At 44.2% G+C, this 72,089-nt stretch overlaps 1 protein-coding gene and 1 long non-coding RNA gene across 2 annotated transcripts; one reads left to right on the top strand and one right to left on the bottom strand.

Annotated features, from left to right (window-relative positions):
• The first annotated feature begins 19,855 nt into the window (after positions 1–19,855).
• On the top strand, positions 19,856–38,028 carry SIAH2 (siah E3 ubiquitin protein ligase 2). Its single transcript, XM_082729362.1, has 2 exons — positions 19,856–20,892; positions 36,478–38,028. The coding sequence occupies exons 1-2, from the start codon at positions 20,476–20,478 to the stop codon at positions 37,033–37,035; spliced, it is 975 nt and encodes a 324-aa protein (XP_082585488.1). The 5' UTR covers positions 19,856–20,475; the 3' UTR covers positions 37,036–38,028.
• On the bottom strand, positions 26,220–36,454 carry LOC309864044. The gene is made up of 3 exons (XR_014311353.1): positions 36,328–36,454; positions 28,138–28,358; positions 26,220–26,958 (listed from the first exon to the last, which is right to left on the bottom strand). It is a non-coding gene; the product is annotated as an uncharacterized lncRNA (long non-coding RNA).
• Positions 38,029–72,089: the final 34,061 nt, after the last annotated feature.

Below are 72,089 nucleotides of genomic sequence, written 5' to 3'. Positions count from 1 at the left end.
GCATTTCGCAGCAAGGAGGCTACCTTTTGTTGAAGACCATTCACAGCAGCTGGGGGAGAGGCACATTGTCCCAGTAGGGAGAGCAGGACAGGCCACCAGCAGCATCTTCTACAATTTCGTGTTCCAAAACTAGGTCACATGGCTGTTTCTGGATACAGTGGATGTTTGAAAAGTATTTGGTTTTTCGGCCTCTATTCTAAAATAAGAATAATTCCCAGTGGTTGAAGGAAGCCAGTCAACAGCATCTTCCAAAACAACTTCTGAGATAGTTTCTTTTTGTTAAAGAGAAAAACCTTTTTTCCCTAATTGTGGTATTTCCTTCCATTTGAAAGGAATTCCACTAGAATAGCAGCTCTCATAGTTTTTGGTCTCAGGACCCCTTTAAATTCGTTAAAATTATTGAGGATTCCAAAAAGTCTTTAATTATCTGGGTTATACTAATAGCTATTTACCACAGTAACACTGTAGGAGTTAAAGCTAATAAATTTTTTAATATCTATGTATAAATTCATTTAAAAATAAAAAAAATCCATCAAATATTAACATAAATAACTTGTTTTGTCAGAAATAATTATATTTTGGGATGCCTGGGTGCCTTCATCAGTTAAGTGTCTGCCTTCAGCTCAGGTCATGATCCCTGCCCGGGTCCTGAGATGAGTCATGTGTCGGGCTTCATGCTCAGTAGGGATCCTGCTTCTCCCTCTGCCTGCAGTTCCCCCTGCTTGTGCCCACTCCCCCCCGACAAATAAATAAATAAAATCTTTTAAAAATAAATAATTATATTTTCTAAAATTAAAAAAGTTAGAGTATAATTGTTATATATTTTTACAACCTTAACATCCAGCTTAATAGAAGATAGTCAGATTCTCATAGCTGCTTCTGCATTTAGCCTGTTTTGCAATAGGTTTTTCTTAAGATTTATTCATTTACTTCCAGAGACAGGGAGCAAAAGAGTGCAGGGGGAAGAGCAGAGGGAGAGAGAGAGAATCTCCAGCAGACTGTGTTGAGCACGGAGCCCAACACAGGGCTCGAACTCACAACCCCGAGATCATGACTTGAGTCGAAACCAAGAGTCGGTCACTCAACTGACTGAGCCACCCAGGCACCCCACAATATGTTTTTTTTGTTGTTGTTTTTGTTTTTGTTTTGTTTTGGTTGAAGTACGTTGAAGTACATCAAGAGAACTCAGCCCTACAGAGATATATAGTGGGGTAAGAGAGGAGTATTTTAATATTTTCAGATAATTGTGGATATTCTGTTTTAATACTACACCAAAACTCAACAAGTAGTAGTTTCTTTAATTGCAACGTAAAATTGTAATGTAATATAAAACTGCATCAGTGAACTTTTCAGACTCTTTTATATTACAATTCTCTGCAGTTTGAATGGATGTTGGTCACATCATGCATTGAATATTTAGGAAGTTTTGGTTAACTGGGTTAAGCAGACCTTCCAAATGTTGCCTCACTTCAGTACACAGTCCTCCCAAACCACATTCACTAACTCTGCACCAACATCATCAGAAAAGTCTTTAAGTATTAGAAAGCTGTTAAACCTATGGTGGTGCAAACAAGTTTTTAAAACTTCTAATTTTTTGCTTAGAAGCACAAATTGTATTACTAGCAACAAATACTATCAGTTACCTTGAAATGACAGGCACTTCCTTAGAGAAGATGTCTGCCAAATGTCCCAGCCTGAATAACCACCACTGTTTGTCAGCAGTGGCTGGTAGGTAAAATGGTGCTTGGAGGGCAAATCTACTTCAGCTCACAGTGCAAACAACAGCCCAAGTCCTTTTCCTGTGGACAAGACCTATGTTCCAGGATGTCATAGCAGTGCAGGCAACATCTGGTGTGATGAAATTAACTGTTCATTAAAGACATTCTTTTTTTTTTTTTTTTTAAGATTTTATCTATTTATTTGATAGAGAGATCATAAGTAGGCAAGAGGCAGGCAGAGAGAGGGGGCGGGGAAGCAGGCTCCCCAGTGAGCTGAGACCCCCCCCCACCAATGTGGGGCTCAATCCCAGGACCCTGAGATCATGACCTGAGCTGAAAGCAGAGGCTTATCCCACTGAACCACCCAGGCACCCCCATTAAAGATATCCTTAAACTCTGGACTTGGGCTTTTTTTCTGAGTATGGGTCAGGAGAGAATAGTGACCCTACCCTGATTCATGGGAAGACACAAGCATTTTCACCCCATCAGTGCAAATGTCAACATAGTAGAAAAGTCAAACAATATCTTAGCATAATTATAAAACACTTTTGACCTTGCTGACCCCCAGAAATGATCTTGGGACCCCCCCAGACTTCTGGAGACCATACTTTAAGAACCTCTGTATGAGAATGCATTGCTATTCATTTGGCTTCCTGAGGGCCAATAGCTTCCCTCCAGGGAGAAAGGGGAAGCCGAACTCATACCTATGTCCTTCTCAGTCCCAGAAATCAGAATCCGTGTTTCGTCCCCTCCATGAGATTGAAACAGGGTTACTGAACAGCCTCTCAGTTTATTACTGATTACCTTGCAGTTTATTACTGATTACCTTGCATATAGCTTTTTAAGCACTCCTTTTACCTCTCTGGGTAATAAGCTATTTCCAGCAGTGACTCTGGGCCAAGAGGGGACATCTGACCTGATCTTAGACACTGGGATGTCCTTCCCGGCACACCTGACACATGTCCCGTTGAGTCTTGTCCTCTAAGCAATAGATATTTATCTTAAAGGTGCTTAACCAATATGTCTGGGAAGACAGTTGCTCCTGGACCAAAGGGAAGGTCTGGCTCAGGGCGGATGTGTTCTTGGCATTTTTTCCCCCATCTCTGGAATCAGCATGAGAGTTTGATTTTTACTATACAGCCCCGTGGCAGGCAGTCATGGTGGGACCGCCAATCAAGATGCACTTGCTCCCAGGCAAAAGTAAGAGACATGTTAGCAAATCAAATATTCTTCCCCAGAACCTGAACCTTGAGCTAAAGGACTCTGAGGTTGAAAATGAAAAATCATTCATCCTAAAAGCAGACCCAAAGAGACTGGTAGCTCTCACCATCTGAACCGTAGTTCTATCAAAAACCACAGTTCATCCATTTTTATTCTTGTTCTCTGAGGTACGCCATATCCTCCCAATAAAACCCCTTTTGCTAAAACCAGCCGAGGTCTGCTTCTGTTGCTTGCACCAAATGACTCTGATTGATGGAGCCCTGAAGACAAATTGGCAAACTCAACCCTAGGAAGCATAAACTGCTTACAACTCCCCAAATCATAATTTTCCAGGCTGGAAAATGTTAAGATCCACCGGCTGCCCATTATATTTCACTGAGGCCCAGAATCTGGGACTTGTGCATATTTTCCTGGCTGCTGCACTCATTTCCATGCCACCTACTGTCAAGCCACAGTGGGAAATCTCTCCACAGTTATTTCCTGGGGAAGCGATGATATTTCCAGAACCCCTACGACATAACCTTTTAATTATTATTTGATAAAAAAACATTGTTTGTTGGATTTTTATATCATGCTTTTAGCACAGAAAGCACAGAATATGCTAGGGGAAAAATGAGCAGTTAAGCTTTGGTGCACGGCCAACGGAAGCCATATAAATCTACTAGGTTATTTAAATATCATAGAAAGCAGAAGCCAGAGAAGTCTGAGACGTGACCCTCCTGTTGAATTTACTGTGATCCTGATTGCACCAGCGAGCCTCTACACAGGTGATTCTGTCTCTCTTGATTCTCCACAGTCAGCATCATGAAGCTTCGTTTCACTGAACAGAGTCTGACTGATACAGCAGGGATTGCAAATCACCACACAGCCTTCAGGGTCAGGTGAATATCCTATATGCTAGGGTCACAAATTTGGATGACTAAGGAATCAGGCAAAACTGAAAGTAGCAGACTGATGGGGACAATGGCCAACTGAAGATTTCATGTCTCTTATCAAGGGAGGAGACTGACGTTCCTCTCCAGAAAACCGGAGGCCAATCTGGAAGGGAATTTGTGAACTCTGCAACCATAGGCAAGTCTCATTTCCCCACTGCCTATCACTTTTGACATCACAAAGGGGGAGAGACCTAAAGTTGCTTTGAAGTTCAAATGCACATGTACTGAACCCACTTTGTGAAACTGACTATAAACTGTCTAGTCTCACATCTACCAGTGAAGCATACATGCCCTCCATGTAGTTATTTGGTAATGCAAAAATGAAAGTTACCACGGAACTTTCTGCTCTTTTGACAGAGACCCTTGGAGTCTTTGATGGGTAACAAACGATTTAGAAGGTCAAAAGTGTTAGCCTATCTACATGGAGGCAGGGAGACAGAGGGATAAGTCTTCAAAATGCTGACATCAGGCTTAAAAAGGTCCAGTGGCAATGCCTGTTACAGTAGCTATCATAGTAGATGGCTTGTAGTGTCCTAAATGGTCTATTGTTATTAAGTTTCTTTCACACATCAAGTGGGCAGCTATAGTTACAATGAGTTGACAGCCTAGCCAGATCATAGTGAGCAAAGAAGAAAAGACTGAAATACCTCTGGACAAGCAGTCCTGTTCATGGTCAGTATGAACAGTAAGCAGATAGGTAAAGGGCATGCCAGAACCCAGGGGAGGGACGCCCCGGTGTCTCAGGGGTTAAGCATCTGATCTCAGGGTCCTGGGATCAGGCCCCCAGTCGGGCTCCCTGCTTGGCAGGGCATTTGCTTCTCTTTCTCCTCTGCCCCTTATCTCCACTCGTGCTCTCATTCTCTCTCTCTCTCTCAAATAAGTGAGTAAATCTTTGGTGGGGGGAACCTCAGGAGGAAAATAAAATGCCCCACCCAAAAGTTTTTTAAAGGATTTGTCCTAAAAGCAATCATCAGAAGAAAAAAAAATTTATGTATGGGGATGGATGAACTAGACTTAATCTGTTCATCCTTTCACAATATATATGCATATGTATAACATAGTGATGTTATACATGTGAAACTAATATAATGTTATGTGCCAATTACATCTCAGTTTCTTTTAAAAAAGGACTTGTGGCTGGATTTCACCTGTGGGCATCCAATTTATAAACTGTTGGTCCAAAAGGTATATTGGAAAAGAACAAACACACATATTGCACTTATTGAACTAAATGTCAGGTGACAAAGTATGCATGCCTTGTCAGATACCTTTTCTCATTCAACACACACTAACCCTACCAAACATGGATAGATACCCTCATTTGCACACATAAGAAAAATAAGCTGCAGACACTGACTCAATGTTACATAGCCATTAGGTGGTTTTGCTGTACTTTGTTCCAAGGTATGTCTACAGTCCTTGTTGGTTTTTTTTTTTTTTGTCTCCCCCTCCCCACAAAAAAATCAATGACCTAAATGTCCACCTTGCACAGAGAGATGTTTTGTTCAGACTATAAAAGGTTGTATTCATTACAAGCATTCCACAATCAATAATTGTCACATAAAAATCTGGATTTCCAACTTTAGGTGAAGACCAAATATCACACTTTCTGGCCACTCCGGACACATTGCCAAAGCTGGCCACCTTGGTTGCACAGCTGCCACTGGCACGGTCCCCAGGGGCTGGTTGGTGGCTTTCCCTCATTAATGGCACCAGGGCTGCCCATCTTATCCTATGAACTCCTATCAACTGGCTTCATTTGCTGATGACTTGCCTGGTTCCTGTCGACATTGCAGTTTGTCCCACCCCCTTCCGTCCAGCATGTATTTCCACCCAGACCAAGGGCGGCTATTAGATTCTCCTCCGCCATCCCTGCGCAGGAAGTCTGCAAAGTACGGCGAACTATATACCCTCAGAGTCCAGCTACTTTGTCTGTGGGGTTCATTTAAATCAAGAGCCTGTGGCAGTGTTTAAAATTTGAATGCTGCTTTCATCAAGGTATATGAAATTGGGATGTTCTTCCCTTTGCTTCCTGACCAGAAAGGAATGTACCTTTTTTTTTTTTTTTTTTTTTTTGCCTTTGTTTCAGTCTTATTTGTGGAGAGGTCATGAAAGACCAGAGGCTCAAAATCTCCCCCTTGGCTGAAAACAAATCCAAGTGCAACATAGCATGACCACCTATGGATCACATCCATCAGTTGTTTTCCATTTCCAATCAAAACACGGCAGGTTCTGTGCAGATACCAACAGCTGCAGCAAGAAACAAACCAAATGAAGACCAGAGCATCTCCCTGAGTGTTGGTTCCTCCCCAAAAGCTGGCCCTTCACTGATGGAACTAAACAAGCTTCCCAGTTTCTGATGACTTAGTCTCCTAGCAGCCTTCCTCTACTTGTGCACGCAATTCAAACATGTCTAAAGAAGCCCACTTGGGCCATCTGAGACTCATGGTATCCTGAAATGTCTTCCACGGAAGTAAGCAACTGCAAGTTTAGGCTCCCCATACCTTGTATGCTGTACATGTGGCCTGCAGGAGGAATGTGCATCTTTGTTTAGACTTTCATTGTGGAAATAGCCATTTTACTCCAAGTCTTCCTAGATGTCGCACAGAATTAAACTGGTGGGACACAGGATTCTTTTGAGTTTGTAGCTGGCACACAATCGGCCACTGAAGGGCTCATCAACATCAAGCAAGCAAAACCAACACTCTGCCTCACCTCCAACCACAAATTCTAAAAGCTAACAAGGTCCCCTCATATAATATTTAGTATTCTAAGTAGAATCTTGGAGTACTAAGACTTTCTGATCTGTGTAGGTCAATGGGCTTATAGGTTAAAATACATACACATTGGGGCGCCTGGGTGGCTCAATCAGTTAAGTGTCTGCCTTCAGCTCAGGTCATGACCCCAGGGTCCTGGGACTCTCTGCTCAGCAGGAAGTCTACAACTCCCTCTCCCTCTGCCCCTCCCCCTTGCTTATGCTCTTGCTCACTCAGTCTCTTTCAAATGGATAAATAAAAAAAAAATCTTTAAATAAAATAAATTACACACACACACACACACACACACACACTGTCAGATGAAATAACTCATTGGTAACTCGCTTTGTCTTGCCTCCCCCAGAAGTCTTCCTGAACTCATCCAATCCCACCTTCGTATCATTTCCTCTGAGCAACTATGTATTCACTCCATATTAAACGATTTCATACTTGTTGAATTATTAGCTCTTGGAATTGAATTGTAGAATTTAAGTGCTAAAGGGAACTTAAAGGATCATTTAATCCAGGCCTTTCATTTTATAGACGAAGAAACTGAAGCCTCGGACACCTAAATGTTTTGCTCAAGGTCACAAAGATAGCTGAACAAGGGCACACTTGACTCAGCTCCATGTTCTTTACACTCCAGTGTGCATCCATTTATTACGCACTCTCCCAAGCACAAGTCTGAAAATAGTGTGGCCTGGTTATGATGTCTGTAATTTACTTTTAAATACTTGAGCTCAGACAGTGTGATATAACCGTGTGTGTTTGTTAGTCTCCGTGTACACTCTAGGGACAGTCAGTTGCCCTAATCAAGAATTCACAGCTAGCACTTAATCAAAATGCCACACACCAAAGAGGAGTATCACAAGGCTACAGCTACCTTCAATCAACACCAGAGGCTTCACTAATTATAATAAATGTTATTAATAGGTTTCCATTGGTGAAATTAGTGACTCATTTATTAGCATAATGGATACTATAAATGGACTGCTGCTGGTAAAACTGCTGAGGTTCAAGACGGAATGTTTTAGAGACATTCCTCACCTTGTCACCATCAAGGTGAACCCTTCACCTTTACACATCCAGAGCTAGAAACAGAAATGGTCCCTTGTCCAGCCCTGATTTCAGATTCTGGTTGGCTGATACCACCATAGGGACAACCAAATCCTGCCTGTAGCTAGGGCTTCGGTCTCAGATGAATCCTTCAAACAAGATGTTAGCTTAGAGCCCCTAAAGCAAAGAGAACTGGGACTCCCTAAGACTACAGGACGGATTGTGCAGACTGTTCCTGGGCCTACTGACTGATGCATGCTTATTAAATAAATGCCTTTATGTGTGTAGAATATGGCTGAACAGTCACTTTATGTATAAACTAGTTAATAGTGAGATTGTCAGAAAGTATCCACTGCTACTTACCCCTATGATTGGCAGCTACTGACACCAGAAAGAGTCTAACAATTGCAAATGACCACTAGGCGTTGAATTGTATCCTTGAAAAATTCACATGGTGAAGTCCCTCATTTGTGTGACCTCATTTGGAGACAGGATCTTTAGAGAGGTCATCAAATTAAAATGAAACCATTAGGATGGGCTCTAATCCAATATGACTGGTGTCGTTAAAAAAAGGGGGAAGTTTGGAGACAGATACAGGTGCAGAAAGAACCCATATGAAACAAAGGCAGAGATCAGGGTGATGTGTTTATAAACCAAGGAATACAAAGATTGCCAGCAAACCAATAGAAGCTAAGAGAAAGGCACGGTACGGATTCTGCCTCCCAGCCCTCAGAAGGAAGCAAGCCTGCCCATACCTTGATCTTGGACTTTAAGACTCTAGAATTGTGAGACAACGGTGACACTGTTGTTTAAGCCACCCTGTGTGTGGTACTTTTTTTTATAGTAGCCCCTAGCAAATTAATACAATGACCAAACAGGCATAGGTCTGTTTGTAAAAAGACTTCAATAATTGTTTGGGTTGATAAGTCCAGTTTCACAAGGGTTACAAAGAGTACGTAACTGTGGAATGCCCAAAACATGTAATTGCATTAAGCTGTACCCTGCTTAAAAATCTACCCAGCAGATCTGATAGGGGAAGGATGAGGTTGCCACTCCCTAAAACCACAGTCAGTGCTCTCTAGCAAAGTCTTCCAGAAACACACCTGCAGTCAAAGTTGTCTCATTGAAGTCAATTGTCTCGTTGAAGCAAGGGAGGACACACACTGAAGAGAGCCAGGGAGGTCTCCATGAGACGGTGTTGGAAAGGACTTATGAGACTCGGGCTTGGGGGGCCCCTGGGTGGCTCAGTTGGTTTAGCGTCCAACTCTTTTTTTTTTTTTTTTTTAAAGATTTTATTTATTTATCAGAGAGAGAGAAGGGGAGAGAGCGAGCACAGGCAGACAGAATGGCAGGCAGAGGCAGAGGGAGAAGCAGGCTCCCCGCTGAGCAAGGAGCCCATGTGGGACTCGATCCCAGGACGCTGGGATCATGACCTGAGCCGAAGGCAGCTGCTTAACCAACTGAGCCACCCAGGCGTCCCAGCGTCCAACTCTTGATTCAGGCTTAGGGTGTGATCTCAGGGCTGTGAGATCAAGCCCCACGTGAGGCTCCACACTCAGCACCAGTGCGCTTGAGAGTCTTTCCCTCTGTGCTTCCCCTCACCCCTGCACTTCCATGCTTACGCGCACACACGCTCTCTCTAAAATAAATACATAAATATTTTTTTAAAAATTGGGGCTTGGTAGTGACTTGGGGCATAGTTCAAGGAAACAGAACTTTGCCCTTAATTGGAGGCTGTCAGAAAGCAGGGTGATTCTATTATTGGATATTTTAATAATTCTCCTCTAAAAGGCAGAAGGAACAAAATGCATCTAAAGCTGTAACTGGTAACGAAGCAACAGCTAACAACGAGTCTTGGAACACTACGTCAAACACTAATGACGTACCGTATGGTCACTAACATAACGTAATTTAAAAAAAAAAAAAAGCAACAGCACTCATATTATCCCATAAAGGGGGAGTTTTGTGGTTTTACAATGTTCTTCTCCTTCTTTTTTTTTTTTTTTAAGATTTATTTTAGAGAGACACAGAGAGAAAAGACTATGAGCAGGGGGAGGGAAGAAGAAGAGAGAATCTCAAGCAGACTCCCCAATGAGCCCAGAGCCCCAGGCAGGGCTCATTCCCACGACCCTGACATCATGACCTGAGCTGAAATCAATAGACACCTAACCCACGGAGCCACCCAGGGGCCCCAACAATGTTCTTCTTTTTCCTCAAACCTGATTATGGAGTTGTCGTGTTTTTTTCTTGCCCCTTATGGTCACAGAGTGTCTTGAGGGTCTCACATAATACCAATCTGTTAAATGGCTGATGTTCCAGAGAAGAACACAAAGTTTTAGCTGTGCGGGCCAACCAGTCTCTACTGCCAACAGAACTTGCTTTTCTCTTTCTCCCCACTGATCAGTCTCAACATCATTAAAAGTTAGGGCAGCTGGAAAGTATGTGTCGTCAGAGGTGATGGAAGAAGAGGTATACCACATTATCTCAGTCTATAGCGTTATCTTGTCAAAAAAGAAGAAAACTGAATCTAAATCTAATTAAGCTCTAAACCAGCACCATCCGGTGGAAATACAGTACAAGCCACATATGTGATTTTAAATTTTCTAATAGCTACAATTGAAAAGGCAACAATAAAGAAGTGAAATTATTATCACTATTACTATTATTTTGAGAGAGAGAGAGAGCACAAGAGCAGGGGTTGGGGGAAACACAAGCAGAGGGAGAGAGAAAATCTTAAGCAGGCTCCATGCTCAGCACAGAGCCTGACACAAGACTCAATCCCACAACCCTGGAATCAGGACCTGAGTTGAAATCAGGAGTCAGATGCCTAACCAACTGAGCCACCCAGGCAGCCCAAGAGGTGAAATTAGTTTTAAAATACATTCTGTTTAGCTAATACGTCCAAAATATTATTTTAGTATGTAATGAATATAAAAACATTAATAAAATATTCTATTTTTAACAGTAAGTCTTTGAAATCTGGTATGTATTTTACACTTATGGCACATATCAATTCAAATCACATTTAAAATGTCCAATCACCACATGTAGCTAGTAGCTGCCATATGCGCCGTTTAGCTCTAGATCTAACTTTGAGTTTCATGGAAATAGGAGAAATAGAGCAATGCCTCTCTCCATCAAAGAATACAATTTGCCTAAATTGCAATTTGTGAAATTCTACACAGAGGACTCAGTTTCTTCAACAAAGAAATGCTAAGGGAAAATAAAAGGCAGGACAAAGTTGTATAGATTAAAGGATTCCTGAGAGATGTACTAACCAAATGCAATCTTTGGAGTCTGTTTGATTTTTTGAGCTGAAAAATAAAACTGTATAAAGATACTTTTGTAGTCATTTGGGGCAACTGAATACAAGAGATTCCTTTTTTTTTTTTATAATTTTATTTATTTATTTGCCAGATAGAGAGAGCACACAAGCAGGGGGAGCAGCAGGGAGAGGGAGAAGCAAACTCCCCACTGAGCAGGGAGCCCGATGTGGGACTCTCTTCCAGGATCTTGGGATCATGACCTGAGCCAATGGCAGACACTTAACCGAATGAGCCACCCAGGTGTCCCAAAACGTTGTCTTTTATATACTACGAAATTATGATTATTCTGTTGGATGTGATAATATTATTGTAGTTATATTAAAGAAAAAGTTCTTATCTTGTAAAGATGCATACTAAAGTATTTCATGTGTAAAATTGTATCATATCTAGAATTTGCTTTAAAATAGTCCCGAAAAATAGGGGCACCTGGTTGGGTCAGCTGGTACAGCATCCAACTCTCGACTGCAGAGTCATAAGTTTGAACCCCATGTAGGGTATAGAGATAGATAGATGGATAGATAGATAGATAGAAGTATTCCAGAAAGTTAAAAGAAAAAAAAGGTAGGAACGTGTTAAACAAAAATGACAGAATGTGGACATGATGGGTGATGGGTCCCTGAGAGTTTATTGTACTCTTTCCTCTACTGTTGTGTATCTTTTAATATCTCCATAATGAGGTATAGTAGCAATAGGGACCCATGGGGGACAGTCTCTCTCAGCAAGTATTAGGTTATATAGCTGATAAATTCCTCTATAGCTGTAATTCTATAGCTTCAGGATCAAGGAGTTCACATGATGCATTTATACCTCTATCTCTGTCAGAGCTCTTTTGTGGGCTATGTTGATGCTTTTATGTGGTACAATTACCTCCCATTGGCCAGACCTGGGTCACTCCCCTCTCCCTGATCTGTGGCCAGGGGGAAGACTGTTTTAGTTGGCCAGGATCAGAGCAACTCTGCTTTGTGAGGCAAGTTATGCAGTACACAGAACACCACAAGTAAGGAGGCACCATTCCTACCAGATACCATTGTTCTATATATGAATTACAGCACTTTACGACAGATGGAAGTAACAATGCAAAAAAATGGTTAGTCCTGGTGGTCATGTGTCTGTCCTCAAACTGGGGGGTGAGGTCAATCCTACCCAAAGGGACAGTGAGGAGCATTTCTCAGGAGTGGGAATGGATGCCCGGCAGACAAAAACCACAGCTGCTCACTGGAAGCCAGTACCAGTCTCCCTAGTTTCTACATGAGGATACAGAGGAATCTGTCTAAATCACATAAAAGTGTAAGAAGGGACAGACTCGAAGAGGTGCCTGGTTCCAGAATACACTCAGCTTCCATTGAACCACCCCAGTTCACGGTCCTTAACAGGACAAATATAAACCTATTTGGTGTTCAAATCCCTCCATGAATATTCCTCGGCCCCCATTCATCCAATCTGAACCCTCACCATTCAAATTTGAATCTACCCCAGGAATGAGTCCCTACTGCTCTCACGCATTCCTGCTAAGAACCAATGATCCTACTATTCTACACATTGGAAATAACCATTCTCTCCAAACCCCAAAGCCTTATGCCTCCTTAAAGTCAAGAGCAAAACTTTCATCACAAACTCCAACTTCTTCCCACAAAAGCAAAGATTTTACCTTGGTTTTAAGTAACCCCAACTCACCAAATTCCCCAATGGGAGGAAGCTAGTGGTCACACCTTTCCTTATAACACATCGGAGATGCTTTAAGAACATCCAACCAGCCCCAAACTCCACTTCTTAGAATTCTTTCTACATGCCAGCCCCCCCACCCCGCGCCCGCCAGCAACAAGAGTGGGCAGCCAGCAGCCATGTTTGCATTGCAGGAGGCTGTCAGTCTGGCCTTAGTGATTGGACAGGACATTTCCAGCTGGTTGAAGCTGCTCCAACAGATTTTCATCTGCAACGTGGACTTAAGAGCCAAGATCAGGCACTGCTTTATTCTTTAGGGAAAGGAGCTGGAAGAGAGAGAACCATTAACTCAAAATGTACAGGCTGGCTGCCTCTGAGCCTGTGGTCTGAAAAACAGTGAGAGCCAGTCCAGGGAAAGAGGAAGAAAAGTAAATATCCTCTTTATGAGGAATAATTAAAGAGCCCAGGTTGCTTCATCCTGGAGGCTCCCCAGTTCCTGATTCCAGTGTCAAGGCCTGCTGGCACTGCCTACCCTTTTTATCCCACATGAGACCCCCTAAATTAGTCTGAAGTAAGTTCCATCTTCTGCCTTCAGAAGGCTCAGGCAGACCTGCCCCAAGGCAGGGCACGCAGTGGGCACTTAATTTTGCATCCGGTGAATGCAATGATAACGTCAACGATTTGCATGTTATCTCTCGTTACATGGTATCCAGCCGTTCATTTACCAAGGTTATTTGTGTTTGCACTTGAGAGGTGGGGGGAGGCTGGTGGCAAGAGGCAGAGTCCCCAGCGGACTCAGGCAGAGCCTCAGGAACGGCAGGGCAACAGGGATGGACAACACGGAGGGCCACACTGGGGAAGACGGAAGAAGCAGAACAGGGAGAAGTGAGGAAGGCTCCCCACAGCCCAGCCGGGTGTATAGAGGCAATAACAGGGCCACTCACCTGGTTCGACCATATAAAAGGGAAGGAGCATGTCCGCAGGGAAGCGAGGAGGCCTGGGGAGAAGAGAGATGCACAGGCTTTTCTACCTTTTCTAAATTTCCGCAGCACAGACAGCTGGAGAAACCAATTTTTAAAAATCACCTGCTTTCCATTATGGAGTCAGATTCCCCCTTTTATTACCATCTCTTTTCTCAGACTCCATGACAGCCTGTTATTGGATTTTTAATCTGATGAAATTGATGTTGAAGGAGAGGAATGTATTATTTGAGGCCTCAAGGTTATGTCAATTTTGCTGGTTCTCAATGATCCACATTCTGTGTCGGGCCCTACATGAATGAGGCTCTCTGGGGAATCCTAAATGAGGCTGGGGAGGCGGGGGGAATGGGGAAGGTATTCGGGACTATCTCTCCCCTCTGCCTTTCTTCACTTCTCACTAAGGACCAGACCTGTTTTGTCTCACTAAGAGAGAGATCCAAGAATAAACAGTCCAGAGAGAGTGCTGACATGCAACTCTAGCTCAACAGCTAGCTCAGAAAGAGGCAGGGAGCAGGGGTCTGATTTGGGGCGGCATGTGAAGGGAAAGGGCGGAAGCCTCCCCACGGTAAATCGAAGTTTCAAAATCTCCATACCTTCATACGCACGGCTTCCTCTCCCGGGACTGCATTCTGTACCCCTTCACCCCTTCTTTGCTTGTCATACTCCTACTCCTGCTCCAAGACCCAAATGAACAAAACCACCCAATCCTGTACATTTCTAGTTATATTACATAAAGATCTATAAAGAAAAAAAAACACTCAACTGAAATAATGTCCCTTTTCTTACTACCTTCCTCATACTTCTCCAAGAAGCGCTAGTTTCATCCTCCTCTCTTTTCCTGCCTCTACTATGGCATTTATCTCACTGTTCCAGAGTTTCAAAAAGATCGCCAGCACCATAGCCAAGTGATTAACAGCACAGATACTGGAAGTAAAATCACCTGGATCCAAGTACCAGTTCTGCCATGTGCCAGCTGTGTGACCTGGTGCAAGATACTAAACCTCCAAGATCCTTACTTTCTTCACCTATAAAATGGGGGTAACAGTCCATGCATCATAGCGTTCTTGTAAGAATTAAATGTGAGTTGCTTGAAAGGGTGTCTGATATATAGTTAGCACGGTGTAAGGGAGCTACTACAATATCGTTCACCTTCTGAGCTGCTCACTCCCTGAGAAGCCAAGCCTGGGTCTGATTTTAGCCTTGGCCTCCAAACTAAATAAATCTTTGCATTTAGTCTGCTGACCAGTGGACACAATGACTTGGCTCACAACACCACCCTCACCTTTGCCCCAGGACTGAATTTGGCTTATGCCAGGAAGCAAGGACAGACAGACAAGAACAACTTAAAAAAAAAAAAAGACACACATGAATAAATTCTTGTTGCAAAAAAAAGGAAACAAATAAAGAAAAATCAAGACAAAAGAGAAGGTGAAGTGACAGAAAGATAGAAAATACAAAGCAAAAGCTTCCCCACATCCCTTCACACTCCCCTCCCTGGAAACCATCACTGTGATCAGTTCACTGTCTCCCTCTAGGGCTCTCTATGCCCTTTCGGGCATGCAAAGAAATAGTTTTGTTTGGCTTGGTTCTTTCTACACAAATGGGATTCTTTGGGGGTTTCTTGATGGCAGCTTGTTTTCTCTGGAGAGCAGTTGTCTTCAAGACCTTGTCCCAGCTGCAGAGGATTTTATAGGATGGCTTTACCTAGTCTGTTTTCCTGCTGACGGACAAACTAAATGATGATTTCATTTCAGCACATCTTCCGTCATATGAAATTATCATATAAAAATATGAATTTAAATCACAATAAGAAACAAAAACACGAGTTCTTGATTTTTTTGGTATTCTAATTTTTTTGTTTTTATAGTGGCTACAACAATAATCATAAAATGTTCATTCCTAGATTTGGTTCTAGATACTTAAGTAGCATTATAATAAAAATAATTTAAGATAAAGTTGGGTCTATACCTTGCATTTCTTTTTACAGACAAGCTTTTGGACCTTGGACAAGTATGTAAGTCATATAGTGCTATGTAACAAATTACCCCCAAACTTGGTAGCTTAAAACAACACACATTTATTGTCTCACCATTTCTGTACATCAGTTTAGCTAGGTCCTCTGGCTCAGGGTCTTATAAGTACAATCCAATTGTCAGCCAGTCCTGGAATCTTCCTTGGATGTTGGTCAGAGACATCAGTTCTCTGTTATGAGGCTTTTCATAGGGCTCTTTGCAGTGTGGTGGCTGGCTTGGCCACAGAGCAGACTTAGAGACAGATAGATAGCTAGATGGAAGTCTTAGTCTCTTTGAAACCTCATCTCAGAAGTGACGTTCTATCACTTGGGCCATATTCTAATCGTTTAAAGCGAGTTCAGAAGTCCAGCTCTCACTCAAAGGGAGGGAATTACATAGGGTGCAGACACCAAGGGGAGGGCTCATTGGAGCCATCTTAAAGGCTACTTGGGCCACATATCTTGGCCTCCCTGTACCTGTTTTGTCATCTGTAAACATACACCTTATAGGTCATAGTGAAGTTTAAAAGAATTAAGCTATGTAAAGCACTTAGAACAGTGGCACAGGATACAAAACCAGTGAAAAATTCGTAACATACACTGTTCAGTACACAGTCCTAAGTCCATGATGGTTGTTCCAGAAATACCCAAATTACTCACAAGTCTGAGCATGAGAAAGTACCTCAGAAACAAAAGTACTTTATAAAAGTAAAAGTTCCTACCATAATTGCCAGGAGGCGTTACGGTCACCTCCAGAATTTCCCACAAGCTTTCCCCTTATCAGAAATTTCTGTGTAGCAAGCTTCAGTGCACTCCTGAGTCATCTTCAAATCTCAACAGAAAAGCCCAACCACACTTTGCTTTGAAAATGCACACCATTTGCCCTGAGTGCAGAAGTTGTCCAATTTGCAAAACCACACAATTTGTAAGTTACAGAAAGAAAAGCAAGAGCTTGCCTGTCTAGCTGAAGCATTTTTCATTGTGCTCAGCAGTTTAAGGGAGATTAGGGGCTCACCTGGGAATTGCTTTATTTAAAAAATAAAAATAAAAAACAAGACCCATCCTCGTATTTTAAAGAAAGAAGGCTACCCAGTACACCCCTCATCTTTAAACAGTAGCACAAAGGGGGAGAAGGGTTAAGGAGAGGTGTCCTGCTTCATACGTATCCCTTTGTGCAATCTGGACTCAGTGGGTGGGGGAAGAAGGCCAACTTGTCACCCAGCAGATGTGGTGAGTCATTAATCAGGAGATCATGAAAGACTAGGGGACCCCCCCCCAACACCTCCCCAGGCCCCAAGGTCACATATAAAAACAAACGTGGCAATAACAGCAACTCCCAAGAGCAAATAAACACAACTCCATGTAGCACACATCCCCTTATGACAAAGAGTGTCCTCACTCACAGTGGCCACTGTGCAAAGGCCACCTTCCTCTGGTTCAAAAGCCCCAAGGAAGGAACAAGGAAGAAGTAGGACCAGAAAGGCCAGTCTGGCAACCTGGAGAGAGGTCACTGATGTGGGTCAACCAGCAGGCCCATCCACTCTTGTCCCACGTACCTTCAGCAACTGCTCAGAAGATATTTTTTTTTTTTTCCCTTAATTACCCTGGTCAACCTAATCAAGAGGCAATGACGTAAAGGAGGAAACAAGAAATTTCTTCCTGCCATGGGAGGCATCTGACAGGGTAAGAGTGGATGGGTTAGTTGTATTTTTAGAAAAATAAACCAATTGTCTCTGCGGAGAACTGTTTTTCTTGTTCTTTGTTTCAATGTCTCCAAAACCAAATTGCTTTTTGAACCACCACGGCCTAGCTGGCTGGAACACTGGAAGCCCATGCCAACATGGCCAGGGTGGGAACCTGCTTCTCCAGTGAAATCCTGTATAAGTCCTGGGAATGTGGAGTATCTGCACTGAGAGGCAAGAGGTAGAGAGAAGGAAAATAAATTCTGGTAATAAATTCTACTCACTTTGGTTTTAAATTAAAAGTAGAAAATATTATATTATCTCCAATAAAAGTGAAACTGTGAGTGATTTTTTTTGTTGTTCTATCGTTGGCACTATTATGTTCTGTATGCTCTGAAATGGTAAAAATGAAATAAATACGATTTAATTTTTTTTCCTTGCAAGATCAGCTAAGGAAAGAATTTATGTAAAGTGTGCCCACAAAATTCGGTGCCTTATTACAGGCTCTACAACTGTTTTCTGATTGTGTTGAGTCGGCTAATCTCAACTCCTTAATTAGACTGTAAGTAGGAGTTGGGTACAAATGAAAGGGCTATAGACTAGTGGTTAAAAGGGGGCTCTGGAGCGTTTTCCAACATAATCAGCTGTTTTATCTTGAGCAAATTAATCTCCCTGTGTCTCAGTCTCCTCAACTATAAAATGGAGACACAACAGTAACCTATCATGTAGCGCTGTTACAAAATCCTTAGAACCATTCATGCCTGGCACATAGTGGGCACTCGGTAAATATTAGTTTTTAGTTTGTAGTCCCCCAGAGTACCCTTCCAAAAACTCAGATTCAGCCATGTTATAGTGCTACTCTTAAAAATCTGTAGTGGTCACCACTTCTCATGTAGGTAAAGACATAAAGAAAGGACTTACCAGGCTCCATGCACCATCCCAACTTGGAGGCAAGTCTCAGTAAATCCCCAAATGCATTCTCTCCCTGTCCTTTAGCTCCTGATACAATGTCTTCACTCCCATTCCACCCCACCTATTAGTTATTGGCATTGCTCGCTTACTAGAATGAAAACTGGACAAAAACCACTCTCACAGCCCAAACAATGGCTGGTACATAATAAATGTTCAGGAAACATTTACTGAATGATTGAATGACATAATGCCTATTTTTTTTTCAAGACTTAAGATCAGGGGCGCCTGGGTGGCTCAGTGGGTTAAAGCCTCTGCCTTCGGCTTGGGTCATGATTCCAGGGTCCTGGGATCGAGCCCCACATAGAGCTCTCTGCTCAGCAGGGAGCCTGCTTCCTCCTCTCTCTCTCTCTCTGCCTGCCTCTCTGCCTACTTGTGATCTCTGTCTGTCAAATAAATAAAATCTTAAAAAAAAAAAAAAAGACTTAAGATCAAATTTCACCAATTCTATGCATGTAGTCCTTCTGGATGCCTAAGATTAAAGTTTAGTTCTCCTGTTTATTTAAGTTTATTTCTCTCTAACAGGCTATTTCTTACATGATTTTATTCATTAAATATCCAATAATAATATATTTTTTAAAATACCTGACATTGAAGAAGTGCTTAGGATAGGCCAAGTTTTTGGCATGTTTCAAACTTATTTAATCCTCACCGTCCCATTTATAAGGTAGGTGCTATTTTTATTCCACTTTTACAGATGAGGTAACTGAACCGCAGAGACATTAAAGACCAAAGCCACACAGATGGCAAAGGCAGGGCACCGTTCTTCACCCAGTCCTGACTTTTGTTCCTTAGCATCGTCTGTCCAACAACGAGATATCGGATTCCCATCTAGGTAGCACCTTTCCCCAATTCCAGCGTCAGTGGTTCATCTTAGGCACAACAGCCATTAGACTGGGCGCATACAGTATACATTAAATTAACGCGTGGTTCTCTCTGGAGTATCGTGTACCATCTCTAGGGCTTCCGCCGCGCCTACACCTTGTCTTGGACTTCCACGGGATTTCAAAGACGAGGACGCACCGCGTTGTATTGGAGGGTTATCCAGCCTTCCTAAAGCCTCAAGACCCAACCCACCTTTCTGGCACTCCGCGTGACCTCGAACTCTCCTTTTAACCAACGCTTTCCATGATCTCTGTCCCTAATCTGCTATCAAGTCAGAGGCGCTCAAATCAGCATCGCCAGGTCCGCCGGTAAATCAAAGAGTTTACCTCCTCCCTCCCCACCACCTCCCCGCCCCCCGCACCCAGGGACCAAGACTAAGGTCCAAGCCCACCCTTAACAGCCCAGCACTAGGTCCCGTGCCCGCTGCCGACCCAACCCGAGCCCCTCTCCCTGCTCCCGCCCAAAGCTTCGCGTCCTGACCCAGCGCTCTAGACTCTGCCCGGCCGGCCGCGGCGGCACTCCTCCCCTCGCGTGAGGGTGACTCAACCCGGGGAAAGAGAAACCTCACGGTTTTTTCCGACCTGTCCGGGGGCCCCGCGTCCCGCCCCGCCCACCACCCAAGCCCCCGCCCGCCTAAAGTTGTCCTTCTGGTTTGCGCCGGGGGAAACGCCGGCGTGGCTCCCCGGGGTGTGGCCAGAGGACTTCGGCGACGCCTTGCCAAAGGGCGGCCCCCACCTCAACCCGGAAGGCAGACCCCCGCGCGGCCGCGGCGAGCCGGGCATGCTCACTGGCGCGGGCCGGGCCCGCAGCCTGGGCAGGAGAGGCCCGCGCTAGGCAGCCCGCTGCGCTGCCAGCTGGACTCGGGCGGAGCCGGCGCCACAGCGCAGGGTGGCTCTGCCGGTCCCCGCGCGCCTGAGCGGCCGCACACGTGTCCAAGCGTCACGTCCGCGCGCGCCCCCGGGGCTTGCGTCAGCTGCCGCTCCAGAAGCTGGTGGGCCGGGGTTCTGCGCACCGCTCGGGTTCGGGGCCCGCGACGCCGCCGGGAGGAGGAGTCTGGGGGCGCGGAGGGGTGTTCGGAACGTCGGGGGCCGCGGGGATCGTCTGCGCAGCCCAGCCCCCGGCCTGCCCCGCGCCGGCCGTCTCCGCTGCTCGGTTCCGGGCTGGGCGCGGTGGCGTTGCCTCAGAGCCTGCCGCCCGCGGGGCGTGCTCCGCCTTGACCCCGGCGGCCCCGCGGCAGGCAGGCACCCGCAGTTCCATGGTTGGTTCGGAGCGCGATGAGCCGCCCGTCCTCCACCGGCCCCAGCGCTAACAAACCCTGCAGCAAGCAGCCGCCGCCGCAGCCCCAGCACGCTCCGTCCCCGGCTGCGCCCCCGGCCGCCGCCACCATCTCGGCTGCGGGCCCCGGCTCGTCCGCGGTGCCCGCCGCGGCGGCGGTAATCTCGGGCCCCGGCGGCGGCGGCGGGGCCGGCCCGGTGTCCCCGCAGCACCACGAGCTGACCTCGCTCTTCGAGTGCCCGGTCTGCTTTGACTATGTCCTGCCCCCCATCCTGCAGTGCCAGGCCGGGCACCTGGTATGTAACCAATGCCGCCAGAAGTTGAGCTGCTGCCCGACGTGCAGGGGCGCCCTGACGCCCAGCATCAGGAACTTGGCTATGGAGAAGGTGGCCTCGGCGGTCCTGTTTCCCTGCAAGGTAAGCCCAGGAGCCACCCGCGCACCTCCTCCGGGCGAGCTCCCGGAACTCCCGTGTCCTCCAGCCCACTCACAGGATCTGAGAGGCAGGTGGCATATCTCTCCTATTTAAAAAAAAAAAAAAAAAAATGTTTACACTTGTCCACCCTCCCCCATGCCCACCTGTCCACTTAGGGAGTAACTCTGAGCTGACAGTTGTCTGAGCGCTGACCCCGGACTAATTGGCACGCGATCGCTTTAGAACACATCACAGCTCTCGCCGCCGGGTGCCTGCGTACCCTGCAGAAGTGTGCTTGGTGTGCTCGGTAGGGCTAGGCTGCACCAGTCAAACTTGGACCGGGAAGCTGACTCTGGGGGATTGAGGAGGGAAGAACTGGGCCAGCTGTACGCATCCTTTACCAGCGCTTGGCTTGGAAGGATTGGTACTGGAGTCCTGCGCCCTCCGCGCGCGCCTGACACGTGGGAGCCTTCAGGAGTGTAGCTAAAAAAAAAGGGCGCCTACAGCTTGTTTTCTTCCAGCAACAAGAAAACCCTGCAAGCCACGCCTTTCCCTCTCCTAGCCTTCCAAGGATTGGGGAGATATGAATTTGTACTAAGTTGGGGTGAAAACAAGAGTTGAGCAGGAATTTAACTGGAAGGACACGCGAGAACTGTTACCATTCTTCCAAGGCCACGACTTTATTTAGTTTATAAAGTTATAAGTGCTCTTGCAAAAAAATGCAAACCACTAAGTCTTCGGGAAAGTCAAGGAAAAGACCCAAGACCTCTCGCCCCCTTTCCCACCATTGTTAGGTTTACTGTGTATCTTTATAGATTTTTTTTCTAGCCATATTTAAATACATTTTCACAGCTGAATATAAAATCGTGGATTCAGTGTGCGTCAAAAAGGTTCATACACACACACAGTAGATTGAAATTCTCCAGAAATAACCTGGGCAAATTGCTGTTTTAAAGCCATATTATCACACATATTTTTCTGTGTCCAAAACCTAGCTCTTCCTCAGTGTATTTTAAATGACTGCATAGTTTTTCATTGTGTGATCATATTTTAGCATCTGTTTACTTATATCTACCACTTAAAAATCTTTCGGAGTAGTTTCAGAGACATACCTTTCTATTATACCTCATTATAATTTAGCGCTGGACCCTAACGTTCATTTTCTAAACTTAGAAATGGAAATAATGTCATTAATACTTTTGAGTTGTTTTTCTTTTTTCTTTGTAAAAGAAACTGTTCTGCCTCTTGGGCCATCTGAGCTGTCTTGCATTTCTTCTTGGTGCTGCTTATTTTTATAGGGCAAGAGCTTATTTTTAAATTAAAAATAGTCCACCAGAGAATTGAAGCTCGGAACTGAAGTCAGTAAAATGAGTGATTTAATTTGGTCTGTGCCCTGCCACAAATCCAGTTTAAAATAGCATATTCAAATAAAGGTTTGAATCTGTTTGGGTTATGGGTTTTCAGTTATCCTTAATAAATTAACTCTGCTTTCAGCCACTTCTTCTGTAATTCTAACTAATTTACCCAGACCAGTAGTTGTTTCTCATGAAATCTGGATAAAATATTTCTATGAATTTTTAGGGTCATGAAGAAGGTGGCAGCCTAGTGACCAAGAGAAGATTTGGTGATAGTTGACATATCAGTTGGCATTGGATGTTTGAGATGTATCTTGAGAGCGGTCAGGGGTGCCCCACTGGATTTCTGGGGAGCTGTCTTTTCCACTCACTTTTTCCTAGACCTTCAGTGACTAATAGAAGAAATGGCTTTAGGTGAATTACAGTTCACAAATGAACATTTGGTATCAGTCGGTATTCCATAATTTATTTTTAAAAAGCAATCTCATAAAAGCATTTTGTTGCTCCCAGGAAGAAGGGAAGGAAACAGTTATGCTATATAAAATGTGGTTTCACTTTCGGGGTCTAGGATTATGGTTCCCATTGAAGCATGTTTTCTCCTAAGGTGTCATATGCTAGTGAGGCCCTTCTCGAAGAACAGTTCTCTTGGGAATCAGAGGTACTCAGTGTTTCTGACCATGTCAGTGACTCTCCGAGTCCCTATTCCATATGAATGCAGTTGGGGAAAGCCATCACTTTGCAAGCTGAAATTAAACAGGGTCAACCACTCCCCTACAGGCCAGGGGCCAAGTTTAGAAAGTGATCTTAGAGTCACTTCTGTATGTTAGATTTATGACGCTGGAGAATGCTTCCCTCAACTTTGGTTGATCAGTCATTCGAATTATTAACAGGACCACTCAGCCAGTTAGATCTGATAAATTACAGCAAGCACCAAAGATATGTCAGTTGAGGAGGGCTAAGGGAAATGGGGAATGGTAAGACCTGTGTCAGACTTCAACAAATAGGTCTGTGTAGCTAGCTAGCCCTTGGCTTGTGCTTGCTCCTGGTAATTGTAGGGACTGCCCTGTCACTATGCCTACTCTCAGAATCTCTCTCACGTGGGCTGCCTCATGTGAGAAAAACAATGTTGGATGAAGTACCAGAGCCCAGGTCTCAAGAGGAGCGTGGTGCTGCCATTGTTTGCCTGAGAGACTGCTTGTCCAGGGCCTTGATTTCCTCACCTATAAATAAAGGGACTGAACTGCTTGATGTCTAAGGACCTGTAGCTTCTAGAATACCATGGAAACAAGGAAGGCTATATGGAATGGTTACTGGGTGGCTTCTATGTGCCATCTACTTTGCAAGGGTCTTCATTTATTAGTTTGCCTTTCCGTTCTCCTGGTGAAGAAACAAATGCCTGTAGAGAGATTACGTGACTTGTCAAGATCAGTAGGCCAGGTCATGAACCCACGTCCCAGAGGCACGCATCCTATGTGCTACGTAGCGATTTTGCATCTGAGCTTTTATTCCAGGGCTCCACGTTTTAGCTTACGGTTGACACCATTCACGAAAGAAACCATCCAATTGGATGAATTTGCCAGCTCTGATGAGAGAATCCCAATGAGACAGCACACATGTTCGCTACAAACTTCACCGGCAGGAATTTCATAAGGCATGCATGATGGGAAGGCCAGGGGAAATAGCCTACAAACCTGATATGGGGGACATGTCATTCCAACTCTGGACTGTCCATGCTTCAGTTGGCCCCAAAATGGATTTGTTGCCAAATAGGTTCCTTGTTGAAGTATGGGGTCACTTAATTAAAGGCTAGACTGTTGCCAACATCTTTGATAGAGAGCATCACATGCATTATTAGCTCAAGTCTCCTTTTAAGAAAAGGATCTCTATCAGAGTAGGGCTCTCTTCCACTTGTGATATTTTTAGGCCATTCTGTGGCTTGCTGTGCACCTGAGAAGTTTTGACATCCTGTTCCCATATCTCAAACCCACCATCTCTCAGCAGAGCATGGGCGTAGGGGGAGAAGTGAAGGGTGACACATCTGTGCCCCCACTCAACAGTTTATTTTATTTTAATATCAGCCAAGTATTTCTCTCCACAACTGTAGGTAATGCTAAACCACTCCAGCCCACTTACACTATGATACGTTTTTCTCTCCATTTTTTTTTTTGGTTTGTTTTCTCTAAATGTTTCCAGTAGCGCATCTCCAAATAATTACGGAACTGGAAAGCCTCAGCCAGACAAGTCTTCCCTGTGTTTGGATCATGACAGCGTTGTTTTTATTCCTTAAAATAAAAAGTCAAGTCAGATAACCCAGTGGAAAGTCCAAGCCTCCTCAGTGTGGACAAACCTAAAGGCCAGCAGGGGCAGGTGATGCGAGGGAGAGAGGTTCCTGACACATGTCCCCAGAGTTCAGGAGACCTCAAGGAGCAACAGAGACGGGAGCCAGGGAATACACCTCTAAAGAGGACCAGGGAGGCGAAGGGAGGATGCGGCCTGCCAGACCTTTGGGTTTTTTCAAGAAAAGCCAGAAATCTGAATTTTTAAAATGTGGATCACTCCATTTTCTTAAGATTGGCCAAATTCATATTTAAAGCCAGAACTTGCAAGCCAAACCCGCCACATCTGCAAACCAAATCCTGCCTGCCAGTGTGCGACCTCTGATCTGGTTCCCTCTCTGAAAGCATTCACTGAGCCTGGAAGTTCTCATTTTACTCTTGCCATATGTGAGCTTTGGAATTCTGAGAGGTCCCAACTGTAGGTGATTTTGTTTTTTTTTTTTTTTTAAAGATTTATTTATTTGACAGAGAGAAATCACAAGTAGACAGAGAGGCAGCCAGAGAGAGAGAGAGAGTGTAGGTGATTTTATAGCTTATTTTCATCTGTATTTTGCCAAGAGAATATTCTAATCTGGGCCCCTGGGAAACCTGAACTATTGTCCTAGTGACTAGATTTTTGACTTTGAACAGGTGAGTTTCGTTGGACCTGAGTGTCTTTAAGAGAAATAGCTAGACTAAATCATTATATCAAGAATGTTTTGGGGCACCTGGGTGGCTCAGTTGGTCAAGATTCTGCCTTTAGCTCAGGTCTTGATCTCAGGGTCCTGGGATCAAGGACCATGCCGGGCTCCCTGCTCAGCAGGGAATCTGCTTCTCCCTTTCCCTCCATCCCTCCCCACCTCCCATGTGCACACTCACTTTCTCTCTGCTCGCCCTCCCACTCTCTCAAAATCTTTAAAACAAAATTTTAAAAATATTTTTGTGCCCTAAAATTTCAGAATATAGTAAATCTAGTAAACTGTTCCAGGGAAAAGAGTGCTAGGCAAGAACTGGGTCCCCATCCTTGTTTGGTTTGACCTCAGTCCAGGCACATACTTCCCTGAGCTTGTCTGTTCATCATTTAAAAAGAGTGGAGGTAATACCTAGCTGATGGGTGCTTTGAGATCAGATTAGAGCTGGGAAGTCTTTGCTTCACCAGTTCAAATGGAAGGTGGGTGGTAGAGGGTGGTTGCTAGGTGATGGGTGATCAGTCACCTAGAAGTCTGAGAGGATACCAGAACCGTTTCAGAGACTTTTCCTTCATCTAAAAATTTCTCCTAGGACAAAAATCATTGACTTTGAGTATTGTCCCTGTGGTCTTCACCACTGTGTGGAGCTGGACAGGCTTACTGATGAAAGCAAGTGCTAGCAAGCACCACAGTCCACATACACTGATGGTGAGGCACAAGATTTTCAAGAACACAATTGACAGAAATTTTCAGTGTAAAATTAAGAACAGAAGCACTAGGGGCACCTGGGTGGCTCAGTGGATTAAAGCCTCTGCCTTCGGCTTAGGTCATGGTCCCAGGGTCCTGGGATCAAGCCCCACATCGGGCTCTCTGCTCAGTGGGGAGCCTGCTTCCTCCTCTCTCTCTCTCTCTGCCTGCCTCTCTGCCTACTTGTGATCTCTGTCAAATAAATAAATAAATAAATCTTAAAAAAAAAAGTATAAACTTCTGAGTTAGATGTATCAGTCCATTTAAAAAAAAAAAAAAAAGAGCAGACGCACTAGAGCACTTGGGTGGCTCAGTTGGCTCAGCATCTGCCTTCAGCTCAGGTCATGATCCCAGCATCCTGAGATCGAGTCCCACATGGGGCTTTTTGCTTAACAGGGAGTCTGCTTCTCCCTCTGTGCTCTCTCTCAAATAAATAAATAAAATCTTCAAAAAAAAAAAAAAAAGCAAGAATAGAAGGACTAGAATGCTATGTCAGAGCACTGACATTTAATACTAATTCTTTGTATAATTGGCAGCCACTTTTCACAGGTTGTCACCTCCTACAGCTAGGAGTCAATCATTATTACTTGAAGTTGATACGACCAGAGAGGGGAAAACTAAAAGGTACAGCAGGCGTGGCCTATAAAATGCCCATCCTGAGATTAGATTTGATTATGCTGTTCTGTGTTTGATCCCTTTATTGAAGCTCCATGCAAACTGCTGTCCGCATATAACCACAGTAAGTCTTCCCTATAACATGTCTGAAGAGCCAGACCCGTGCACCTGACAGAATGTGCAAACAGTGGCATTTCTCATTCAAACTCCTAAGGTCCCCACTCCTCGAGAGAGGTGCACATTTGCTAAAGCGAATGCCCGGCCTTCGGGGGCATTGTGTATTGCTGGCAGGTTGTGCAGGACGTGATCATACATGGGGCATTAGCATGTGACAACACTCTGCACGCCCTGGAAAAGAAAATAAGAAAACTGAGAAGTTTCCCTGATTAAATGTATCTTTATATTAAACCTGAGAGTGTACTTTCAAAGGCTTAGGAGAGGTACTGAAAATTCACTAGCAGAATTTCATCAGCTTTACCCCAGATGATCCATTAGTTTTTTTAAAAATTGAGAAAAAGTTCTCCTTTTCAGTTTCTGCAGTGATTTTTAGACTGTATGGTATCTGTGAGAAAAAGGTTACCCACCCCCAGTTTTCAACCACAGACACTGTAGATGGATGAAAGATACACCTGTGTTAAATGTGTCAGCTTGGGCCCTATTTTAAGACTTTGAATCAACAAGTTAGTATCTCTGGGTCATTCCTTCACAAGGCCACCTCTTCCTCTAGCACTTTGGAGGGAGGCCCTATTTGAGCCTCCTTGTCTGGATCCCTGCTCCAGCCCTGCACCAGGAGTTTGGGGACCTTTCCAAACCTCAGTGGGTCCTTGGTAAAATGAGGTATAGATTTGGTTGCTGTGAGGATCCAGCATGGTAATAATTTATGCAAAGAGCTTAGCACAGCCCAGCACAGAAGAAACACTACATGAATGTGCACATTTAGAAGCCAGCAGAAATCGAATGGCAAATGTCTGAGGTCAGGCCCAGGCATAGACTTGAAAAAGAAAAAAAAGAATCTGTTTTCTCCCACTGATTCCCCCACTGAGCTGCTCTTCCCTCCTCCCAATCATGTAGGTTTTCATATAGCTGAATACATTGGCCCTGGCATTGGTTTTACAGGGACAAGACTCACTTTTTTCATTTCTTTAATACTTCTATGCTTTTAGAAGAGAAAGTCTGCACTATGAAGGAAAAGCAACAGTTTGCTCATGAATGAGGAAGGGATGGAAGATCCTGATGGGGTTATGTAGGGAGACTGGTGGAGCCGCTTATGCAGAATGTTGTTTACCTTGTCTGAACTAGGTATATGATCTCTTTAAATTACTTTGTCAAGGAAACAGGACGCAGTATCCTCTTGGAGAGATATGCCTGAAGTCATGTAGTCTGTCCATGACTATACATGGAGTTTCTGGGGACAGAAACTCCAGAACTGCCCCTTCTATAAGAAAGCTCTCTGCAGCATGGGGTTTGTCAGGGTTCCCTGGGGCAGAAGGAGGAATTTTTTGAGCCCAAGATCTGAATTAGAATTACCTTCTCTGGATGAAAGTTAGTGAAGTTAAGATGTCAGTATTTTCTTAGTCTCGCCACTTTGTGAGGGTCCTGGTACCGAGTGACACTGTCTTCTCATATTAGTATCCACGGAAGCTTTACGGCCTCACTGGCTGAGAATTCGTTGCACCACCTCATAGTGGAGGTAAGGAATCTGCCCTTTGGGTTAGTGAAGATCCGCCAAAGTTCTTAGAGGAAGGATGCTAGACAGATGCAGGGTGAGCATCACAATTAAGGCACAAGAAGAGAGTTCACTTTCTCCTGCTGCCTAGATCTGAACTTGGTAAGAGTCCAGGGATGAGCTGTTGACAGTTCTGAGGACCCAAGGACCCTGGGATCATGACCTGAGCCGAAGGCAGAAGCTTAACCCACTGAGCCACCCAGGCCTTCTGCTCTAACTGTATTCTACCAGTGGTTGTAAACTCATTTTAGGCAAGAGGAATATAGAGCCATCTGAATGACAACAGTATCATTGTTTGTCCATTTATGTGAGGTTCCAGAAAAGCTTCAAACACGCCCACCCCAAATAGTTTTTGTAAATAAAATATGTGAAAAGCATTTATCAAAACTAATGAACCCACAGTGACTGAAGTCTGAAACATTTCTCTTCCTATGATCTCAAAGTCTATTAAATTTTTAAAAATTCTAAGTTCCATAGTAAGACTTTTAATTAAAGTAAAATTAACACATGCAGTGGAGAATAGTCATCTTCTGCAGGTAAATCTAATATTTATCCATTTACCTATGCATATCGGGTGGGTGGGAAACAGGTAACAAATCAGTAGATCAATAAACAAAATGAGTAGACCCATAAGATAATGAGAAAATAACATGGGATTATCTCCACTGATATTTTGAGGGCAGATTAATGCACTTTTAGTCACAAAGGAGCTAGTTTGAGTTGCTAGAAGTCCTTTTTAAAAGGACTTTTTAAAGTCCTTTTTAAAAGTGGTAAAGTCTAAGTTTAACCTCTGGTTAAAATGTAATTTTCATCATGATTTGGTTCTATATGAGACTTAACCCATTCAAACAAGTCTCAAGAGTGGAGGATAAGAGACCTCCACCAATAGTCCCCTAGTTATCTGCTGATCAGACATAGTAAGTTATACCACCAGGATAACATCCTTCTAGCTGAACTCATACAACTCCCATTCCATCTATGGGTTCACCTCTGCTGTAGTAATAGAGGTTTTCCTGTGTGAGCAAAAGGGGACATGGGTAGCTTCATTCCTGGAGCCTCTTTCTGACACGTCTGGAGTCAAACACAGGAGTTTCCTGTGGACCACTAAGTGTGGTGGAGAATGAAACTGCAGTGGCTGGGGCGGGGGGAATACACACACACACACACACACACACACATACACACGTATATATATGTAAATATATAAATATTTAAATATACAAATATATTCATGTGTGTGCGTGTGTGTGTATTTATTTATTTATTTATTTCCCCCAGGCCCACAGATTTGTGAGGTGCCCATAAACTCAAAGGATCAGAGGAGCAATGGAGAAAGCTTGTCTTCCATGGGGGGCAGGGAAGTCAGGAAGTGTTGGTTATTATAACAATGATGTCTCCTTCATTGAAAAATTTTACTGGTTCACTACAATGAGTTCCAAGAGCTTCTAGTAAAAGAAGAATGATTGGTTTCCTTCTGCTGACCTGTAGATACACACTTAAAAATATATTTTCTTAAAAAAAAAAATAACAGCATTTCAAAACTTAATTCATTGAATGGACTCTGCCAAAAGAATCTCTATGCCATAAAGGATAAATATGCCAACTTAGCCTTTGAATTCCTTTTTTTTTTTTTTTTTTGACAGAGAGTTAGAGAACACAAGTAGGGAGAAGAAGAGGGAGAGGTAGAAGTGGGCTCTCCACTGAGCAGGGAGCCCAATGCAAGGCTCGATCCCAGGACCCGGGATCATGACCTGAGCCAAAGGCAGACGTTTAAATGACTGAGCCACCCAGGCACCCCATAGTCTCTGAATTCTTGAATATGTTTTTATTTTTACATGATTTCAAATTTCCACAAGTCATAATAATACAAAATTATTCTTATATACGCTTTATCCACATTCACCAGTTGTTTCCTTTTTGCCCCATTTGCTTTATCATTTTGGGTGCTCTCTATTCATACATTTATTTAGCCATTTCAGTGTAAGATGCAGGCATCCTGCCCCTTTACCCCTAAGTACTGCACTGTTTTTTCCTAAAACAAGGATGTCTTCTTGTATAATTACGGTCCAGTTATCAAAACGAGGAAATGTGGGGCGCCTGGGTGGCTCAGTGGGTTAAAGCCTTTGCCTTCAGCTCAGGTCATGGTCTCAGGGTCCTGGGATTGAGCTCCGCATCGGGCTCTCTGCTCAGCAGGGAGCTTGCTTCCCTTCCTCTCTCTCTCTGCTTGACTCTCTGCCTACTTGTGATCTCTGTCTGTCAAATAAATAAATAAAATCTTAAAAAAAAAAAAAAAAACAGGAAATGTGACATGTGGTAGATACTAGTATCGAATCCACAGTCCATATTCAGACTTCCAGTTGGTGCCCCAATAACACCCTTTGCGGCAGTTTTGGTTTCCTGGTCCGGGGTCCTGCATCACATTCAGCCGTATGTGTGTGCCTTTTGTGATCATTACAGCTCATGAGATGGACAGAGAAGCACAGTTTGCTTGTGGTTACCCTCAGACAAGATCATTGCTTGCATTTAATTCAAAAGTTTATGAGCATCAACAACAGAATATTGAGTGTGCTTTGTTTTTCCTGAGACACTGTCCTTTGAGGCGCCGGCAGAAACTTTGCTAATAAATTTCAGTTTCCTAGGAGGGGTGAGCAGGCGGAGGCAAGGCGGTTACCCCATGGTCCCCAAGCAGGGACTGCCTCTGCCCAGAGCTCAGGGCACCTCCATTGTAGTAGACTCTTGGTTGTTGAAGCTCCGGAAATCGTTCTTGCATTGCACAGACTCACATTTAATTAAACCAGTCACAAGATCCGTGACCTTCACTAGCGCTCCCGCTAAGCAAGGTTACTCTGTTGATCTACTCATTCCATAAACAAACACAATGTCACTGGTTTATTAGGTAAATAATAGGTGTCTAGTGTTTGTTCTCCAACATACCTCATCACATTCCTGTGTAAACGGGTTTCTGTGCCAAAAAAGGAAAAACCCTCCTTAAATTCAACTGAAATACAACCTTCATACCCCATGCCCAGGAAAAGAATTGGTACTATTCACCGCTTTCTACAAAGACTTAAAAAGGTGGCAGTGGGTCATACATTGCCCTCTGTGGCAAAACATGTTTGCACAAGACTTTTGAGCCACTGCCACCTGAAGAGTTTCTAAAGAGAAGCCCGAACTTTTATTTCAACATTTGTTTCTCATTCTGCTGGGTCATCTTCCCCCTCCCTCCCTCCATCTTCTTGAGCTTGTGCCTCGTTTTGTCTCTGGCCCTCCTCCCCTGAAAGAGGTTTACTTAAAGTGAATTCCCTCCTCACCCCACCCTCAGGGGAAAGGAGCAGCTGTTCCCCTGTGGAGAAATCTCATTTATAGCTGTGGACATGCTCCCAGGACACACAGGCAGCCCAGGTGCCTTGTCTCAGGAAGAAAGTGCAGGAAGAGCCAGGCAGCTCCAGCAAAGTGGCATCCTTTGAACCCTCCCTGTGTAGTGGGCCAAAGGCCCCAGCCAGTGTGTGAAAAGTGAAACCTCAGCTCTTTCTTGCCAGGTACCAGGGAAGCCGGGAGGGCCTGATTACTGGTTACTTACTTGGGAGGCACTACTCCTCCTTCCTTAGGGAGAGGCGCTCTGCTCTCGGGGCTGTCTTTCTCCTTGCAACCCAGGGAAGAAATCAGTATCAGAATCTGCTTCCAGAAGCAGTTCATCCGTGGACCCCGGGTTTTGTGTGGAGTAAGTTGGGGACTGGAGCTCAAGGCAGATGTGAATTCTTTCTTTTACTTCCAAATACTGATTCTTTGATATCTCAGCGATCATGTACCACAGAAGAGCATTCGAGGAAGAGGGGGGCATGCAGGGCTCTGCCCGCAGGGTGGTGGTGAATGGCCCCTTGCCGGGATGAGTCAGTCAGTCTGTAAAACGGGTAGGACTAGCACCCTAGCCTACCTCCACAGTTTGCAAACCACCAAGTTCTAGTCGTGTGTCTCAGCTGGCGTCCCTGGGCCTTCCTGCGGAGCACCGCTGGGCGGGGCAGTGACCAGCTGGACCTGCTTACTGGTGTGGGCCCCTCCTCCCAGCTGTCACTGTGGCTGCCCAGCCAGGTTTTGTCATCCATCAAAATCAACCCCAGGCTGCTTTGCCCTTCCCCAGACATTTGGCCATGCCTATGACATTTCTGCTTGTCACAATGGGGGAGGGGAGGAGTGCTACTGGCCTCCAATGGATAGAGGCCAGGGATGCTGCTAAACATCCTACAAGTGCAAACACAGCCCCTGCCACAAAGGATTATCTGGTCTAAAACATCAGTACAGCCATTCCCCGACTTTGAATGTTTACTTGACGTCACTTGACGTTGCTTTTACAGAGGACCTGTTTGTGTTAACCCAAAGAAATCCAAAGAGGATTTTCACTATTACCAAAAAGGAAAAAAAAAAAAAGGCAGAAAGGGAAAATAGTGCTCAGCATTTCTTTTGCAGTGCACATCCTGAGCAGCAGGAGTGGCCTCGCCAAGCTCCTTTACTGGGACCTACACTCAGCATCTCAGCATCAAGATTCTGTAGCTTTGAACTGCATCTGTGAGCATCTGTGCTTTATCTCAATTGATTTTGTGCATCTGTTAGCAAGATGTATCCTTAAGTATCAGAAAAGCCCAAGAGGAGTTATTTTCTGGGACTAGGAATGCTTGAAAATTTTTCCGTATAAGTTAATGGTAGTTGCTTCTTTGCCTTATGCCATTTGTCTTCCAAAGGGTTCCAATTCAATAAACTGAATTGTCAAGTCCCTGAAGGAATCTGGACCTGTCTTCTCATTTAGGTTTTATCCCCACTCTTTGCTCCGCTCACCCCATGCTAGAACCAGATGGAACTGCTCCATCCACCGTCCACTTTGCCCACAGTGAAGTTTTCCTTCTCTACTTTTCATCCCAGCCCCACTTGGAGATCACCTGTCACCTTCTTTCGTCTGGTGGTCCTTCACCCTTCGTGTACCTGTCTGTACTTCCAATATTTTGGGGTTGTTTGTTGGTGCTCAGCGGTATGGCCCTTCTCAACAGGAACCACCACGAGGGCACAATCTGCAGCTAATTCCCTCTGTGTGCTCTAGGACAGAGGTTGGCAGACCTTAGGAACCCTGGGCACCTGTCAGGAAGACCCAAGCCAGGCGTCAGGGTAATCTGGGTGTGCTGCTCAGAGGCACCTAGATGGTTCTGCAGTATCAGGGAATTCACGGACCCCAAATCCTCCCTCTGATCCCTGGATGAGAGCCCCTATTCCAGAACAAGACTGAGACAGTAACAAGGATGCAGTATGGTGTAAAAGTGTGTGTATCTAGTGCACGTGTGAGTGCATGCCTATTTAAAGTGTAGATCTTCTCGTTTTAGAGATATTCTCTTACCCAGTGGCAGTGCCATAAAAGTGGCACCAGTGGTCATGAAGACACACCTTCACCCATGATGGAAAAGAGAAGGAATAGATTGGCTTTAAAGTTCAGCTTGTTTAGGGCGCCTGGATGGCTCAGTGAGTTGAGCCGCTGCCTTCGGCTCGGGTCATGATCTCAGGGTCCTGGGATCGAGTCCCGCATCGGGCTCTCTACTCAGCAGGGAGCCTGCTTCCTTCTCTCTCTCTCTCTCTCTGCCTGACTCTCAGTGTACTTGTAATTTCTCTCTTTCAAATAAATAAATAAAATCTTTAAAAAAAAAAAAGTTCAGCTTGTTTAGAAAAAGCAGAGTAAGCTCCTCACACTTTAAAAATATGTTTATTTAAGTTAATAGAGGCTGTAGCAGGACCTTTTTTTGGTAAGGTCTTTGTCCACACAAATGCTCAGTAATGCCTTTTCTATTTATGTCGCTTGGGGCAGATTCCCTGTTCTCTATATTTGGGTCGAAGGAAGAGTGTGTGGCTTGTAAGTCAAACCAAATAATTCAGAATATAAATAAATATTCCTACCTGAGCTCCACAAGAAAAAGTTCTAAAATAATCCATGGATGATAAATATTTGTTGTACATCTGGGTCCGTGAAGGGGGAGCGGTTTGGGGGCTTTGGGTCAGGGAAGAGATGCGGGTGGTACTTCTCTGTACGCTCTTTGCCAGAGTCCATTGCGTTCCGGGAGTTTTCTGTGGGCAGCTGTGGTAAACAGCCCATCCTGAAACTTCTTCAGATCCAGAGATCAGGGGCTTATTTCACCAGAGAATGTGCCGGGCTCTGAGCTAATTCTTGCTATTTTTACTGCATGGAATATGTGTGTCTAAAGTGGGCACAGATGCCTCGCCCATCACTCACAGAAGAACATCAGAAGGTTGTGTATTTCTAGCCACACTCTAGATTTAAAACACAGGTAACAGGGATTGGGGTGTTTTAGGGCCTTCCTGTTAGGAACACCAAGGAGAAACATAAATGAATAAATAAATTTGTTTCTCCTTCTGATGGTAAAGTTTTTTATACCTGTGCTTTTAAAATCAGTCCGCGGAAAAAAATAAAAAAATAAAATCAGTCCGTGGTTCAGGTTCAGGAAGGTGAATAAGCGTTCCCTAGGGGCAAAGTCCGTGACAGAGAACTACCTCTGCCAATATCTACTATAGGTGGATATAATCCACTTGAGGTTGAGGTGCAGGGGAAGAGCCAGCTGCATTTCTTTCTGGAAGCCACCCCCTTTCTTTCTTTCTCCATAAGAATGGAGCCAGCCTTCTCAGCTTCCTCTCGGTGACTGTAGCTTAGGGTCCTGTATGGAGAAGATACTGGGTGCCTGCTTGTTGCTAAATAAACTCATCTGCAAAGGTCAGAATTTGACCGACTTCAAAGTTTATAAGGGGTTTATTCCCTTGGCAGGGTAGAGACAACCAAAAACAGATGTGAGGCTTTGTTTTATAGCAGATGGTCATAGTACCTTAGACACAGGACCCAGCCCTGCCCTCGTTTGCTGTCTTCCTATCTCAGGAAGGGGTGGGAGGCGCCCAGGGAGGTAACCCAGACAGTTCACCTGCCACTGTGTGCTCCGACTCCTAGTTTCACCCAAAAAAGGTGATTCAGCTCTTCTAATTCTTTGTAAGACAACAGCGTGGTTTTCTGGACAAGTGTCTACTTGTGGGCCAATTCCCCATCTGGTATCTAGGAATTAACACTGTCATTCTTGTGAGGGTTGGGAGTAGGAGTCTAATTCCTTTCGGTGTGGTCCTTTCCCAAGATAGGTGTGATTTATTCATCAGGAATGTCATCTCAACAAGGGAGAAAAAGGTTTCGTCCCTACCCTATTATGGCAGCATTGAGGGACTGACTATATCAAAATCCCTGCCTGGGAGCCTACCCTGGGACCCACTTCAGTTCTCCTGCCCCCCAGGCCTGTCATGAGGGCCGACATACGTGGTCATGAAGATGGGTGCTGGGACATGAGGAAGCGGTCTGGGCCCTTCTCATTTTAACCTCCACTGGCTGGAACCAAACTAACCAACAGAGTCCCAAGTTAGTACCCAAAAGTATGTCCAAAGCCCCTTGGGATTGGGGTATTAAAAGGTGAAGAAAGTGAAGGAATGTTTCTAGCAATGGGAAGGGGGTCCAGCCCTCTTCTACCCTGGCTGGTCACTCCAGCAGGCAAGAGCGGAGACCTGAAGGGCAGCCTTCCCACAGCCTTCCTGCCAGTCACCGATCTGAGCTAGGAAGAAGGGGCAGGGGACAACCAAGAGGAGCTATACTGCTTTCCTAATTATCTTCAGGTGAAAACCAGTCTAGAGGCAGTATATCCCTTGCCCATCCATTTGCCTAAGCCATTGTAAATTGTACAAAATTCTTTAAATTCACAGAAAAAATGAGGCAGGCCAGGTTTTCTAGAGCTGGCTCAGCAGTCTTATTGGAGATGTTAATAGTAAGAGAGCTTCACGTTTCCAACGTTACGTTTGAACGTTTTCAACGATGCTGTCATGGCTTGCAGTCTGCTCCCGGTTAAGAAAATTCCCCTGATTTTATGGATTGGCGGTCCTGATGACCAATAATAACGGAGACTCTTTAGTCTTACCTGGTTAACTCCCCTCCAGCAAGCGGAGTTGGAATGAGGCTAGAGTCGAAGCCCCCGAAAGCCAGGTGGGTGACCCCCTGTCCGAGGTCATCCCCCGTAGGAGTTTGGTGCAGGCGCAGTGGCTCATGGCGTCTCTTTCCCTTCTTGCAGTATGCCACCACGGGCTGCTCCCTGACCCTGCACCACACGGAGAAGCCAGAACACGAAGACATCTGTGAATACCGTCCCTACTCCTGCCCTTGCCCCGGAGCCTCCTGCAAGTGGCAGGGGTCCCTGGAAGCCGTGATGTCCCATCTCATGCACGCCCACAAAAGCATCACTACCCTGCAGGGAGAAGACATCGTCTTCCTGGCCACGGACATTAACCTGCCGGGGGCCGTCGACTGGGTGATGATGCAGTCGTGCTTTGGCCACCACTTCATGCTGGTGCTGGAGAAGCAGGAGAAGTACGAGGGCCACCAGCAGTTCTTCGCCATCGTGCTGCTCATCGGCACCCGCAAGCAAGCCGAGAACTTTGCCTACAGACTGGAGCTGAACGGGAACCGGCGGAGACTGACCTGGGAGGCCACGCCCCGGTCCATCCACGACGGTGTGGCCGCGGCCATCATGAACAGCGACTGCCTTGTTTTTGACACAGCCATAGCACATCTGTTTGCGGATAATGGCAACCTTGGAATCAATGTGACCATTTCTACGTGTTGTCCGTGAGGCGCTGGAATTATCTGGGCACAGTGCTCTATGGGGAATAAAGGTTTTTACAGGTGTTCTATTCACTGGGTCCTCAGGGATCAAGACCCTCAGTTACCCCATGTTCTGTTTGAACAAGCAGCTTCCCATCTGGCATTAGTCCAGCAGAGTTCATTAAACAGGAATGAAGTCATTTGGAGTCTGTTCTGTGATCTAAAATCAACTTTATTATTACATTTTATTTACTTCCTGAACAGCACTTGACTGGTGGCTCAGGGCTCCGGAAGACCAGGACGTTAGGAATGGGAGGCTCCTTTCTGCCTGGCTCCCTCTCTTGGTCCCTCCACGTTGACAAAAGCACAGTGACTGTCAATAGATTCGTTAACTTTTACCTTGTTTTTAGCGGGGATAGGAATTGTTTAAATGCATTTTAAGCAGTGTTTCTCAAACGGGATGGCAAACCAATAGGCACAGAATCACCTGTAGTGCTCATCTTAAACATGCAGATCTGGGGAGCCTGTGAATTTAACCATCTCATCAGGTGATTCTGTTCGACAATAAAGTTTGAGAATTACTGGGTTAAATTGTGGAAAGGGTCCAGATTTTAAAGGTGCTTTACGATTGCCCTCTACTGATACTGTTTGTCTGTTTCATGCCCCCACCACCTACCATGCCCAGAATTAGAACCAGAACTGCAGATCCCCAGGAACACATTCCTGAGATTTGGTCACTCTCTTGTATTTGGGGTGAATTGCCTAGGAAAGCGAATCGTATGGCCACTGATAGGTGTCACATAATTAGTTTTTGCTCATCACTAGTACAGATGACCTGTTTACATGTGGCTTGCCTCAGAGGCCGTCCTTGACTGTAGATGGTGGGAAAGACTAGATCAGTAGAGTTGGAAACGCTTTATCACCAGTGTCATATGCTTGCTATTTAAAGGTATGTGTTGGATTGTTGTTGTTTTTTGCCACATTCACTTTAGTTTTTTAATAAATATTTTCCAAAAATGAATATCGTGCTGCTTTTTCCCTATTGAATAATGTTTATTTATTGGATGCCTGTCATGTGCAGGTGTATGAAACCTTGGCCTTGGACTCTCACTATTTCCACATGAAGAAACCGTCATTTGTCTAAGGTCCTGATGCAGGTCTGTGTTAGATCTGGGGTCCACACTCACTTCCCTGAACCACGCACTGTCCTTGGTGTTACTGGTCTCTTCCTTGGAAATCTTCTTTCAAGTGCTAGCACTAATGGAAGAAGAGTATTTCCCCTGTGTTACAGAATCAGAAGGAAGAGTCATGGCTAGAGCTATTATACGGAGTCTGGGGTTTGACCCAAGGTGACCCACTCTCACCGTCCCAACCCCAAACTCTCAAAGGAATTCAGAATATAGTCCCATGTGCCTGGTGGGGATAGAAGAGTGCTTAGCTGAGGGGCCCAGTGACATAGACTAGCCCCCTAAGAAGGGATGGCTTTAGAGTTGTTTTTATTTTTTAGGTGAGATGCAGTGTTGAGATTTTATCCAGGATACAGTGCAGGCAATTAAGGAATATTCTAAAAAGTTTCACTATACACAGGCCATAGACATTTCTTTCGCAAGAATTTTTGCCACAAACACTTTCATTGCATAACTAATTGGCAATTTTGCCATAAAAGACAAAAACCACAAAAAATAAAAGTTGGACACTCATTAAAAAGGACATAATGAAACATAAAAAATAACAAAATTAAAAAGACTCTTGTGGAATACAAAATATTTTAAGAGAGTGTGCCAGTGGGGTGCAGGGGGACAGAGGGGCAGAAGGAGAGGTAAAGAGAGAGAGAATCTTAAGCAGGCTCCATGCCCAGAATGGAGCCCAACATGGGGTTTGGTCTCACAACCCTGAGATCATGAACTGAGCTGAAATCAGGAGTCAGTTGTTTGACTGACTAAGCCACCCAGGCACCCCAGAATACAAAATATTTTAATGCATTTAAAATGTGTGTACATTCACCATAATACTGTACAGATAACCAATCTTCCTTGGTGGATTATACCTAATCACTGGTCTTCGAGTCTTTCCTTCATAGTATTATACTTCTTTTTGCTTGTTGTTCCTTGTTCAGCATCGTCTTTTTTCTTTTTTTGCTAAAATTTCTTCCTTCATTAAGAAAGGTAGCAGCTTCCTGGGACGCCTGGGTGGCTCAGTTGGTTGGACGACTGCCTTCGGCTTAGGTCATGATCCCGGAGTCCCGGGATCAAGTCCCGCATCAGGCTCCCAGCTCCATGGGGAGTCTGCTTCTCCCTCTGACCTTCTCCTAGCTCATGCTCTCTCTCACTGTCTCTCTCTCAAATAAATAAATAAAATCTTAAAAAAAAAAAAAAAAAGAAAGGTAGCAGCTTCCCAATACTAGGGTTCATATTTGTTATGGAGCTTTGTATCATGTGAAAAACTCCAGGCTGCTGTTTGTTCTTGGCATGTTCATTGCTAGACCTTCTAAAGTTGTATGGGAACGTGGAAGAAATGCTAAAAGTATAATGCACTGTAACTGAGCTTTGTTATCAATGTAACTGAAGGCCTGTCATTTTCTGGTATAGAATGTAATCTGGCTTTACACTCATTTCACACTTCCGATAAATTTTATCACCATACTTTCGGTTAAGTCAATCTACGTACTTATTTCAACCCACTATTTCAAGACCAACACATCTATGTGTCCCTGTATAGACCATTATGAGGGCTAGCTAAGATTTGTAACATACAAAAATGGGAACTCTGTCAATGGAGAAGTGAAACAGACAACTAGTTTCAATGTATTAACTCTGTCAAAGGCAATTGATTCATCAATGAAGAAATGAAACCAGTTATTAAATCTGTTACAGCAAAATTGCCTTATGGACAATTAGTTACACAGCAAAAATGCTTGTGGCAAAGCTGTCTGTGGCAAAGACGTTTATGGCGAAAAGACCAGACATGGTTAAAAATTGCTAAAATAACTTCTCTTCTAAGCTATTCTTCAAATAAAGGTGAAAAATAGTGCCGTGAGCAAAAGAAAGTGCTTATAACGAGTTCGTAAATGAATGAGAACTATAGCTCTTGTCACCAAGGGAGTCACACGCAAGCCAGGACAAAGGGGGTACTATGGAGGTGAGACTAGGATCCAGGAACAGGTGCACTTAGATCCTCAGAGCCAGAACGGGTCCTGGTGTGCACACAGCACCCAGGCAACGTGTTTTGTGCATAAACCAGCCTAGCTTGTCATCACTACTTCACATCCCTAGCCAAGTGCTTTTGTTCTGTGTGATGGGGGAAAATCGGGTCCAGCTGGTCAACAAGGTACTGAAGGTAAAGAAAGCTGTAATCAAAAGCCCATGAAGAAGGAGATCATGAAATCAGGTTATTCCTAAAGCATAAACTCTTATCTTTTCAGCCCCAGGAAGTAAAGTAATGGGCCAGCAGCCATATAGCGCCTTAGTGGCAGCGCTGATTCTAGAATTCACACTCCCAGTTCAAATGTGTTTCCAGAACGCAACAAATGAAAGTAAAGTTGTAGGCAACAAAACTCTGAACTTTTACTTTCCAGAGTTATTTAGCATCCTTTAGTCTCTATCACTGGAAATCTGTAAGCTTAACTTTTACTCTCTGGCTTTTTTAAAACTAAGCATTTTCAGCCCTCAAACAAACAAAAATCCCCAGGTTATTCCCTGTTTTAAGAGGAAGTGAAAACAGCAAAACAGATTATGTAAATTAAAACACCGTTTTATGTAGTTCTGGTTGCGAAGGCAATTTAAAACACAGTGACAGGCATTTGTCAAAACTCATCATATGGCCCACTTATGTACTATATTGTTTTTAAAAAGCAAACAATTTCTTTCCCTTTCCTGTCCTAGTTCTATATTCTAATTTGATAGAAATCAGGCTGATCAAGCAAGATGGTAGATTCAACCCATGTCTTCCAATGCCTGAGCCATTCTAAAGAAAAAAGATGCTCAAAATTCTTTGGGAAAAGATGTCCACAGTTGTTCATTCTGGGACTCAGAAACCTGAGTGTATGTTATGTTTGTATTTGTATTATTCTATATTCTATACTTTCAAAAAAATTTTTTTAACCAACTAACCTTGAGATCAGGCATTTTCAGCCTTTCTGTGAGCAGGAGTAGGTCTTGGTTTCCCTGATCCCTTAACACTTAGGGGATTAAGAGGGTGATGTGCCCACAGTGAACTATCCAGTGCACATGATGACAAATTTCACAGGAGAGGTCACTGAGGGTTCAATCATCAAGTAGGACCTGGAACTACCCGCAGATTCAGACGGAAGGCTGAGTGTCTCTGTCTCAGCAGCAGAGTCATGCAACTTCCCTACAACACGGTCCAAGGAAATTTTTGCCTGTATCTAACTTCAGGTCCGGGGTCTTGCCAAGTATCAGCAATGTGACCTGAGGTTGGTCAGTTGACCTCTCTGATGCCACGTTTCCTAACTTGCAACATTTGAAGGTTTGTTTTCTAAATGCTTCTACTATAATATTAATTCCTGTGAGACAATTGAGCTATTTAAAGTTGAGGTGTGTAAATCATGCCAACCAGGTTTTATATGAGGTGATTCTGGGATAATTGTGACCCAGCATGTGTCAGTCAGTGTTAGCTGGTGACTCATGCTCCAGCTGCCTCTCGGATTCCCACGGTCTAGAGCTAGGCACAATACCTGGGAATAAAACCATTTTTGCTTTTTAGTTCTGTCTTGAGACTCTGGTGGCCTTAACCTTTCCTGACTCATGCAGCCTGTGCTTGAAGTATGATTATAATTCCACTGACCTGTGCTGGCCCGAAAGAAAGACTTCTTAAAGAATAGGAAATCTAACTCTCTGTATTGTTAAACCTGCTTCAGCTACTAAGTTGAAGCATAAAACTTTGGATTTGTAAATGCTTTTAATTTATATTGGAGTCTCCAAATGACAGAGCAAGGGAGAATGTTAGACCCTGTTGATACCAACACCTGCTCTCACCACCACTATTTTATAGGAGAAGAAAGGAAGCAAGGAAGGAAGGGGAAGAAAAGAAAGGAGGGAGGGGGAGGGAAGGGAAGGAGAAAGAGAAAGAGAGAGAGAGGGAAGGGGAGGGCAGGGGAGGAGAGAAAAGGGAGGAAGAAGATGTACAGAAGGAAAGTCACACATGTTAGAATTTTTCATGATGACAACATGGTATCTTTTATATTGAGCAAAAGGGGGAAAATTATAGAACTATTGGAGCTACAAGCTAACATTTTACAATAATTAATACAAATAAGGGTATTTGCTCCGAATCTTGATGCCACCCAGGCCTGGACAGTTGTAAGAGCTCCCCACTGCTTGTCCTCCGTCTTGTCCTGCTCCAATCATTCTACACATGGACACTCAGAGGCTTTTTTTAAATGAGAGTGGGTGGTGTCACAAGCCCTAGTTTCTTCCAGAGTGCCCTGTTCTTTTCCTTCACAGCACTTTCCACAGTTACAATTGTATATTTTATTTGCTTAGTGTCTGCCTCCCCTCCACAAACTCCAGGGTGACAGAGACTGACTTTTTTTTGCCCATCCCCGTATCCCTGGGTACCTGGCCCACCACGGGTACCTGACAGAATAAATCCCTACCGATGTTAGTCTGCTGACAGCACAAAGGAAACACCTCAAGAGTTAACATTGTTTTTATAACAAAAATCACTGGGGAATTTGCCTCAGGCAGGCAAGGAACAGGGCGGGGGGGGGGGGGGGGGGGACATCGAACTACCCCGTGAAGGGAGGAAATAGTCTCTCTGTCCCAGTGATTCTCTAGGCAATGGCAGAAATGCTGGCCTGAAGGGCCCATGCGCTAAAATTTCTTATGTTGGAGTGTTACCTGACCTTCATATCAAAGGCATACTCTGCTCTGTGTCTGGTGATTCTTGCAGAGGGTACTGGTGAGGGTTCCTCTGACCCTACAGGGAACTATATCATAAGATTGGATCAGCTTGCGAAGTTCAGCAAGATAAGAGCAGTTGCCATTTACTGGGCACATGTTTGTGCCAAGTGCTTTGTCTATATTAACCCATTAAATCCTCCCCATATCCCAGTGGGGATAAGGGTTTGAAGTGGAGGAAACTGAAGTTCAGGGAGATGAAGCAACTTGCCTAAGAGCACAGCCGGTAAGCTACTGAACTGGGATAGGAACAGGTGCTAGAGTCCTCGGCCCTTCGAGGTGTTACACGACGCATTGTTACTGATGTTTGGTTTTCACGCATTTTGACCACCGACAGGAATACAGCTTATTTGTAACAGAGGGGGATGAATAGGGGGTAGGGATGCAGATGTTTAGTGGATACAGTACACCTGTGCTTTCAAACTGCTTTCTCTACTGTCATAGCATGTTAGACAGGGACAGTAACCCAAGAGCATTCAGACCCTCACTACTCTAAGTGTGGTCCCCGGACCAGCAGCGTCAGCATCACCTGGAGCTTGTTAGAAATGTAAGCATCTCTGGCCACACCCCTGACCTACCAAGTCAGAATCTGTATTTTAACACAATTCCAGGTGATTTGGATGCAATTTGAGTTGGAGATGAACTGGGGAAGACCAGGGGTTCTCAACCCACTTGGGCCTATATGAGGACCAGAGTTAGAATCCCCGGCAGGAGGCCTGAGCTTCTGTGGCCTTTTTAAAGCTTCCCAGAAGAGGCCAACATTCAGTTAGAGTTGAGAACCACTGATCTGGTCCAAACACCCACCTTATTTTTATTTTTCCCTTGCACACTGCAGTTAAAATAAGCGAAGTGACCTGCCAAGGATAAGGAAAAGAGTAAGGACTTCAGAGACCAAGCATATCAACACTGAGATCCAGATTCTGCCATCAATGTGCAGTGGGAGGCTTTTGGCAAAACACTAGCCTCCCTGGGCCTCAGCTTCCACATTTATAAAATGGAGCTAACACCCACCTTAGAGGGTCACTATAAGAAACATCCATGCAAGGCTCAGAGGCAAGGACGTGTGAGCACAGTAGGACCCTGACCAATGGGGACTCCTCTGACTGCCCATAAGGTGGGCTGTCCGAGGAGCAAAGTGCTTCACCATTGATATTCCTGACTCCCGAGCCATCTCCAAGTGTGGAGCCAATGTGTTAATATGACTTTTGTTAAGATTCGGATGAACATGCAGTGCCTGGGTGTCAGTAAGTTAAGCATCTGCCTTCGGCTCAGGTCATGATCCCAGGGTCCTGGGATAGAATCCCGAGTAGGGCTCCCTGCTCTGTGGGGAGTCAGCTTCTGCTTCTCCCTCTCCCCCTGCTCATGTACTCTCTCTCTCTCAAATAAATAAATAAATAATCTTTAAAAACAAACAAACAAACAAAAAAGACTCTGATGAAAAGGTGTGGGAAGAAGCAGTTGAAAACCAGTCCACAGAGAAGGAAGTGAAAAGGGGTATCCTCTTCCATGTGCTCCCCACACCCCCAGCCCGCATCCCTCGCCCCATCCGTTCCAGCCAGCTGGTGCCAGCGGTCAAAGATGTCTCCTCGGGACGCCTGGGTGGCTCAGTTGGTTAAGCATCTGCCTTCGGCTCAGGTCATGATCCCAGCGTCCTGGGATCGAGTCCCACATCGGGCTCCTTGCTCAACAGGGAGCCTGCTTCTCCTTCTGCCTCTGCCTGCCATTCTGTCTGCCTGTGCTCCCTCTCTCTCTCTGACAAATAAATAAAATCTTAAAAAAAAAAAAAAAAACAAAACAAAGATGTCTCCTCATTTAGTCAGTATTTTTCAAATATACAAATAAACCACTTTCCATGCTGCATGTTGACCTGTATTTACTACACAGGAAATGAACACAGGTAGAAATGGGCCCTCCGGAGAAATGCCTTTACCGTGACGCAAACTAAGTAAACCCAAAATGTGGCTTTGCACCTCTACCTGAGAAAGTCCAGGACTCAAAGAGTGTGGGAAAGGAAAGGTGTTCTCATTCCTGTGCTGGCAGTGCTTTGTTGTTGTTGTTTTTTTTTCCCTAATTTTTTTTTGTGGTAAAATATACTTAACATAAAATTACCATGTTAACCATTTTTAAGGGTGCAGGTCAGTGGTATCAGGGACATTCACATAACTTTGCATCTTTCTAACAGTTTTAATCATATACTTCCTTCCTTTTCTTCTCGCACACACCTACACATATGCGTACGCACTATCTTTGTGACTTTGTGACTTTGGAACATTTCACATATATAATTAGAAATAATCTGTAGAGGGGTCCCACGGTGACATGACTTTTCTTCTCATTAGAAGGAAATTTATTTGACAAGCATGTGGCAGGTGCTTTCACATACTTTATTCATAAAAGCCTATAAGGGGAGGGAGGGGGTGTTACACTCACTTTTTACAGATTATGTAACTGAGGCTCAAGGAGGCAGATTGGCATATATACAGCCACAGACACAAACACAGAAGGCACTATGGCCAGCATTCATACAGTATTCATACAGCATTCAGGATTCCGAAGGCCATGCTTTTTTCCCTTTTTTTAAAAGAAATATTTTTTTAATTGGGTGCCTGCTTGGCTTAGTTGGTTAAGCATCTGCCTTTGGCTCAGGTCATGGTCCCACGGTCCTGGGATCGAGTCCTGCGTCAGGCTCCCTGCTCTGCGTAGAGCCTGCTTCTCCCTCTCCCTATGCCTGCTCCCCCTACTTGTGTGCACTCTCTCTCTCTCATTCTCTGTCAAATAAATAAATAAATAATCTTTAAAAAATTTTATTATAGATTATATGAGTTATTATTTTTTAAAAACTTTTTAATACTGAAAAATATAAAGAATAAAGTAAAAAAATCAAAAATAAACTTCTCTCCCAAAAATAATCACTGATCCATACTGAGGTCTTCCTGTCTAATTCCTTCTAGATACCAATACTTCCCTGATGTCCCACTGAATGTGGGACAGGAGTGGCAGGGAGGGATAAGAACTTTCATGTGTTTTTTCTCTGTATATGTATATGTTGCTTGAATATTTTACAATAAGATGTACTTGCAAATTAGTTGTGCAGTAAATGAATAGAAAATAATTGGAAGTAAAATCCAGAGGGGGAAGAAAAAGAATGTATTGATCAACAAGGGAGAACTGTCAACCTAGAAACATTAAAAAAGAAAAGCCCAAGAGGCAAAGATTGGCTCAGAACCAAGAACTCTTTAGGGTAAACAATAAGGCTCAAGCTGATAGGTATGTTTCTAACATAAAGACAGACGCATCAGGCTTTCAAAGCAGGATGTCATTTAACCTCCTTATCACCTAGCAGTGTGGTAGTATGGGTCTAATTCTGAGCCTGCCAGACAGCTTTCTGAATACAATTTAACTTCCCATGTAATTTGCTTACAGGGTGAGAATGTTCTGGGTAGATTATTCCCAACTACTTGACAGTTAAACCTTTCTGCCAATTAAATTAATTGGTTTTCAAATACGTCTTCATTCTCTGAGAGCTCTGTTCGTCAGTCAGCATCTCATCACTAAATTCTGTCAACCCAGGATAATGTCAGTTTGAACTTTCCAAATCCATAAGTCTGGACTCTGGATTATGAGAAAGGCCACGGAACATCTTTCCTTGGAGTACTTTCTAGGCTGAGGAGAAGGAGGACTACAACAGACATGTCCAGTCTTACACACCCAATAGGTAGCAGAAAACGCCATTATGAGCAACATTGTGAATATTTCTCAGGTCATGTGGTTCCACAGGGCCAATCTTAGATCATTTAACAGCAGTGCAATGTGGTAGTAGGCCAGGGCAGGTTCTGAAGAGACAGACCCAGTCACAAACATGGCGGGAGAGCCCCATCCAGTAAGCACAGATGGTATCAGGCTCAGGCATTCACAGAAGCAACTGCCCATTTCAACAAGCATTCCGCCTCAGGTAGTATAGGTAGGAGCGAGGTATCATGAGGGCTGAGAAGAGCAATGGTAGAAGGGTATTGAAGAGTAAGTGATAGGCAGGGATTCAGACAGGTGTTGACCTCAGGTGAGTCCACCTGCAGACATCAATACCTGGTACCTAGGTACTGAGACCAGCTTTCTTTCATTCATTCACCCAGTCAACAAATATTTGTGACTTACCTCTTGTGGAAATACTCCTCTAAGGAGCTCTCATGCTCCTGCCTACCTTATTCAGTATACCGCGGATACAAGGCCTGACTGCTCTTTACCTGGGCCCTTTCTCAGGGTTATGTTGTCAGCAAGCAACCTTGAGGGATGAAGTAATGCCTTCCCCAAGGACGAAGACTAGGCTTGCTTACTGCTTACTATAAAAGTCATGAATTCCCCAAGTTCAGTGTTCTGCACCTGCGACACAAAGTCACTGCATGGACAGACTCCATCTGACCTACGTGACATCTCCCGTGAGGACTGGAGGCAAGAGAACCTGAGGCAAGCATGCTGATACTATGCTGCTTGCTGTCCTGGAAGTAATAAAGTCCTGTGTTTCTGACCCTGGAGTCTCATGTCTCCTCCAACATCCAGGGAATAGTAAAAGGCTAACTTACTAGTTTATAAATTGGGTAAAACCGAACAAATTCCAGACCCTACAGCACCGTGTGTGTGCTAGGCCCTATGCTAGGTCTTGGGGATAAAGCAGTATACAAAAACAGGCCCATGCCTGTTTTCAAGGAATGAACATTCAAGTCAGGGGATGAACAATAGATAACAAAATAAACAAGAAAATAGTAGAGAGTAAGAACTGCTCTGCAGACCACAGAAATGGAGGGATGTGCTAGAGATGACCAGGTGCCTGTATCACACTAAGCAGCCACAGAAGGCCAAGGAAAAGGCATCTGGAGGGAAGCACAAGGGATGAGGAAAACAGCAAGCACAGACGGCGTGTGGTAGAACCAGCCAGTGTGGCTGGAACACAGTAGTCACAGGGGAGACAGTTTGAGGGCAGGTCAGTAAGAAGATAGATCTTTGCCCATGAGGCTGAAGCTAGGGGTTTAGATTTCTTTCCAGGTGCAATGGAAAGCCATTGGAAAATTTTAAGGAGCATAAGTGATCTGATTTAGATTTTTAAAACTGGCTCTAGCTGCTCAGCAAGAAAAATGGTTGCAGTGAGCAAGAATGCACACATTTAGGATGCTATTGCATTTGTCCTTGTGAGACATAATTATGGCTTGGACAAGGATGGGCAGAGGAGAGCTAAATAGAAATGGGCAGATTTGGGCTGAGTTTTATTTTTTTGAAATGTATTCATTTATTTGAGAGAAAGAGAGTGTGTGTACTGAGGGGGAGGGGCAGAGGGAGAGAAACAATTCTAAGCAGACTCCCCTCTGAGCACAGAGCCCAATGTGGAGTTCAATCCCACAGCCCTGAGATCATGACCAGAGCCAAAACCAAGAGTCTGACACTCCACTAAGTCACCTATGTGCCCCATATTTGGACTGAGTCTTTTTTTTTTTTTTTAAGATTTTATTTATTTGACAGACAGAGATCACAAGTAGGCAGAAAGGCATGGGGGTGGGGGGGAGGGCCAGGGTCCCCGCTGAGCAGAGAGCCCGACTCAGGGCTCGATCCGAGGACCCTGAGATCATGACCTGAGCCAAAGGCAGAGGCTTTAAACCACTGAGCCACCCAGGCGCCCCTGGGCTGAGTCTTAAAGGTAAGGTTGGCAGAGGTTGCTAAAGCATTAGTTGAGGTAATGGGGAAATGGGGTGGAATAGTAGTTATAGGAATAAGAAAAAGGAAGAACCAAAGGTGATCACTCCTAGGTTTTTCCCCTTAGAAACGAGGTGAGTTCTGGTTGCTGAAGTGAACGAGACCAGGGAAAGAGCTGGTTTAAAGGAGAATCCAGAGAGGCACATGGGTGAAGGCAGCACCCATACAGTTGCTTAAGTCTGGAGTTCTGAGGGGAGGCCAGACTGGAGGTATCATTTCGGAGGCCACCACCATATGGATGGTGTTTAAGTTGTGAAGGGATAAGAAGACCAGGGGAGATAATTTGGATAGAGGAGAGTGTGACTCGGGCCTCCATCAAACAACTGCCACATGAGGAACCAGAGCCCAGAAATGGGACTTCTAAGATGGCTGCCAAGGTGGGGGAAACTCTTGAGGATTTGGTGTCACAAACCCATCAGGAAAATATCAGAATTAAGTAGAACAGAGGGGTCAACTATTGAACATCGCTGAGGAGACTGTCCATCTCCAGCTCCCTGAGAGACAAGCCCTAAGTACTGCTCCAGTTACTGCCTCCAGACCCTGTGACAGTGATATCAAGTAAGAGGAACGCTGCAGCTCAAAGGCAGAGTTTCCATTACACCGGACAAGCGCATGGGACTATCTGAGTCCTAGAGTTACAGAGGCTTCTGCTGACAAGAAGATATGTCCTGTCCAGTGTGGCACCCTTGCTGCCCTTCTCTCTAGCCAACCCACCCTTCTCCCCTGTCCCATAAGGGACTGGAGGGCATACCTCTGGCGATGTACTCTCTTATCTGTCCAGTTATGCTAATGATACTCACCCTTCTAGGCCTAACGTGGTCCTCATTTACTACACATCCATCAGTTGTTCTCTGCTTCCTTCTCTGCTCTTTATATCCTTGATATAATTTAATTCTCATAATCAGGCTGAGGTGAATATTACCACTTTCATTAACCCATGAAGAAAGTCAAGCTAAGTAACTTGCTTAAAATCACACGACTTGGGGCACTTGGGTGGCTCAGTGGGTTAAAGTTTCTGCCTTCAGCTCAGGTCATGATCTCAGGGTCCTGGGATCGAGCCCTACATCGGGCTCTCTGCTCAGTGGGGAGCCTGTTTCCCCTCTCTCTCTGCCTGCCTCTCTGCCTACTTGTGATCTCTGTCAAATAAATAAATTAAATCTTAATAAAAAAAAATCACACAGCTTGCAAGCAGTGAAAATTGGATTCAAGGCCAAGACTGTAGCCCATCCCATGGGCCTGCCTGCACATGTGGCAAGCATAGGGACTCTAACGGATTAGTTCAAGTCTGAAAGCAGAAGACAAAAGGCAAATTACAATCACAAAATGTGCAGCTACACAAACTGTGTCATTACAAAGCACATGATAGTCAGAGGACATTCAAATTGATATGGAGTTCAAAGGAAGATCAGAAATGCTTCTTGAAAGAGGCAGTGTGTATGCAATGGGCCTTGAGAGCGGGGTAGGATTTTTCAGGGCTTAGGCAGTGGGGAGGATATGCACTGACCCCAAGGCAGTCAGTGCCGAAGTCCAGCCTTGTCCAACTCACCATTCCGTTTACAGGGTTTTCCATCTCTCATATTTCCTTTACTCCTACATCCCCAGCACCTAATCCAAGGTCATGCACACAGAAGGTGTCTAGTGAATATTTGTGGAGTTCAACAATGCCCTGTCTGATCTCCTAATTCTAGTCCCTCCTTTATCTAATCCATCCCTGTACCAGCTAATCATCATGGTTCACATGGCCCACAATTAAACCTATTCCCTCTAAAGAATTTGCCTTGTTTCTGGAAAACTCGATGGGAACCCCCAATAACTCAAACCCCCCATAGACTCACAAAGCGAGACTCAGTTGATATGACCTAACCCAAGGCCAGCCGATTTGTTGGTTGAGCAGCAACCAACCCAGTTCTCTCAAGAGAGTGGAAGACTGTCCATGGTGAGCATGGCACCCACACAGTCCTGGGAAGCTGGGGCTGTGCCAAGATGAGCCCAACAAGAAAAGCAGAGACAAGAGGAGCAAGGGACCCTGAGAGGTAGAATGAGCAGCCATACTGCCCACTCTTCCAGGTCCCAGTCCTCACTCCTCGCCCCACAAGGCCCAGCGACACTCCTTTTCCTGTTCTGAGCTATCCTGTGCTGAGATGGCCCCTTGTGCCTTCTCAAGACACTCCTCTAGTTGCTTTTTCCCTTTCTCGGCTTTAGACTGTATTTATTGACTCCCACCCACCACCGTTACAGCAAGTAACACGTGCTTTCTCTCACTGATTTTCATTCTATGATTATCGTTGTCAAGATTTATAATGCTTTTTAAAACCTTTTATTATGTAAATTTTTAAAAGAAGGAAGAGAGAACAATGTAATGAATTTGATGTACTGTCACCACCTCCAACAATTATCCACCCTTGGCCAATTTTGCTTCATCTATACTCCTATACTCATCTATTCTCCTACATCCACATGTGGATTTTTTTTCCACATGTGGATTTTTAAAAAGATTTATTTATTTTAGCAAGAGAGTAGAGGGAAGGGCAGAGGGGGAGAGAGAATTTTCGAGCAGACTCTGTCCCTGCTAAGCACCAAACCCCATGCAGGCATCAATCCCACGACCCTGAGATCGTGACCTGAAATCAAGAGTCAGATGTTCAACCGACTGAGCTACCCAGACACCCTCCACAAGTGGATTTTAAAAATCAAATCCTAGGTATTTATATCATTTCATCTCTCTGTGTACTTCAGTATAGAGTATCTAAGGATGATAACTTATAAAAGTTATCTTATCAGGCCTGTTAAAATTAATGATTCCTTAATATAATCAAATAGCCGTCAGATTTCCTATTTCCCTGGTTGAAGTATTCTGTTTGAATGGGCATCCACGTGAGATCCTACATCATATTGATGAAATGGTTCCATCTCTTTCAATCTATAGATTCTCTCTCTATCTCTTTTCTTTCTCTGAAATTCTTTATTCAAGAACCAAGATGTCCTATAGCAGTTACCTGTGGCATCATTGCATCCAGATGATCACTTAATAGAATCTTCTGCACCCTGTATTTCTTTTAAATCAGTAGTTAAGACAAGAGGCTTGATCAAAATCAGATTTGATTTTTTTTTTTAATGCGGTTACTTCTTGAGTGGTTAACTAGATATGTTAACTAGACATTTTGTCCTTCCATAGCAGGAAGGACAAAATCAATCAATCAATCAATCAGTCTCTAGTGGTTATGTTATCAGCCACTGATAGCCCATATCCACTAATTAGGGATACAGAATGATATTCCAAATCTGTCAATCCATCTTCATTAGCTGGAAAACTTCTATAGTAAGAAACTTCCCCTTTTCAACTATTTGAAGGTACATTTTATAAGGGAAAGAGAAGATAAATGCTCATTTTCCTTCATGAGTTTACAAAACAGTGAGATGATTTCTTGGCATCTTCCAATGTAACCAGTGAAGCAACATTTTTAAAAATACCATTATGGGGGTGCCTGGGTGGCTCAGTCAGTTAAGCTGCTGCCTTCAGCTCAGGTCAGGATCCCAGAGTTACGGGATGGAGTTCTGCATAGGGTTCCTTGCTTGGCAGGGAGCTGCTTCTCTCTCTGCCTCTGCCTACCACTCTGCCTGCTTGTGTGCTTGCATGCTCTCTCTCTCACTCTCTGACAAGTAAATAAAATCTTAAAAAATAAATAAATAAAAAATTTTTAAAAATCATTATGTATCATGGATTTAAACATTTTTTATGTATTTCAATCTTCTGTAGTTATTATCCTTATTGATGTTCATACCAGTCCATCTTGACCTGGTGAATGCTTATTCAGCTTAATTCCTGGGTCCTTTTGATATGACATAAATAGTGATCTTTAATGTTCCAGACTCATCTCATTTCTTCTGCCTTCAACCTAGAATCAACTGTGTCTCTGAGGAGCCTTCAATTCTTTTAATGAGAAATAATAATTCAAGATCACAGCCTAACGCTCACTGCAGCATTACAAGCATACCTCAGAGATATTGCAGGGTCCATTCCAGACCACCACAATGAAGTGAGTATCACATTAAAGTGAGAAGAATGAATTTTTTGGCATATAAATGTTTAGTGCATATAAATGTTTAGGCTACATTGTAGTTCACTAAATATGCAATAGCATTATGTTTTTTTAAAAAGAAGGCAACAGAAGTAACTTAATTAAAAAATAGTTTATCGCTTAAAAACACTAACCATTATCTGATCTTTCAGCAAGTTGTAATCACTGATCACAGATCACCATAACAAATATAATAATAATGAAAAAGCTTTAAATATTGCAAGAATTACCAAACATAACACAGGGACATGAATGAGCAAATGCTGTTGGAAAAATGGCATCAAAAGCGTTGCTCAACACAGAATTACCACAAACCTTCAATTTGTAAAACATGCAATATCTTCAAAACGCAATAAAATGAAGCCAATAAAATGAGGTATGCCTGTATTTACAATAGCTAAGACATGGAAACAACCTAAATGTCCATTGATGGATGAATGGATAAAGGAAATGGGGTATATATATACAATGAAATATTTATGCAGCCATAAAAAGAAATAAAACCTTGTCATTTGCGAAACCACGAATGGAACTTGAAGGCATTATGCTAAATAAGTCATACAGAGAAAGACAAATACTATATGATCTCACTTATATGTAGAATCTTAAGAAAACAAACAAACAAAAGAAAAACTACTCATTAATCCATAGAAAGATCAGTAGTTGCCAAAGGTGGAGGTAAAGAGGGTGAAAAGGGTCAAACTATGCATTTCTAGTTATAGAATAAATAAGTCATGAGACTGTAACATACAACATGGTATTTTATAGTTAACACTACTGTATTGTATATTTGGAAGCTACTAAGAGAGTAGCTAATAAGAGAATAAATTCTAAAATCCTAAAAGTTCTCACCACAAGAAGATATATGTAACTATGTATGGTAATAGATGTTAACTAGACATAGTGGTGATCTACAAATATTGAAATATTACACTTTGCACCTAAAACTAATATAATGTTATACATCAGTTATACCTCCATAATAATTTTTCAAAACTAAAATGTTTAAAAAATCACAATCTAGGCAGTAAGAGAATTCCCTTTATTCTTGAGCTAGTTTGTATGGATTTTATGCCAAATATATCTTGACTAGAATTTTCAATGCTTCCACCAAAATAAATCACAAAGATGCAAATTAGATTACACAAATCTGATTTAAAATCTTCCTGTTTTTAGACAATGATGCCAAGAAAATTCAAGGGTAGAATAGCTTTTTCAGCAAACCGTGCTGGGATGATTGGATATTTACATGTCAAAGAATGACATTGGATCCCTACCTCACTCCACATGTTAAAATTAACTCAAAATGGATCAGAGACCTAAATGTAAGAGCTAAAACTATAAAACTCTGAACATCATCAAACTGGACATCAAAGTTTAAAATTTTTGTGCTTCACAAGATAACATCAAGAGAGTGAAACACAGCTCACAATTTTTTTTTACAAATTTTACATGTCATAATCATCTAGTATTCAAAATATATAAATAATTCTTATAACTCAACAAAAAGACAACCCAAATTTATAAATTGGCAAAGAATATAAATAGATATTTCTCCAGAGAAGATACACAAATAGCCAATCAGCACGTGAAAAGATGCTCAACATCATTAGCCATCAAGGAAATGCAAATTAAGGTCACAAAGAGGAATCATTTCACACCTCCTAAGAAGGGCATAATAATTAAAAAAAAAAAAAAAACAGATACTAATGATCATTGGTAAGATTGTGGAGAAATTCAAAATCTCATACATTGCTGGTGGGCTGTTCTCCAAAATGTTAAACATAGAGTATCATGTGACCCAGTAGTTCTACTCCTAGGTATATATCCAAGAGAAATGAAAACATATGCCCACACAAACACTTGTACATGCATGTTCATAGCAGCATTATTCATTATAACCAAAAAGTAGAAAAATTCAAATGTACATCAACTGATGAAGGAATAAAATATGGTATATTCATAGAATGGATTATTATTCACCAGTATAAAGAAATAAAACACAAATCCATGCTATAACACATTGGACCTTGAAAATGTTCTGCTAAGTGAAAGAGCCAAATATAAAAGGTCACATATTATATGATTCCATTTACAGGAACTGTACAGAATAGGCAAATCTACAGAGACAGAAAGTAAGTGAATGGTTCCCTGGCACTGGGGATATTGGGAGCCAGTAAAGAGTGACTATTAATGGGCATGGGGTTCTTTTTAGAGTGATGAGAATGCTCTAAAATTGATATTAGTAATGGTTGCATAACTCTGAATACACTAAAAACCAGTGAATTGTGTATTTCAAATGGGGAATTGTATGGTATATGAATAAATCAATAAAGCTGATACACACACACACACACACATATGTATATGTATTTCTATATACATTTATATATGTATTTTTTTACATCTCCCCCAGATAACTTTGTGCCTCCAGGACATGAAGCAATATTCATCATTCATCCGTTTACTCAATACATATTTACTAGGCACCCACTATTGAATCATTCACTTTTCAACAAATATATATTGACTACCTACCCTGTGCCAGGCATGGTTTCAGACACAGAGAATTCAACAAAATATACAAAAAACCTAGCCTTTGTGTTGTTTCCATGTTCATGGATAAAAACAGGCAATAAACAAATATACAGGAGGATCTTATATATAGTGTAATACATAGAAAGTAACTGATGCTATGGAGGAAAATAAAGCAGGGCAGTCATAAAAGTAAAGCATGGTCAATGGGGGAATAGCAGAGGGGAGGGGTTGCAGTTACAAATAGGGTGGTCAGGAAAGGCTTCACTAAGAGGATGAGACATTTGAGCAAAGATGTGAAGGAGGTGAGGGAGTGAATCACAGACATCTAGAAAAAGAACATTCTAGGCAAGGAAAATAGCAAGTGCCAAGGTCCTGAGGTGGACGTGCCTGGTATGTTCGAGAAATACTTGGGGAGCGGAGTCAGTAACAAGGAAAGTAGACTATGAAGTTAGAGAAAGAAGGAGAGAGATACTCTCTGCTATTCTTTTGAGGTAGAGCTGAATGGAGTATGTCCATCTAAGAAGAGCAGAGATTCTTCTGGACACTAGTGCCATGAGGAGTGCATATGCAATCACTAAAGTTACAATCACTGGTGTACAGGAGCTGGCACAAGTTTTGACTGAATTTTTGAGGAATCAGGGGATTCAGTTGATAAATACAGCTATTACTAAAAATCAAATTTATAAAAATTTACAATGAGATAAATTATGTTAAAAATAAAAGCATTAAGTACTCCCACTTTCCCAATTATTTTGCTACATTTAACTATTATCTAGGCTGCTGAGGTTTTGTGTCCATTGTATCTGTATGGTGGAGATACTAGAAAGAATGAGCCATGGGGCTTCCCCTCTTAACTCTGCATCACGCTCAGGGATGGCACATTAGCTCACTTGAAATGGGTCATGGTAGGAGTATTTATACCACAGAAATCAGCAAATGCTCCACACCATGGCTTGATTTATTGTTTTATTTTGTCTGGACTTTAAAAAGTAAGGGAGAAAAATGCTAGTAGTGCAGTTTTAGCAAAAAGTATGTCATATTCCAATCATTTTAGAGCAAACAGGACGACATTGTGAGGAAATATTTTTACAGTATTTTGAAAACTATTACACAGTTTAGCAAAGAAGTCACTCACATCATCAATGATATTGACAAACTAGTGAATTTCTGACATGTGTCCTTGTTTCTTCTCTCTGACCTTACTAGCATCAACCTACACTTATGTTGTAACCACACCTGTTTGTCCAATTTCAACCTCAGGTTGGTACAGATAGGTGAGCTCAGCAAAGAGCAATGAAAAGATTCCGAAGAAATCAACTGACTATATAGAATTTACAGTAAAGAGTACTATATATTGGGACACCCGGCTGGCTCAGTTGGTTAAGCATCTGACCTTTGGCTCAGGTCATGACCCAGGGTCCCAGGACTGAGTCCCGTATTGGGCTCCTTGCTCAGCATGAGCCTGCTTCTTCCTCTGTCTCCCACTCCCCCTGCATGTACTCTCTTTCTCCATCTCTCTGACAAATACTCTTTAAAAGGAAGGGAGGAAGGAAGGGAGGAAGGAAGGAAGGAAGGAAGGAAAGAAAGAAACATTCCCAGAGAATCAATTGAATATATAGAATTCACAATAAAGAGTACTATACACTTTTCTTTGTAATTTGTGTGCTACAGGCCACTGCTATCAGTAAGATGCATACTAAGAGTGTGTGTGTGTGTGTGTGTGTGTGTATGTGTATGTGTGTGTGTGTGTGTGTGTACATTTATTTTTGGAGAGCTAGTTGTTAAGCATTTACCAGCTACCAGCACTGCTCTGGCTCCAATCCTATATCAGATCAGTGATAAAAGATCTAGGGACCCAACAGACAGAGGGAAGAGAAGCTTCCCAGGACAACCTATCAACTGAAAGGGAGTTATTTTGAAATCATTCTGTTCTGATATTCAGTCCACCAGGCCAGAGGCCAGAAACTCCTTTGCATTTCTAGGGATGGTTTACCTTCTTTACTATAGATGAGCCTAGCTCTCCATTTATGGTAGTGATACAGTTTCCTTTTCAAACAAAAACTGTTCAAAGTACCAGAGGAAAAAGGGGGGGGAGGGTGCAATTTCCAAAAGGAAAATATTCAGTAAGTGATACAGGTAAAACACAGAAGGGACAAAAATTCCTATAGTAGCCTGTAGTGACCACACCTTGGGCAACACTCACACAGTGCTAAAGACCAGAGACAGTGAAGAGCTATCCCCCAGGGCTCCCATTCAGGCATTCCTAATGACCCCTGGCTTTTCGAACTTTCAGCCTCAGCGTCCTGGTCTGGACCACAGGGAGCTGAGTCAGTGAGAGGAGGGAAGCCCAAGGCCTGGCACCCATGCAGCTGACTAGAGAGGGGCCCTGGGGAGGAGCCTGGGCTAGGCCAGGCGGCCTCCTCCCTGACCCACACCAGGCACCGCCTTCGACCTCCCCTCCCCGACCTGAGTAATATCCATATTCACACACACGCAGCAGTTTTCCCTTGGTAATCGGTAATCACCCCTGCCCAGCAGCCAGCGCCCTCTGGCCGTGACTCAGCAGGCCCAGCCCAAAGCCATCTTTCTCCTGGGGGCTGCTGGGGCAACTGCGGCTCCCAGGGGGCGGGCTGTCCATTCTCTGCTCACCCTTCACCCCCAGCTCTGGGCCCTGGCAGGTGGACTTCTGTGCTGCCTTGGGCTTTCACCTCCAGTTGGACTGGTCTTTGGGTGACATGAGCAGGAGATGAGTGTTAGGGAGGAGAGGGCTTGAGGGTCTGTATCCCCTCCACTTCTTCCCTGTAGGGCGGACTGGCCCAGCGGCAGGCTTGTCCAGAGCCCATGGTTCCTGTCCGGCTGCTCTCTCTGGAGACCGCCGGGTGTCTGCTAACTGCTCCTTCCTCGCCCCCTCCGGCGAGGGGACCGGGAAAGGCTCCTGTGAATGCTAGCCAGAGGGGGCTCTGCCCTTCCTTGCCTGTCCCTGCACCTCACCCACACCTTTTGTCAATGGGTCCCTTCCACTCTCTGCAATTACCCAACCGCATGACCCGCCCAGCCCCAGAGTGCTCCCTGGTCACAGAGCTGCTCCTGCTGCTCCCGGCTCCTCTCTGCAGGCTCCGTCCATCCTTCGCTCGTGCATGCATCACAACAATCCCACGAGGTGGACACCCGTATCAGTCCGGTTCACGAAGGAGAAAACTGAGGCACAGAGAGGGCAGGTAATGGCCCAAGTTCTCACAGCAGGAGGCGGCAGGGCCGGCATCCATCCTGGGCCATGCAGCTCCTGACGCCATTTTGAGTTTGGATGTGTAAGGGACTAGGAGGGTGGGTGTCTCTCTGTGCTCCCGGGAGCACCGGCCCAACCAGACCCACAGGCTGCTGGAGGCTGGGGTAGAGTTCAGAAACAGAGAGGTGGTCCAGGCCACTCGTGGGGGCCCTCACTATCTCACAGCTCCCAGGACTGCTGCCTCACGGTGACTCAGCCACACCGCCTTGTTCCCACCCTGTTGCCAGCACCCTGCTCCTCTCTGCTCTCCTTTGCTCTCCTTTTTTAAGACTTTATTGACTTATTTATCTGAGAAAGAGAAAGTGTGTGGTGGGGTGGCCGAGGGAGAGAGAAAGAATCTCAGTCTGCCCCCTCACCCCTGGCCCCACTGTGTGGAGCCTGATGCAGGGCCCGATCTCAGGACCCTGAGATCACCACCTGAGTTGAAACCAAGAGGCAGATCCTCAATCGGCTGAGGAACCCCCCCCCCTTCCCTCCCAGGCGTCCCCTCTGCTCTCCTTCTCTTGTTCTCACAGTTTCTGCCCAGGGCCTTGTCTGTGTGTCCTTTCATTTCTAACCCCCACCAACCACTGCTGACCCCTTCAGGGCAGGGTCTGCTTGATCGGGCCAGTCACCAGTCAGTCTGCTCTGTTCTGAAAGTCACCGGCCTGGCCCCAGTCAGAAGCTGCCTGGTTACCACAAGGGGGTGGGAGTCCGTGGAAAGCCACCCACAGCCCCAACTGCAGGACTGTTGCACAGCAGAGAACACAGAAACATACACAAGTTCCAGTCCGCACGGCCAGCGCCGGGGCAAAGACATGGGCATTCTCGTCGGGGAGGAAGGATAGACGGCACCCCTCCCGGCTGTTCCAGAGGCCCTGGCTTCAAGCTGGCTCTCCATGAGAGCAAGAAACTGATGCCGAATAGGCCTCACACATTACCAGGAGCTGGGTGAGGCAAGACTCAGCTTCTCAGGAGCACCCCAGCAGACTCAGGCCTCAAGCCTGTCCCAAGTTCCCTGCAGACATCTACCCTAGTTGGTGTCTGAGGCCAGAGTGGGAGGGCCACCTGGTACAGAAGGACAAAACCAGGCTGGTCACACATAAGAAGCCACTCCGGGCCCCTTCTCAGACCTCTCCAGGTGCAGCAACCACCCAGATCCTGAGAGACTCCCCTGTGTACATTCCTCCTGCGCCCTCCACTCCAGGCTCCCCGAACTTTCCACAGGTTCCAGACATAAAGCATTCATGACTTGGGGTGCCGCGGTGGCTCAGTCAGTGAAGTGTCTGCCTGAGGCTCAGGTCATGATCTGGGGGTCCTGGGATCGAGCCCTGTGTGTTAGGCTCCCTGCTCAGAGGGGGAGGCTGCTTTTCCCTCTGCCTCCGCCCTCCCTGTTCCCCTCCCCTCCTTGTACACACTCTCTAATAAATACAGGAAATCTTTAAAAAAAAAAAAAAACAGGGGCACCTGGGTGGCTCAGTTGGTTAAGCCGCTGCCTTCAGCTCAGGTCATGATCCCAGGGTCCTGGGATCGAGTCCCGCATCGGGCTCCTTGCTCAGTGGGGAGCCTGCTTCTCTCTCTGCCTCTGCCTGCCTCTCTGCCTGCTTGTGTTCTCCCACTCTCTCTCTAACAAATAAATAAATAAAATCTTTAAAAAAATAAAAGAAAAGAAAAAATAAAATAAAATAACAAAAAAATTTCATGACTTCCTGTCTGCCCAAACCCTTCCCTCAGCCCCAAAGGCCTTCCTCCACTTTCTTCCAGCAAATTACTTTCCATTCAAGAAAACTCCACAGAGACCTCCGAACGGGATCAATTGTCCTACCGCCTGGACCCCCACTCCTTGGTTCCCTGGACTAGCACTCTCCGTGTCCCACTGCCAGGTTTCAGCTGTGGCCTCCTCTCTTAAACTACCAGCTCCTTGAGAACAAGGCTCGTGTCTCATTCATTTTTATATTTTAGGGCCCTTCCCCACACCAGGAACATACTAGATGGCCCCCAAGTGATACCAAAGAAATGAATAGATGAAGAGCCAGGAACATAACCAGAAAGTAGCAAATAGGAGTGTGACTGTTGTTTCCCCGCAGGGAATAGCGGGAAAGGATGGGGGAGAAGGGGCCAGGCAAGGAGGCAAAGCCAGCATAGGGGTGCGAAATCAGCTGGCCACCATGTAAGCATCTGGGGCCTCATCCCACTGGAGGCTTCTGAGGAGTCACGTAGAAGGACCTCTGAACTGCCCAACTAACAGACAGAAGGGGAGGTCTTCACCCTTCAGTCCCATCCCCCACTGACTGAAGTTTGCCCCACATCACAGCAGGTCCCTCACATAGCCAGAAGGCAACCAGGAGACAAGTGCGTCCATACCGCAGGGTTGGGGAGACACCAGGCAGCAAGTGAGTGATTCTCAGCGATGCTAAAGTGAGAGCTGTTGGGCCGCAGGTGCAGAGAGCTGTTTGCCACAGTGGTGGTTAGAGCAGCAGCTGGGCCAAAAGGAGCCAAAGCATCTGTGCAGGTCTCTAAAAGGCATAGATATTAAGGCTGGAAAAGCAGAGTGAAGGTTATACTACAGAGGGCCTTGAAAACCAGCCCTTAAGGCTTAGCTGGGTGGGCTTCTCAGCCACTGCGAATTTCTGGGTGGCACAGAATACAAATGGCAGCACCAAGGGCCGGCTTGAGTTAGTTGGGGTCCCCTCCCTCATAGACCAACCAGCTCTTTCCCCAGACCTTTGCAGATAAACCCAGAATGTAGCAAAAACCAGTACAACTGCTGTATCCCTTACCCACTCTCATTAAACAACAGCACACCTGAGCCCCTCAAGACAGAAATACAAAGTAAGCCCCAGTTGGGGCTGCTGTCTCCCCCCCCCCATGAGGAAATTCCTATATTTTTAAATATTGAGGTTTTTGTGTACACCTTTGAGGTCTAAAGAAAGAGGAGCTTGGGAACCTTTAAGAAAAAAACCAAGCCCAAGAGATTCCTTGTGGCAACCCATCAGGGTGTTCGGCTGCTGAGGAAGTAGAATTCATTCTAATTTCTGAAAAGGTTTGGAGAAATGTTAGGTGAAAGGAAAACAACAACAACAACAAAAAAAACCTTTCAAATTAGTAAAGAATCAAGAGGAATACACCTGGAAATGCCATGACACTACTTTTTCAACTTCTTAAACAAGTCCATTAAGACCTATACAATGAGAGCTGGCCTTTAGGGCACCTAATACTTGTGTTCCATGGTCCCTTTATTTGTCTATCTTAGCTCTGGATGCTGGGGCCACCGTCATATGAATCTCCTCCAGAGTAGCTTTCTCTGTCCTTTCAAAACAAATTGGATTTTCCTGAACAGTCCAAGATCAAAGGCAGGAGGAAAGATGAAGATTTATTTTCTCGTGTGAGTCATCGGCTGGATCACCAAACACGGAGTTCACCAAATGTGTTGAGTGCTGATGACACCACGCAGACAAGATTACAGAGTTCTGGTGTGATGTTTAATTAAAACTTTTCATCTGATCAAGGGCACTGTCACAGTTGGTGACAATGTAAATTACCCATCACCCAGAAATTCTCCTCCTGGGAATTTATCCTAGGAACTAATAAAGAATGTGGGGTAAGATTTAGCAACAAGGATAGTCACCAGACTGCACTTGAAAAGAAAATTTAGAAACAACGTAAAATTCCCAAAAGAGGGGGATTAGCTAAAGATAGTACCATCAAACAGTGGAATTCTATGTTCCGTGCTGCCATAAATGTAAACACTGTGTTTGTGTTTGTGTGTGTGTGTGTGTACATACACCCACAGAGACATGCTTATATATCATGCTCTGACAGAAAATGAAAAGAATGTCTGTGGTAGTCCCCAGATTTGGGGAGATGGGGTTAGAAGTACATTAAATGTTCTCTTTGCCTGATTTTTTTCCATTCTGAGCATGAACTGCTTTTGTACTATAGAAAGAATAATTAAAGAACAGTCCTACTCAGGGGAGTCCCATTCATTGCTCGTGGACCAGGTGGTCAGAATTGCGCTCTTTTTCCAGGCTCAGTTCATGGAAGAGTTTAGTCCGGCAGATGTTTAACAGGCTTCATGAGGACATGCCAAGCCCTGCAAATTTCTGGGGACACAATGGTGAAGGTGAGGTATGGTTCCTGGCCTTGAAGGACTCCTGTCAAATGGGAGCACCTATACCTCAACAGAAAGTCATCAGCAACCCAAGGGGGGCCCAGGAATTGAAGTGCAACTGCACCCCCATCCCCAAGATTGGATACTACAGGAAAGTGCTTTGAAAGGCAGCACTATATTAAGGGGGGCTCCCAGACACCTTCGATCAGAGCGACCAGCTCACAGGGAAACCTAAGTGTTCTCATGAGAGCTAGTACATAGAGTGCACAGCGCGTGAGGAAATGGCTATAAGCCTCTTTTAGGCAGCCAGAGGTAGATAGAATCTGAGTAACGTTGCCGTCAGCCTTCTAGCAGCAATACCTTCCTGATAGTGATATTTCCCTCCTATAGAAGAATACTACAAAACACTAAATTAAAGAAAGAGGTTTCACCCCATTTATACTAGATGTTTTAGATCTGGTCTGAGTTTCAAGCGTGTCTTTTTTTTTTTTTTTTTTTTTTTTAATTGCAGTTGCATGTTGCCCCCTGGTGTTCATCTATATTATTGCGCCCTGTTTTAAGGGTGAGGATGAAGTGGAGGGAGGTCTGGGCCCTTGACTTCACAGAAGGGGAAAAATAAACGAAGTGGATATGTGATATCCACTTGCAAATGTACACAGATAATAGCCACTTAACTTGAAAAATATAAGCCATGGCTCTATTTTTTCTGTAACAATAAAAAAATCCTCTCATTTTTGGTCGGGATAATAAGAGGTAATATGTAGTGTTCACTTACCATGTGCCAGGCACAATACTAAGCGCATTGCATTTGTTAACTCACTTAATGCGCACAACAATCCTGAGAGGGGAGACCTATTAGTTGCTCTGAGCTCACAAGTCAAGGGAAGAGATAGATATAAAATGTCACATCAAGGGACCCCTGGGTGGCTCAGTTGATAAGCCTCTGCATTCAGCTTAGGTCATGATCCTACAGTCCTGGGATTGAGCCCCACATTGGGCTCCTTGCTCAGTGGGAAGCCTGCTTCTTCCTCTCCCACTCCCCCTGCTTGTGTTCCCTCTCTCACTGTCTCTCTCTGTTAAATAAATAAATAAAATCTTCTAAAAAAAAAAAAATGTCACATCAAAACAAAGCAAACAGGGACGCCTGGGTGACCCAGTTGGTTAAGCAGCTGCCTTCGGCTCAGGTCATGATCCCAGCGTCCTCGGATGAGTCCCACATCGGGCTCCTTGCTTTGCAGGGAGCCTGCTTCTCCCTCTGACTCTGCCTGCCACTCTGTCTGCCTGTGCGCGCGCTCGCGCTCTCTCTCTCTCTCAGACAAAAAAAAAAAAAAAAAAAAGCAAACAAAGCAAAGGGGCCTGTGATCTGCAGAGAGAGTGCTGGAATGAAGAGCTACATGCAGATGACAAGGGCTGTGTTCCATAATCTTGTTATATTACTTGTTGTGGAAGAGATCTGAATGATGGGCTTTCAGTTTACCCTCAAAAGTAAACCATCTTGAGGCACCTGGGTGGCTTAGTCGTTTAGGCGTCTGTCCTCAGTTCAGGTCATGATCCTGAAGTCTCAGTGTGGAGCCCTGTGCCAGGCCCCCCTCTCTGCTTCTCCTTCTGATCCCCTGCAATGCTTACTCACTCCCACTCTCTCAAATAAATAAATAAAATCTTCATTATAAAAAAAGAAAAAGTAAATCATCTTTTTCTTCTTAACAGCTCTACTGAGATATAATTCACTTATCATACAATTCACCCACTTAGAGAGGACAACTCAATGGCTTCTAGTATGTTCAGAAATATATTGCACTGCGGTCAATTGTAGATCATTTTTTATCACCCCTAAACAACTCAAATGTCCATTAGTAGTCACTCTTCAATTTCCCAAACCCCACTGATCCTAGACAACCACTAATCTACTTTTGTTTCTATGAATTTGCCTATTTTGTTTAATCTGAAACTTATAACAATGAAATCACATGGTCTTTTGTGACTGACTTCTTTCCCTCAGCAAGTTTTCAAAGTTTAGTCATGTCACAGCATGAGGAAGTACTTCATTTCTTTTTACTGGCAAATAATGTTCCTTTGTATAGATATACCATATTTTTTAAAAAGGTTTTATTTATTTACTTGACAGAGGGAGAGACAGTGAGTGACTACACAAGCAGGGGAAGCAGCAGAGGGAAAGGGAGAAGCAGACAGACTCCCTGCTGAGCAAGGAGCCCGATGCCGGAATCAATCCCCAAGACCCTGGGATCATGATCTGAGCAGAAGGCAGATGCTTAACCAACTGAGCCACGCAGGTGCCCTGGCTATACCACATTTTAATGATCAATTTACCGGTTTATAAACATTTGGATTACTTCCATGAATACTGCTGACATGAACATTCATGTACAAGCTTTTGTGTGGACATGTTTTCATTTCTCTTAAGCATATTTCTGGGAATGGAATTGCTGGGTCCTATGGTGACTCCATGTTCATCATATCAAGGACCTGCCAGACTGTTTTCCAAAGTGACAGAACCATTTTACATTACCACCAGCAGTACATACGGGTTCCAATTTCTCCACGTTCCTCCCAACACATGTCTTTTTGACCACAGCTATCTTAGTGTGTGTGAGGTAGTAGCTCGTGGTGGTTTTGTTTTGTATGATGGCTACTGATGTCAAATGTATAAAACCATTTCTTTTGATACTGGAATTCACAACCTAGTCTAATTTTTATGAACAGCCTCGACATATTGATAAAATAGGAGTGAGGAACAATCAGAAGAGATGGAATTGAAAATTCTAAAGGTGGCAAGTCAAGGGGCACCTGGGTGGCTCAGGGGGTTAAGCCTTTGCCTTCGGCTCAGGTCATGATCTCAGGGTCCTGAGATCAAGCCCAGCATCAGGCTCTCTGCTCAGGGGGGACCTGATTCCCCCTGCCTCTCTGCCTCCTTGTGATCTCTCTCTCTCTCACTGTCAAAAAAATAAATAAAATATTAAAAAAAAAAAAAAAAAAAGATGGCAAGTCACGAATTCATTCACTGATTTGAGCCCCTGTTAGAGATATGAGACTCTTTGGGGTTCTGGAAACAGGGCAGACAGCCACACGGGAATAGTTTCTGCTCTTGTGGAACTTAAATTTCCATCAGGGGCCACTGACCAAGCAACCATCTACATAAGGAAGTGACTGCAATCATGAACAGCCACGTGAAGGAGTAGTGGTGGAGGCTCTGAGCTATAACAGAGGGTCCTGACCTCGTCTGAGGGCCCAGTGAGGTGAAGTTTGAGTGAAGATCTGTAGGATGAGTTTGGGGTCAGAAGAGGGGTTGGTGGCAAAGGCACCAAGTGGAGGAGTCATGCGGGGTGGGGAAGTTAAGCAAGGGGGAGAGACAAAAAGGTGGCTGGTGTGGCCTGTGTCCATGGTACAGACACAGAGGAAAGGAGGCTAGAGAAACAAGCCAGATCATAGGGAGTATTCTTACAACTTGTGATCAGGGTTTTGACCTTTCTCCCAAAAGCAATAAGGAGCCTGTTTGAAGTGTTTTAAGTTGGGGAGCTGGATGACAGAATTAGAATTGCACTTTTTTTTTTTTTTTTAGAAACCTGAATTATTTTATTTTTATTTTTTTAATTTAAATTCAATTAATTAATATATAATGTATTATTTGTTTCAGGGGCACAGATCTGTGATTCATCAGTCTTATATAATACCCAGTTCACAGCACAACACATACCCTCCCCAATGTTCGTCACCCAACCACCCTGTCCCCCCCACCCCTCTCCCCTCCAGCAACCCTCGGCTTGTTTCCTAAGATTAAAAGTCTCTTATGGTTTGACTTCCTCTCTGGTTTCATCTTGTTTCATTTCTTTCCTCTCTTCCCCTATGAGCCTCTGCCTTGTTTCTTAAATTCCCCATGTCCATGAGATCATGTGATAGTTGTTTTTCTCTGACTTATTTCACTTAGACTTATACCCTCTAGTTCCATCCACATCATGGCAAATGGCAAGATTTCATTTTTGCACTTTTAAATGATCACTCTGGCCGCAATCTGAAAAAACGCAAGGGTAAGAAGGAATGCAAGCAGATCTTTCAGGAAGGGATGTTAACTAATCTAAGCCAGAAACAAAAGTAACTTAAGTCTAAAATGCGGAGCACTACAGAGACTGGAGAGACAACTAGGAGAAGTTTTGGGAGAAATCTAGTGACTGATTGGATTTGAGGGCTATGAAGTAGAAGAGATCAAGGATGACTCTGCAGTTATCAGATATCAGATATCAAGGATAATGGCTCCATGGACTTGATAATGCGAACCCAAGGGAAGGAGCAGGTTGGGGATGGGGGAGCTCATGAGTTCATTCCAGAGAAACTAAATTTAGGTGCCTAGGAAACATCGATCGGAGAGGTGGAATGGACAGTCTTGTATACAAGTTTGGAACTCAGGGGGTGTTCAGGGTGCGGATGGTAAATGTGGAGCCTTGGGTAGAGATAAGCTGATTTAGGGAAAAGGTATGGAATTAGAAGAGAAGGAGCCAGCGCTGAGGCAGGAGTCACCACCGTATTTAAAGTCACATAGAAGAGGACTCATCAGCCGAAGAGGCTGAGGAGAGATGAAAGAGATAGGATGAGACCTGGGAAAGCTACTTGAGTCAAGAGATAAGAGTTTCAAGGGGAGAGTGATCAACAATAAAAGAAGCAACATGGCGACCACTGAATTTAGCAACAGAGAGGTCACTGGTGACCTTAGCAGGATCTAGCGTGTTGAAAAGTAGGGATTAAAATCAGACTGGAGTGAGGTGAGGAAATCAAAAGGAGGCAAGTTGGCAACCCCATTAAGAAGTTAGGAGGTGAAGGGCAGAAGAGGGGGAACAGCTAGAAGGAGATGTGTGGTCATGGGAGGGTTCCATTTAAGACAACAAGCTGAGGCATATTGAAATACGGAGAAGGACTCACCCTGTTGAGAGAGACAGGAGGATGGGGGCTGCGGAGCCAACAAAGCTGAGTGACAAAGAGCTCAGCGTCTGGATACAGACCACTTGGGTTCAATTCTGGCTCCTCTCTCTGCTGCCTGTGTGGCTTTGAGGGGGCTGTTTGGCCTCTGTGTGCCTTCGTTTCCTCATCTCTAAAATGAAGGAAAAAGGGGCACCTGGGTGGCTGAGTCGCTTGAGTGTCTGACTCTTGGTTTGGGCTCAGGTCATGATTGCAGGGTCATGGGATAGAGCCCTGTGTCAGTCTCCCTGCTCAAAGAGGAGTGAGATTCTCTCCCTCTGCCCCCAACCCCGGCTCACGCGTGTGCTCACTCTCCCAAATAAATAAATAAATCTTAAAAAAAAAATAAAATAAAATGGGGGGGGGGATGGGACTACTGTTGGAAGGGTTAAGTAAGAGAAAGCATAGAAAGGGATGAGATTTGCCAATGCAGGATTCCAGAGCCACATTGATCATCTTTACCGGTTTCCTGGAGCTCTGCTCTTAGAGACCCTCATTCGCTCCCCATTTAAATTGTGACAGCAACAACCAATTTCTGATTCAAAGGGGGTGAGGGTAAACTATTTTTACAATTAGAAATAGAGCACCAGGGGCACCTGGGTGGCTCAGTGGGTTAGAGCCTCTGCCTTCAGCTCAGGTCATGATCTCAGGGTCCTGGCATTGAGCCCTGTGGTGGGATCTCTGCTCAGCAGGGAGCCTGCTTCCATTTTTCTCTCTGCCTGCCTCTCTGTCTACTTGTGATCTCTGTCAAATAAATAAATAAACTCTTAAAAAAATAAAGCACCAACAGAATATAAATATAGGCTCACCAGAAATCATAGACTAGAAAGCACCATGATTCATAATAGCCTTGAGTTGGAAGCTGTTCAAATACCCATCAACAGAATAATCAATAAATAATCTGGTATATTCACACAATGAATACCATATGGCAACAAGCATATACAGTCTACAACCACACACAGCAATACACATGAAAGAAGCCAGATGCAAAAGAGTGTATGTTGTTTGGTTCTACTCATAAAAGGACAAAAACAGACAGAACTCATTGACACTGTCAGATAACAGGACAGGGATTTCCCTTGGGGGTGGGTAGTGACTAGAAGAGGTGGAGGTTTGGACAAAAGCGAGTTTCCTGGAGAGTTGCTAATAATAATGATGATAATAATTTTTAAGAAAACATTAAATAAAGGACATATTTAGAAAAAATACTGTTTGATAACACTCTATAGCCATCTTTCAAACTCGTTTATCAGGTTGGTGAAGTAAATACATACATTCTGAAATTCAAAGCAACAAAGTTTTTGCCTTGTTCACACAAAGGCAATAACCCCAAACTCTATAAAAGGTGTTTAAGAGGCACCACTTTTCAGAGGGAGAAAAAAAAAGAAAACCTCTCATGTTTTCTTAGGATTTGAGGTCTTTCATTTCCTCAGAACATTCTGGATAAGTAGCTTTAAAGGGAGCATCTTCCTGACTCAGCCTCAGGAAGAGTCACTATGTCCGGCCAGGCAGTCTCACCCATGTGTCTGAACCAGCATCTAACTGCTGATCTTCTCTCTAAGACAGGCTTGTCCAGAAAACTAAGTGTTTTGACAGACTGTTACCTCTCATCCGATACTGAAATCCCTGGATGTTTCTAGAACAAAGCTGAGTTGTAGCCATAGCTCTACCTAACCTTCTCCTGCCTGAGTCTCTTGACCTTATTTTTCTCTTTATTCAGAGCTTTTGCCTGGACTTCTGACAGAATGATTGGAGTGAACTAGCTCTGAAATTAGTATCAAGGCGTTTACCAAATTTTCTCTGCTATTCTACCTTCAGCCCGTTTCCAGCATATTGAATTCCCCATGATTTTAGAAAATAAGAACCGCACTGGATAAGTCACATGCTGCTTGGGATTTGACCTGAGTGATGGCCTCTTCCTTGGGCCTTGCTTCTGTCCCTACTTGTCCCTCATTTCTTGTTCTCTTTGTTTTGGGGGGCTCCTTCCTATTTTCCCAGGTGTCCCCCCTAATGTCCTGTTTGGGGCAAACTATGATACTAGAGCGTTAAAAATTTCCCCTTTCTCTATCCCCAACCTGGCTGCTTAATGCCACTTGGAATCAGAAATAAAGCCATCCAGATTCAGCTAAGTCGTAGATATCAGTCATCAAAAATAAAGCCTATAAATAGATTCCTTCCAGTTTTTGGTAATTTTCTCAGGAAACATTCTTTTTTCTTTTTCTTTTCCCTTTTTTTTTTTTTTTTTTTTGAGAGGGAGAGAGAGCATGTGGGTGGGGGCACAAGAAGAGGAAGAGAGAGAAGAGCCCCACACAAGGCTCAATCTCCCGATTGAGATCATGACTTTAGCCGAAACTAAGAATCAGATCCTTAACTGACTGAGTCAAGAGGCACCCCCAACATAATTATCTTCAAACTGATCTGCCTTTGTTTTCGACTTCATTCTATAAATTAGCATCTAGAAATTCAACTACCCCACTCAGCCAACTCAAAAAGGGAGGAAACAACTAAATAAATCGCATTCCATTTTGTCCTGGAGAACCAAGGCCTATATTCATAGAGTTCTCATTAAAATATGTATAAACAGCTATAACAATAATACAGTGCACCTACCTTTGTGAAGCACACAGAGACATCTGCTTATCAGAGATGCTTCAAGTGGGGCGCCTGGGTGGCTCAGTGGGTTAAAGCCTCTGCCTTCAGCTCAGGTCATGATCCCAGGGTCCTGGGATCGAGCCCCGCGTCGGGCTCTCTGCTCAGCGGGGAGCCTGCTTCCTTCTCTCTCTGCCTGCTTCTCTGCCTACTTGTGATCTCTGTCTGCCCAATGAATAAATAAAATATTAAAAAAAAAAGAGAGAGAGATGCTTCAAGTGAAGAGGTTTAAATGGCTTTGCGAGATATTCTAGCAGTCTTAGCCTGGAGACAGAAACAGAGTATGAGGAAACCAAAAGTAAAGTGGTCGTGCTCATGGATGGTGAGGAGTTGATCTAGTCTATCATCTCCTCAGTAATATAACGTTGAAGGATTCCAGAACTTCACAACGGAAAACACAGGGCTCAGTTATGTTATTGTTGGTGTAATAATACTATACACCCATCTTTTGTCAATGCTTACAAAACCAGTCCAAGCAGCCCAGGCGCTCAGAGTGCTCTCTGTGTTTGATCCCAGATCAGTAACATTAGCATCATCCAGCAAATTGTTAGAAACAAAAAATTCTCAGAACCACCTTGGGCCCACAGAATCAAAACCCTAGGGAGTGATGCCCACCATCCTACATTTTGACAAGCCTTCTAGGTCATTCTGTTGTCTACTCAAGTTCAACTCGAATTCATCTTCTCCTAGCACACAGAAACACCATGAGCCCCTCCTTTTGTGTGAAATCATACTGGTGTCTCCCCCTCCTTGTCCCATGAGCCCACCTGGATATGAGACTTCATTCTCCACCTCTCTTAACCAGGGTCATGATAGAGATCACCATCCTCAGGATCCATTCTTTTCTTGTCCCTCTTACTATTACAATCATCACCACCCCATTCCACCACAACTTTTAACAGGTCAGCAGCCTTTCAGGCAAGAAACTACATATCCATTCTCTCTTACCTCTAGAGATGACTATGCAAATAATTAGTTTGGATCAAGAACACAAGAAAGGAAGTGATGCATTCAAATTCCAGATTATATCTCTTGAAAACTCCCTAACAACCTGGTTAGCCTCCTCTTTCTCTCTCTTCCCCCCTCCCCAACTGGAATGATAAGGTAATTATTGGCCCTGAGGGTGAGGATGATGTTGCTCTGTTGGAGCAGCAACATAGAGGACACCTAGGTCCTTGGATGCCCCTAGGTCAGAGCCACCTCAAGAACCTCAACTACATTCTTCTGGATTTTATGTGAGAGAGAAATAAACACACTGTGACTTCATTTGAACTGCTATCTCACTCTGTTACAACCTAGCCTATACTTCTTTAGTGGGCAGAGCTGTCTTCCTAGAGCTTCAATCCCATTTCCTTTCCTAAGGCTAAGATTTCATGCCTCGTTCTCATAAATCCACCATATATATATATATATATATATATATATATATATATATATATTTAACTACATTGTTTTCTTTCCTCCTTTCTTCTCCCCTGGTTTTGGGTCTCTTCTGAATTGGTTAGTGTATTTTTTTTCTGGGGTCATTGCTACCCTTTTAGTATTTTTTCTCTCTTCATCTATTCTTATATCTTTTTTTTTTTTAAGATTATTTATTTGACAGAGAGAGATCACAAGTAGGCAGAGAGGCAGGCAGGGGGTGGGAGCAGGCTCCCTGCTGAGCAGAGAGCCCAATGTGGGGCTCGATCCCAGGACCCTGGGATCATGACCTGAGCTGAAGGCAGAGGCTTTAACCCACTGAGCCACCCAGGCACCCCCTATTCTTATATTCTTCTCTGGATAAAACAACAAAGCGAAAAAACTCACCTCAAAAAA

The sequence above is a fragment of the Mustela nivalis genome, assembly GCF_964662115.1.
Source record: "Mustela nivalis genome assembly, chromosome: 1".
NCBI classification, from domain to species: Eukaryota; Metazoa; Chordata; class Mammalia; order Carnivora; family Mustelidae; genus Mustela; species Mustela nivalis.
This window is presented reverse-complemented; position numbering and strand designations above follow the sequence as displayed.

Excerpts from the sequence above, each read along its gene's own strand:
- SIAH2 (XM_082729362.1), top strand. The coding sequence starts at position 20,476 with ATGAGCCGCCCGTCCTCCACCGGCCCCAGCGCTAACAAACCCTGCAGC. Across the intron at positions 20,893-36,477 it reads CGGTCCTGTTTCCCTGCAAG|TATGCCACCACGGGCTGCTC; the intron begins GTAAGCCCAGGA and ends CCCTTCTTGCAG.